General features: G+C 42.5%; 1 long non-coding RNA gene across 1 annotated transcript; it reads right to left on the reverse strand.

The window, feature by feature from the left end:
* Positions 1–19,700: 19,700 nt before the first annotated feature.
* LOC115471406 lies at positions 19,701–37,103 on the reverse strand. Its single transcript, XR_003942322.1, has 4 exons — positions 36,932–37,103; positions 29,392–29,531; positions 26,767–26,926; positions 19,701–20,246 (listed from the first exon to the last, which is right to left on the reverse strand). It is a non-coding gene; the product is annotated as an uncharacterized LOC115471406 (long non-coding RNA).
* Between the last annotated feature and the right edge of the window lie 34,986 nt (positions 37,104–72,089).

Raw genomic sequence — 72,089 nt, forward strand, 5'->3', positions numbered from 1 at the left:
ATCAACATTCATTAGGCTTAACAGATGTAGTAACCACCCCTCATTGATGTTTATTCTTCAATCCCGATCAACTGTTTATCATTTAATAAAATTTTCTATATTACATGTATGCATATGATCATGGCAGTTTACAAAATACAATAAAATGATGTAGAAAGGAATGCTATCTTAAACAGGATAGACTTATAACATTCACCTAAGAACCACACATCTCAAAAAAATAAAATAAAATAAATAACATATCTCTTACAAATACCCACACTCAGTCCTCCCCCATGCCTGAAGTATCAGATGAACTGAACACTTGAATAAAAAAGATGTGTTTTGGGGGGTGGGGATTATTTTAAAATTTTGACAGGGATTCCATTGCATGAATCTCTATAGGATCCAAAGAGCAGGTGCCAATCAAAAAAAGGTTCACTCACACCTAGATTCTCAGTATGCTAGAATAGGTGAAAGAATAATCAACCTATGAAGAGAAAACAATCTAAGTACCCTTGTTGGGATGTAAGAGATAGCTAGAGATCCCAAATAAGGAGGTGTGTTATCATAAAAGGCTTTGGGGTTCATTTTCAAAACAGAAAAACATCCAAAAAATGGCACAAAGTGACAGATGGATTTTTTTTGGCAAACACATCCAAATCACTATTTTCAAAACCCATTTTTAAGATGTTCTCATGTCAGGGAGGTGTTGGGGACATGTCGGAGGCAGGATTTGGGTGTTCCAGTGGCGTAGCTACGTGGGGCCTGGGGGAGCCCTCAGATTTGGCCCTGGACCCCTCCCCGGTGTCGCCAACCCTCCCCCGTTGCCGTTGCCATCACCGTCGAGTACCTGTGCTGGCGGGGGTCCCCAATCCCCGCCAGCCAAAGTTCTGTGTCTTCAGCCCGTCTCTGGGCCAGCGCGTTGCTGCAGCCTGCAGCAGCTGATCTGATTCTGCAAGCGGGAAGCCGATTCTCTTTGCGTGCAGGACGTCAGGACGATTCATACCACGCAAAGAGAATCGGCTTCCCGCTTGCAGAATCAGATCAGCTGCTGCAGCAGTCTGCAGCAATGCGCCGACCCAGAGACAGGCTGAAGAGTCTTCAGTGAAGACACAGAACTTCGGCTGGCGGGGATTGGGGACCCCCCGCCAGCACAGGTACTCGACGGTGATGGCGACGGCGATGGGGGAGGGTTGGCAACACCGGGGGAGGGGTCAAAGATGGCGTCGGTGGGGGGGGGTCAAAAATGGCGGCGTGGGGGGTGCGGCGTGGGGGGGAATCTGTCCCTTCACCTTGGGCTCTGGTCCCCCCTCCCGCCAAAGTCTGGCTACGCCCCTGGGATGTTCCCACAACTTGGACATTTTTCTGCCATAATGAACAAAGTAAAAATGTCCAGGGCTAAAAGTTAGACATTTTAGTCTAGACCTGGTTCAATCATGACTAAAATCACAAAAAGGTGCCCTAAATGACCAGATAACCACTGGAAGGATTAAGTCATAAGCCCCATATACTCCCCCAGTAGCAGGGCCGGTCTTAGCAAGTGCGGGGCCCTATGCAGACCAATTTGGTGGGGCCCCATCCTAGCCCCGCCCCCACCCCAGCTCCACCCCATTGATAATATTATTCAATTTTTAGAAAAACTTTTATTTATGAAATTTCAAATAAAGACAAATGAAGCTAAACTTGTACAGAAAAACTGATTGAAATAATAAGCACAATGCTATCATGAAACTCCCCCTCCCCAGAAATTATTCAGTTCAAGTCCACTACAATTAGTAGTTCCAATTCTCATAACCCTGGGGGGGGGGGGGGTCAGAGGTGCGGACACACAATCTCTCCACTGCAAAACACTATACACAAACTTGTGCAAAAACACACTCATAACCTTACCAAACCATAACAGCACTAATTCCAAGGACAGGACGAGCACAACCTTATGCGTGGAAAGGCAGAACTGTAATTACACCAGGCTCTAAAACACCAATACACTACCTCGTAAAAAAAACAAGACAAAAAGGGCTGCAAATGCTACACGCTAGCAGGATACTGCACCTTGATCACACATGAAAAACACATTACACAACAGATATGAAGGCAAAATACTGAACTGGAAAGTTACCTCAAGAAGTCAGACTCAGCATGCAGCAATACTAGAAAAATTGAAACTTACATGCAAAATATCACAGATGCACATTTCCAAAAGCTGACATATTCCAATTAATAAATTCTGAATAAAATACTTTTTTCTACCTTTGTTGTCTGATCATTTGGTTTTTCTATTCGCTTTGGTCCCAGTGTCTTCTGTTTTATACAGTGTCTTCTTTCCATTTGATATTTTTTCTCTCACCATGTCCACCATCCTCCTGTGTCCTTATGTGTCCTGTCTACCATCTGTAGCCCTGTCCCTATCCTTTCTCGAGTTTCAGCATCTGCCTTCAGTGTTCCAATGCAGCCCTTAAATTCAGCAATTTCCCCTCCATGCATATCCAGCATTTCTCCTCACTCCCCTCCTTCCATGTGCATCTACTTTCCTCCCCTTCCCTACATCCATGTCCAGCATTTCTCCTCTATCCCTTCCCCTCCATCCATGTGCGTCTCCTTCCTTAGTCTTTCCTTCCCTCCATTCGTGCCCAACATTTCTCCTCTCTCCCCTGCCCTCCATGTCCAGCAATTCCCCTCTCTCCCTGAGCCCTGCCCTGCCATGCTCCTCTGTCCCCTGCCCCCTCCATTCATCCCTATAAAGCAATTCCCCTCTCTCCCTGAGCCCTGCCCTCCCATGCTCCTCTGTCCCCTGCCCCCTCCATTCATCCCTATAAAGCAATTCCCCTCTCTCCCTGAGCCCTGCCCTCCCATCCATGCTCCTCTGTCCTCTGCCCCCTCATTCATCCCTATCCAGCAATTCCCCTCTCTCCCTGAGCCCTGCCCTCCCATGCTCCTCTGTCCCCTGCCCCCTCCATTCATCCCTATCCAGCAATTCCCCTATCTCCCTGAACCCTGCCCTCCCATGCTCCTCTGTCCCCTGCCCCCTCCATTCATCATCCCTATATCCAGCAATTCCCCTCTCCCTGAGCCCTGCCCTCCCATCCATGCTCCTCTGTCCCCTCCATTCATCCCTATCCAGCAATCCCCCTCTCTCCCTGAGCCCTGCCATCCATGTCCAGGTCCTCTCTCCCTTGCCCTCCCGCTCCCATGTTCAACTGCCTGCCCGCCCTGGCACCCTCTTCTCCCCCTCAACCAACAAGCATCCTTTTTCTTTTAAATTTACCCGCCTCCATTGCCGACTCGCTGGAATCTGACTGGACAGCACAGCAGGCATCGTCGCTGAAAGCGCTCCTCCCCTCCCAAGTGCACCCGACGTCTCTAGCAGAATGGAGAAGCTTCCTGATTCGTTCATTCTCAGTGTCCCGCCCTCATGAGAATGAACGAATCAGGAAGCTTCTCCATTCTGCTAGAGACGTCGGGTGCACTTGGGAGGGGAGGAGCGCTTTCAGCGACGATGCCTGCTGTGCTGTCCAGTCACATTCCAGCGAGTCGGCGACAGAGGCGGGTAAATTTAAAAGAAAAAGGATCCTTGTTGGTTGGGGGGAAGAGGGCGCCAGGGCGGGCAGAATAGCGTGTTGTCGGATCGCCGCCGGCCCTGGGAAGAGGCTGACTGAGGCGCCGCGCGGGGCTCCCCTAAGATCGGGGCCCTATGCGGCCACCTCGGTCGCCTCGGCCTAAGACCAGCCCTGCCCAGTAGTCACTGATCCCCCTCCACCCCTCATAAGCCCCATATACTCCCCCAGTAGTCACTGAGCCCCCTTCACCCCTCATAAGCCCCATATACTCCCCCAGTAGTCACTGATCCCCCTCCACCCCCCCAAAGATGTGCAAGAAACAGTACATACCAGGCTCTATGACAGCTTCAGATGATATGGCCAGTCCTGTTAAAGCAACAAGCAGATCCCTGGAGTATCCTAGTGGTCAGTGCAGTACACTGTAGAGAGGGGTCCTAGGCACATATCCCACTCTTACTGTTACACTTGTGGTAGAAAGTGTGAGCTCTCCAGAACCCACCAAATCCTACTGTGTCCACATATAGGTGACACCTGCAGATATAAGGGCTATTGTAATGGTGTACAGTTGGGAGCGTTGAGTTTTTGGTGGGTTCTGGAGGGCTCCCCATACAATATAAAGGGGGGGTGGGTAATGGTGAGATGTGTGTATGGTACCTTTTATCTGAAGTCCACTGCAGCACTCTCTGGACTGCCCCACTGCTCTGCTGGGATATCTGTGTGGCCAGTCTGTTACGAATACTGGTCCCCCCCATATGTCCCAATAGCTTGTTTTTGTGCATTTTTCCCTTCAGCTTTTTTTTTTCATTCAAAAATGGTCACAAAAGAAAAACTCGCTGAATAAAAAATGTCTAGGAAATGGCCATTTTTGGGAAAAAAAAAAGATAGATGTTTTTTTCTGGTTTGAAAATCACTATGTTCGCCACTTGATTTTTAAATGTTTTCAGCAAAACATCCAACATCAGATTTAGACATCTATCAAAAATGCCCCTCCATATGTACTAGTACCAACAATTTAAATTTAATTTGATGTGGACCAAGTAGCCAGTGAAATCACAGGTACATTGGTGTTACATGACCATATTTGTGAGCTTTCCCAATTAGCGAATCACAGTGTTTTGTAATATTTGCAAACGTTTAATGGTAGAAGCTGGAAGACTGGCATATACAACATTTCCATAATCATATTAAGATATCAATAAGGCATGAATCAATGTAAATAGACTAGCTTTATCTAATACATATTTAATGGCATGCAATTGCTGTAAAACACTAAACCCTGTCTTCACCATAGTACAGATTTAATCCTCAAATCAAAGACGACGATCAATTAGCATGCCTTAATATTTGAATTTACACACTATCATAATAGATTTCACTAATAGAACAGGGGCCTTTGTGGGAGGAATCCTGATACCACATATCCAACAAGTAGTAGTTTTATCTATTTTTAGAAACAAAAAATGATTTTTTTTTTACTAACATGAGACCTCATCCAGGCATTTATGAAGTGCGGTGAGATCAAGAGTCAAAACTTGATACTTTGGCCATTAGTAAAAGGTCATCGGCATAGCAATGAACCTTGATTCCATGGCACTGAATGATGGTAAGCAATGACTTTAGAAAAATATTGAACAGAATAGGAGAGAGGGCTGAGCCCTGAGGTACTCCACAGTGTAGCTTATAGTCCTTGGAATAGGACTTATCTTGATTCTTTTCGACAACCCAGATAAAGACCAAGACAATCATTTATCTCCAATGAGACTAGTGGCAGAACTAAGGCAGGGTGATAAGGGCTTTACTTCAGGTGCGGTATTTTAGAGGGAACTGCCAGTGTTGTTTTGTGAGGGGGTACAATTGGAACAGTCAGGTTCCAAGAGTGTTTTCCTGCTGCTTGCCTCGGGTATCAAAAATACCTCATTCCAGTACTGCAAGTGATACCCTGATCATGTTCTACAATCAAAGCAACTAAAAATACATTGCCACTTTCTAGCTCTAGAACTAATTATCTCTATCTCTCTCAGTCTCATGCACCCCTTTCCCATTCCCACAATTTCATCACATCCTGCATCCCAGTGTACCTCAATTAACTAAATCTTGCCCCTTGACGTTTGATACCTTCCCCTCCCCCATATTTGTTGATGTATTTTTTTTTGTTTAAAATGCACTAACAATATTAAATGAATGTTGCAGCTTGACCATTGACAATCTTCCCTCTCTACCTGTATCCTTAACCTGTCTTACTTCTGTCTTTACACAGCACCCAAAACCTGACCCCAGCTTTCCTCAGAACTAATAGATTTCTCTTCTCTCATTTCTTTAGAATTCATTGTTCATAGTCAGCTGTCTTCATTTCCCTTCCATCATTTATTTCTTGGTTCCTTTCAGCTTTACTTTCATCCCAAATGTTCCATGAAGATTGTAAGATTGTATGACTGTACGCCTGGTGCCAGTAGGGAGGACTCAACAGCCCCTAAGTAACTAAATCTCCTTTTCACATCTGGTCTGCTTTCCTCGGTGCCTAAGCTCACTGTCAGCTGGTTTCCATCACATATGTTAATTTTATACTTGTTCAATCTTGTAACTAAATCCCTACAGTAAAGGGTAAAATTTCAATTAAAGCCCCTAACAATAAATGTACAAGCATACTTTTCAGCCTTCACAAACTAATTTGGTATTCAAATTTGACCTACCTGTTTAATACTTTAGTTTGTTTTTGAATATCAGGTTGTAATGTGAGTCAAAAGTGCATGCATATTTTGGGAGTAATTTTATAAAATACCAACCAGTGTAAAAGTTCATATGTTTATTCAAGGATATGGGTCTTCAGATATACAGCAATGATTGATTTTTCTAGCTATATTCATTTATTTTATTTATTTATTTATTTGTCACATTTGTATCCCACATTTTTCCACTTATTTGCAGGCTCAATGTGGCTTACATAATACCATAAAGGCATTTGCCAAGTCTGGTAGATAACAAATACAAGGTGATGTGGTCGAATAAGGTTCATGAGTTTCAGACGCAGTGGGGATAGAAGAGAGGAAGGGTTGTGTGGTGTCCATTATGACCTGTGGTTTTGCTGTGTTGCAGAGTTCTGGCACTTATCTTGGGTCGGTAGGATTTGCCTTTTTTAACAGGAAGGTTTTTAGTGATTTCCTGCAGTTTAGTTGGCCGTAGGTTTTTTCACAGCTTTTGGCAGTGCGTTCTATAGTTGTGTGCTTATATAGGAGAAGCTGGATGCATAAGTTGATTTGTATTTGAGTTGTTTGCAGTTCGGGTAGTGGAGGTTTAAGTATGTTCATGCTGATCCGATTGTGTTTCTGATTGGCAGATCTATGAGGTCTGTCATGTATCCTGGGGCTTCGCTGTAGATAATTTTGTGGACCAGGGTGCAGGGATATTGAGAGGCATTTTCAATATGATGTCTAAGTCCGACTTTGGATGTTTTGCAAAAAACGTCCATAGGAAAGAAGGTCAATTTCAAAAAATAAAAATGTCTCTTTTTTTAAAAAAATATTGTTTTGAACAAGGTTTTGTGATTTGGACGTTTTGTTTTTTGATCCATTAAAAAAAAAAGTCCAAGTGCAAAATGCACAAAATCAAGCGATTAGGCTGTAGGAGAAGCCAACATTTTTAGTAGGCTGTTCCCCCTGACTTTCCAAGAAACCAATAGGGCACCCTAGGGGGCACTGCAGTGGACTTCATAATGCTCCCAGGTAAACATCTCACCATTGCTCCCTTACCTTGTCTACTGAGTCCCCCAAAACCTACCCAAAACCCTTGGTTTCTGGTGAGTTTTGGAGAGCTCACAGTTTCCTTCACAAGTGTAAGAGGTAGGGAGAGGTAGGAGCCTGGATCCACCTGTCTACAGTGCACTGCACCTACCACTAGACTACTCCAAGGACCTGCATGCTGTTCTAATGGACTTGAGTATAACATCTGAGGCTGGGATACAGGCTGGAAAGTAATGTTTTAATCACATTTTTGGGGGGTGGTAGGGGGTTACTGACCACTGGGGGAGTAAGGGGAAGTTATCCCTGATTCCCTCCAGTGGTCATCTGGTCATTTAGGCACTTTTTCGTTATAAAAACAGGTCTAGCTCAAAACGTCTTAGTTCTAGTCCTGGACGGTTTTGTTTTGTTCCATTATGGCTGAAAAACGTCCAAGTGTTAGGAACACGCAGATCCTGACCCTAACACATCCCCTTGTGATTTGAACACAATTTTTATGGACTTAATAGAACAACATCTAAAAACTGGTTTTGAAAATACCAATTTGGATGTTTTGTGAAGGATTGAGTTATTTTATGTTAGATGTTTTAATGTATGATTTTATAATATTGCTTTTTATTGTTGTATTGGATTATTTTATTATGTATGTTATTCCTCGCTTAGACAGCTTTAGATAAAGTATTATTATTGTTATTGTTGTTTGCATGGCACATGCTTTACTGTGGGCGTGCACATGGGCAGATTATGGGCAACCATAGGCAGAGTGTACCTATCTTGTCCCATCTAAATATCTCGATTGCACTTACCCTCTTAGCTATCTATTGTTTCATTGTATTGTATGAATAGTGTTGCCATCATGTCTATGTTATTTGAATGTGTTCACGCATGCTCATTAAAATGTTTCATTTGTATTGTGCTGACATTGTTGTTTACTAAGGTGCACTAGCATTTTTAACAGGCACTAAAAATTAATACACGCTAACACTAGAGACACCCATAGGAATATATGGGTGTCTCTATCAGTAGCATGTGCTAATTTTTAGCACACGCTAAAAACGCAAGCACGCCTACAGTTGGCTTAGTAAACAGGGCCCTAAGTATCATATCTATGATATATAAATATTATTCCATTCTGTTTGATATCATTCATATTCTGCTGATATTTATCATATTTCTGTTATAGAATTGTTCTACAGTCCTGTTAAATATGACATTTTCTGATACTGTATCATGTTAATCCTATTACTAGGATTCAATTTGCCATTTCCGTTTACCTCATTGATTGTATTTATTCTTATATTTGGTTATTTTACTACTATTAGGCTGTTAACAAAATGTGTTTTATGTCAAACTATAGGGGTGAACCAATAAAAATAAATAGTGGAACCTTGGAGCAAGAACTAATAAACATAAAGCTTACAATGATATCTACATAAAGCAAATCTACAAAAGATAGTGGAAATTCAGAAGACAAATTCACACTTGACACAGTTCTGTGTTTTGGTGCTAAGCACCTGCATCAGGAGCCGACAACAATCTGAATGTTCCTTTTATGAAGCTGCTGGTGTCAGCGCATGTTTTTGAAGTACGCCAAGGCCTCCTTTTACTGCAGCGGCTTTTTTTCAAGAAATGGCCGTGCAACAGGTGAAGCACTTGCCACGTGGCCATTTCGGGGAGGAGCACTTACTGCCACCCATTCTTGCTATGATCTAGATAAGGGTTTTTACACCAGCCTAGTGATCACACCTTAAATCAGGGCACATTTTCAGCCATTTACACTAGCAGTTTATAAATAAAAGTAGATATGCCTACTTTCCTTTATAAAATAAGTTTCAGATAATGTTTCTAATAGGAGCCTTGATATAAAATTACTTTGAAAAGTTATCTTAATTCAAATTTACATATGAAGTTTTTCAGGCTATCAAGGCATATGGATATAAGTTGCACTTTTTATAAATGACAGAATTGCACGACCTAGGAGGTAATGAAGAGGCATTTTCGGTACATCTATAAAGAAGAAATAGAAATTCTGTTTACACTGGTGTGATATACAGGCATCCTTCACAGGCAGAAAAAGAGGACAGAGATTTAGTATGTTTTGTATTTGAATTTTTATTTTATGATTATGTATGTTCTTTTTGGAATCCACTTAGGTAGAATATAAATCAATAAACTAAACTAAACTAAATGGTTACTGCAGTGGGTTGCGGACCTGGGGAACCGGTGTAACAGGCCACATTAACCCCCTGCCCAGACTATACCCGGGGTTAAAGTGGCTTAGGCCAGAGTATACCCCGGGGGATAAACTAGCCTAAAGGCCAGACTATATCCCCCAGGCCAGAATATACCCTGGAGTTTACTCTGGCCTAGGCCAGATATACCCCTCCAGGGCAGAATAGAATATACCCCTCCAGGGCAGAATACACTATCTATGCCCAGGGGGATAAAGTAGCCTAGGCCAGAATAACCCCCCCCCCCCCCCCAGGGAAGAATATACCCATTTTTGCCTTGGGGTATATCCTGCCCTAGGGGGTATAGCCTAGGCCAATTTATACCTAGTAACATAATGTTTAATTAATTTGACTGTTCATAATATAATAAAAGTCATAATGTCCTGAAACGTCATCTTCTAAGACTAGGAGCTTCTCACTTTAATATAAACGTTCAAAGTTAAACACTGATAACAACATCAAAATGAACCCCCCCCCCAGGGAACAATATACCCATTTTTGCCTTGGGGTATACCCTGCCCTAGGTCCTGAAACTTCATCTTCTAAGACTAGGAGCTCCTCACTTTAATATAAACGTTCAAAGTTAAACACTGATAACAACATCAAAATGATCATGCTTGTTTTCAAGATAAAGTGCGTGTTCTGTTGTAGACTGCAGATTGAAACTTGCGGGATAGGTCAACCAATCCATGGAGTCACCAACTTTTGTGTGGATGACAATGTCACAACTCAGCAGATTTGCTGTGGCCATGATCTCTGCATCAGTTGCCCATACTCCATCACGGGAGATGCCAAGATGTTCACATATTCATTCACCTTTTGGTTCAAGTAGTCCTGTAGTTTTCTTCTCAAGTCATTTTTCATGTGGTGGATGACTTTCTTTCTGAGCAGGGAGTGGTTGTCCTCTGTTCCTGTCAGAAAGTAGCTGATGGCCCAGAAGTAGCAGTTGCCATCACCTTTGGTTTTATATGTACGCCGTGATTGTCCAAGGTCCCTTGTGCATCCACAATACACAACCTTACCAAATGTAAGGCCAAGAGTTGTGCTAAGATACTTTCTTTCTGAACTTGGTAGTGGGTTGAAAGTCTTGGTTTGCTTATGTTTCTGTGCAGCAGAGTCACTGAGACTATCATCAGATGACTGAGGTGGTGGAGTAGTCGCTTCATCCTGGTAAATCTTAAGGTTGCTGGCATGGTAGGTGTTCTTCAGTATCTTGCCAGTCTTATTGTTCTTAAGTTTTACTCATCCCTTGGTCAAGGATTCCACAACAAAGTAGGGTCCAATCCAGCGTGGTTCCATCTTTGAACCCATGCGATGAATACGTTGCTTATTCTTGATGGTTCCAGCAGTGATTTCTTTTTGGCTGTTGTGTCGATGGTCAAAGGCATGCTTCTGGTGTTCCTGGGCAGAGTGAATGTTGGTACTGACAGTTGAGCAGAGCTTTTTATGAATGGTTGTCAGTGTATTTAGCACATCAGGGTTGGCATCATCTGAAAGGGGCATGGTGTCCATAGTGTCATATTCTGAGGGATTGAGGTCCATAGGAAGCTTGGCCTTCCATCCATACATGACCTCAAATGGAGTGCACTTGGTTGAGACATGCACAGATGTGTGATAGGCAAACAAAACACCAGGGATGAACTGGTCCCAGTTGTTTCCTTGTTCATTGACAAGCTTACTGAGAGATTCCTTGAGTGTTCGATTGTCACGTTCCCGCTGGCCATTTGTTTGTGGGTGGTAGGCAGATAAATGCAGTGATCTGTTTGAAAATGCTCCATCAGGTTGTCGATAATCGAGTTCACAAACTCTCGTCCCTGGTCACTTATGACAGTGTCCATACAGCCAAGGCGGCAAATAACGGAGTACAAAAAATTTGCTACTGACTTGGCACTCTTATCTGGAACAGCTGTAGCTTCAATCCACTTTGAGAAATGATCAGTGGCAGCAACGATATATTTGTTGCCATTCGATGTTTCCTGAAGAGGACCCATTATATCAATCCCGACTAAGCTCCATACTTTTCCGGGCACTGGTATACTGTTGAGTGGTGGAGCCTCCTTGCTGATTTTGGGATTTGTAACAAAACATTTTTGACAGGCTTTGACATGTTGGTGAATGTCGTTCTTCATTCCCTTCCAGTAATAACAGACAGAGATTCTGGCTAATGTTTTATCTCTGCCAAAATGGCCACCAGAAATTGGGTTGTCATGACAGGCCTTAAGGATATTTGGCAGTTGTCTTTTAGTTAGAACCTCCTTTTCCCCATGGAAAAGAGTCCCTCTGTCTGCTTGATATGGTTTAGCTGTTTGTCTGAACTGGGTCTTGGCATTTAGACATTTCTCTGGAGGTAGATCGTAGATCCACAGAGGGTACTTTTGTTGTGCTGCAGTGTAGAATGTCAAAAGTTGATTATACTATTGGTCTTCCATGGTTGTCAACAATGGTAAAGTAAAGAGTTTGGTGTTAGAAGAAGCAGCTGTGTGTATGAGGATGATAAAAAGAGATCTGCACTTTTCAACCAATTAGAGACAGGGTAAGAAAACCAGGGAAGTGACAACAGAGGAAGCAGCTTCTCAACCAATCAGAGATAGGCTGAGAAAGTGTTAGAGGAAGCAACCAATCAGAGATAGGCTGAGAAAGTGTTAGAGGAAGCAGCACAGATGGTATATTCTGGCCTGGAGGGGTATATTTTGGCCTAGGCTACTTTTATTATATTATGAACAGTCAAATTTGTTGAACATTATGTTACAATTGCATTATATTGTTTTAGAGGGAGTATGAATTGGCCTAGCCCCCAATTTATATTCCCGGGGTATACTCTGGCCTGAGAGGGTATAAAGTGGCCTAGGCCAGAGTATACCCCAGGGTTAAACTGGTCTAGGCTAGAATATACCCGGGGTATACTCTGGCCTAGGCCACTTTAACCCCGGGTATAGTCTGGGTGGGGGGGGATACTCTGGCCTGTTACACCGGATTTGATTCCTGCTGTTGTCTGACTGTCAGCAGTGGATTGAGATCCTGGGAAACCAGGTTCAATTCCCTCCACAGCTCCTTGTGACCCTGGGCAAGTCACTTAGCCCTCCATTGCTCCAATCTATGTAACTTAGATTCTGAGCCCATTAGGGACAGTGCAAAGTTCTTGTAATAGAAATTGTAAACCGCACAGTCGCCTCAGGGATCACTTGCAGTATATATCAAGTGCTGAAAATAAATAAATAGATAAACAAACCAACCATTCACAATATAGCTATGAAAAAGGAAGTTCTACTAATAAGTAATTTCAAAATGCTAGATGTTGATGGGGGGCATCCCTGTTGTGGGGTCAGTTAGAAGTAGGGAGATCCTGGATTATCAACAGGGAGAACTTTTCCAGCAGTTGGTTATGTAAGCTAAGCTGGATGGGATCATACTGGACTTAGGGATCCTTTTACTATGGTGTGCTGAAAATTGCTTGCGGTAGTGTAGGCATGGGTTTTGGGCACATGCTGATCCATTTTTCAGTGCACCTGTTTGTTTTTAAGTATTTAACGTTGTTACCTGCTTGGATACAAGTGGGGAAAGAAAGCTGGGGATTATCTCAAGGACTTAGCTGGATGGGAATATCTGGGGTACCTAGAAAAGCAGTGGGCAAAACTGATAGGAACTATTTTAAGAGCAACAAACCTTTTTGTTAGGAAAGTAAATAAAAGTAAGAGGAAAAGAAGGCCACTTTTAGTGCTCAAAAGTAACTGCTGAAAAGATAAGGAAAAAGCCTTCAATATCAAGAGAGATCACAGAAAGAAGAAGGCGGGCAGCAATATCTAGAAAAGCCAAGAGAAGCTGGTAAAGTGCTCAGTAGGCACATACTTTCCTTTTTAGAATAGGATCCAAATTTGGCACCCTCTAAAAGAGCAATTCTATAGCCCAGGTACCTACATTTACGTGCATGTTACAAGACTGGATTACTGTGATGCACTCTACAACAGTGTGACCTCAAAGGGCCTGCACTAGCTCCAATTGATTCAGAATGCTGCAGCAAGACTAATAGAAGGTTGCAAGCGATGTGACCACATTACACCATTTTTGCAAAAACTGCACTGGCTACTAGTACAATACAGGGCTAAATTTAAAACTCTATGTCTAATCTTCAAGGCCCTTAAAGGAAATAGCCCTGAGTACCTGAAGAATAGGATGATCTTCTACACACCTCCAAGGACACTAAGATCCTCTCAAGGAATATCACTAACCACACCCTCTCCAAAAGACATTACATGATGTGATACCCAGAGTAGCCCCCACACTCTGGAATAAACGCCCATTTCCCCACCTCTAACCACGCTTCCTTTTGCCTGTGTGTGTTAGAAGTTAGGTGCACTGCATTACAGAATACGTTTAGTGAGTTTTATGTGCAAATTCTAATTATTGTTAATTACTGCTTATTATTGTTAAGTGCTGTTATCAGTGCTAATTATCTTATTAAGCCGATTAAGTTAAGCGCATTGTTAAAGAATATGCTTGGATTTCCGCGTGGAACTCTAGGTGCGCTACATAGAATCCAGCAGATGGGGAGCATACACATGGATGGAGCATGGGCGGGCAATGGATGGCTTCCCATTTAAAGGCATAACTACAGAATACTTATGTGCACCTGTGCCACATTCAGACAATCCCAGTTACGCCAGGTCTATGACTGGTGTAACTGTGGGCACATAAACGTAAGGATTTCATTCCAAAGATGAGTGCTGTGTTTTGTTTTGGTTTTTTTATCACTGTGTTTTGCTCTATGGACAGTTATAAGAGACTGAGTGTAGCTGTTTGATAAATCTGGCTCTAACCTTTATGATATTGCTGCAAGTTCATGATTTGTGAATACAGATATTGACATGCAAGCATTTTGGACCATAATGCTTGCATAATGCTTGGACCATAATGCTAGTGGCCTAGTGGTTAGGGTGGTGGACTTTGGTCCTGAGGAACTGAGTTCAATTCCCACTTCAAGCACAGGCAGCTCCTTGTGACTCTGGGCAAGTCACTTAACCCTCCATTGCCCCATGTAAGTTGCATTGAGCCTGGCATGAGTGGGAAAGCATAGGGTACAAATGTAACAAAAAAAAAACACAGATATTTCTTGTGAATATGAATGTATATTGAATTCTTAAGTAATATTTGGTTTCAAATGTTTATCGTATGTGTCTTACCTTATCTTAGCTAAGATTTATATACCGCATAATCCCAAAAGAATGGCCCCAAGCAGTTTATAAAATTGAATTATAAAAGACAGAAACATCCTATACAAAGTATAAACTACATCAAGATACAAAAGAGAGGAAAAAATACAATATCACTAAGGGAGATTAATCAAGAATCTAACAGTTTACAATAGTAGAGGCCTACAAACTACATAAACAAAAATAAGAAAAAAAAAGAAAAATTACTGCATCTAAAGAAACACTATCCTGCTTATAATCGAACGAGAAAAACGCCCAAGTTCCGACCTAAATCGGGAGATGGACGTTTATCTCACAAAAACGAATAAAGCGGTATAATCGAAAGCCGATTTTTGGACGTTTTCAACTGCAATCCGTCGCGGATGCGGACAAAGTTGATGGGGGCGTGTCAGAGGTGCGGCAAAGGCGGATCTGGGGCGTGGTTATCTGCCGAACAGAGATGGGCGCATTTCACCGATAATGGGAAAAAAGTATGCGTTTTTAGCTAGAATTTAGGACACTTTTCCTGGACCCTGTTTTTTCACGAATAAGGCCCCAAAAAGTGCCCTAAATGACCAGATGACCACTGGAGGGAATCGGGGATGACCTCCCCTGACTCCCCCAGTGGTCACTAACCCCCTCCCACCACAAAAAATGAAGTTTCTCAACTTTTTATTTTCACCCTCAAATGTCATACCCAGCTCCCTGACAGCAGTATGCAGGTCACTGGAGGAGTTGTTAGGGGGTGCAGTGGACTTCAGGCAGGTGGACCCAGGCCCATCCCCCCTACCTGTTACAATTGTGCTGCTTAATGCTTATTAGTCGTCCAACCCCCCCAAACCCACTGTACCCACATGTAGGTGCCCCCCTTCACCCCTTAGGGCTATAGTAATGGTGTAGACTTGTGGGCAGTGGGTTTTGAGGGGGATTTGGGGGGCTCAACACACAAGGGAAGGGTGCTATGCACCTGGGAGCTCTTTTACCTTTTTTTTTGTTTTTGTAAAAGTGCCCCCTAGGGTGCCCGGTTGATGTCCTGGCATGTGAGGGGGACCAGTGCACTACGAATCCTGGCCCCTCCCACGAACAAATGCCTTGGATTTATTCGTTTTTGAGCTGGGCGCTTTCATTTTCCATTATCGCTGAAAAACAAAAACGCCCAGCTCACACATTGTTGAATAAAACATGGGCGTCTATTTTTTCCCAAAATACGGTTCGGTCCGCCCCTTCACGGACCCGTTCTTGGAGATAAACGCCCATGGAGATAGGCGTTTTCGTTCAATTATGCCCCTCTATATAGCATAAGATTTCTCGAAAAGATGAGTCTTCAGTTTTTTTCCTGAAAGAATAATAGGTAAATCATTCCAAGCAGAAACAGAAAAAATAGAAAAGGCAGACTTCCATTGCTGTATTTCAGACCACTAGGAGAAGAAAACAAAAACAAAAACAACATACATTGTGAAGCCACAGGAGGTTTTTTGATCAAATGATTATAATGGGGGCCTAGGTAAGCTGCTATAATCTGAGTGTTCATGGCTCACTGTGGTCTTTTTCCTCCCTTATTTTTCATTTGTTTTATCATTGGGTAATTAATCTAATTAAAAAAATTGTTTTACATTATTTTGATTTGCATGTTTGGTCACAATTGGATATTTAGGGTCCTGTTTACTAAGGTGTGCTAGCGTTTGTAGCGCATGCTAAAAAGTAGTGCACACTAACCGTGTAGACGTGCCTCTAGCACGGCTTAGTAAATGGGGCCCTTAGAGAGTTTTCTTCATCCTTTTTTTAAGCACACATAAACGTAAGCCACACCAATACTGAGTTATGCTAGTATTTTATAACAGAATACGTGCCCAGGTGTTATAGAATAGGTTCTCACCATGCAGCATTGGGGAACCTAAATGGAGGCAATCTGGTAAATAATGACTCTTTATCCCCTCATTCTATAACAAATCACCTAAAGTTAGGTGCTAATTTGTGCACTCAAATTATAGAACACTACCACTTAAACATGTGAATGTTACAGATTTGTGTGTAAATGCTAGTACTACTACTACTTATCACTTCTATAGCGCTACAAGGCATACGCAGCGCTGTACACCATACACACAAAAAAACTGGCATCCAAATTTAGGAGCGATCCTGAGATCCACACACAAATAAATTCATTAACAAGCTGTTAGCAATCAATAATTGAGTGTTAATCAATTATTGACATTAATTGGCTCCAATTTGGATTTGTATATGGATCTAGCTGTGCATGGTTCTATAAAGATCTGCGCTCAAATCCTCTTGTGTGTTGGGCACCAGATATATGTTAAGCGCTATTCTTTAAAGAGCACTCATCCCAGAACACCCTTTCAGTGCAGATTTTTCAGGTGTCTAACTTCCGGCCCTAAGTGGCATTCTATAATCTTAGTGTGCAACATGCATAGCACACAATTGCAAGGGGGCATTCTTAAGGACGGGGCATGAGTAACACATGGGTGTCTTCCACAATTCTGCACACATTATAGAATAGTGATGATATTTAGAAACATACAAACATGTAGGCAGATAAAGACCATATGGCCTATCTGGCCTGCCCATCCATGCCGTCTACTCTCCCTATCACTCCCTTAGGGATCTTATGTATTTGTTCCAAGCTCTCTTGAATTCCGATACTGTTTTCATCTCCATCACTTCTACCGGGAGGCCATTCCACGAATTCACCACCTTTTCTGTAAAGAAGTATTTCCCCAAGTTACTTCTGAGTCTCTCCCCTTTCACCTTCATCCTATGCCTCCTCACTCCAGAGCTTTCTTTTAATTGAAAGAGGCTCGCCTCCTGTACATTTCTATAGCAAAGGTATTTAAATGTCTCTGTCATATCTCCCCTCTCCTGTCTTTCTTCTATAGTATACCTATTGAGATCTATCCCCATACGCTTTATGACAAAGACCACTGACCATTTTAGTAGCCTTCCTCTGGACCGACTCCATCCTGTTTATATCTTTTTGAAGGTGCAAACTCCAGAGTTGTACACAATATTCTAAATGAAACCTCACCAGATTCTTATACAGGGGCATAATCACCTCCTTTTTCATACCGATCACTCCTCCCCCTATGCACCCAAGCATCCTTCTAGATTTTGCCATTGCATTTTCTACCTGTTTGGCCACCTTAAGATCATCACATACAATCACACCCAATTCCCACTCTTCTTTCATGCACATAAGTTCTTCGCTCCTAAACTGTGTTGTTCCCTTGGGTTTTGCAGCCCAAATTCATGATTCTGCATTTTTTAGCATTAAATCTTAGCTGCCAAATTTCAGACCATTCCTCTAGCTTTGCTAAATTCTTTCTTATGATATCCACACCATCAGGGGTGTCTATCCTATTGCAGATTTTGGTGGCAACTGCAAAAATCAAACCTTACCAGCCAGCCCTTCAGCAATATCTCTTACAAAAATGTTAAAAAGAACCGGCCCAAGTACCGAACCTTGTGGCACACCAGTGGTAACATCCTTTTCCTCAAAATTAGCTCAATTTACCACTACCTTCTGCCATCTTCCATTCAAGCAGTTCCTAACCCATAGGGTCCATACTGAGCGCACTCAGTTTACTTATTAGTTATCTATGCGGAACTATGTCAAAAGCTTTGCTAAAATCTAAATATACCACATCTAGCACTCTCCCTCTCCTTCTGTCATGGCCGCGGCTGTATCTCAGGCCCCAGCTCACCTGTTGTCCACCAGATTCTGGGGTCAGGTTCCACAGCACTTTCTCTGGGGTCATAGGCTGCTTTCCTCAGCACAGTGGACAGCCTATGCCACTGCCTCCAGCGCCTCATGGTGCATGCTGCTCCTGCAGACCACACCTGCCAACACCAGCTGCCTTAGGCACATGTGTATGCTGGGAGCCTGGATTTAAAGGGCCAATGGTGGGGAATCAGAAGGATGCCCAAAGATGACATTACGAGCAAAGGCCCTTATAAAGAAGCTGGGAACTTTCCTGCTTTGCCTTCGCAATGGGGCTCTTTGCCTTGTCTGGTGAGAGTTGCTAATTTGTTCCAATTTGTGTCTTCAGCCTTGCCCTAGCCTCGTTCCAGCCAGTGTCATCAGTCTTATTCCAGCCTTGTTCCAGTCTGTGTCTTCAGCCTTGTTCCAGCCATTGTCTTCAGTCTTGTTCCAGCCTTGTTCCTCCAGCCTGCCTGCTCCGAAACTTGCTCCTTTCCCTGGATGGGCACTTAGCTGTGATCCCAGTTTGTCTCCTCCCTGGACTCTAGTTTCAAGACTTGCTCCTCTTCTGGGTTGCTTTGAGTCACTCCTGCACTCTACAGATCCTGTCTACTCTTCTTGTGAGTCTCAAGTCTTGACTAGCTCCAATTCTAGTTTGGGTGTAACTCGCCTGCCACCAGTCGGGACCTACCTAGCCTCCAGGTTAGTTAGGCAGCATAAACTCAGCTGTGGCCCAAGGGCTCACCCTCCTTGGTTCATGATTGTGACACCCTCGATCCAACTCTCTGGTAACCCAGTTAAAGAAATTAATCAGATTTGTCTGACAAGATCTGCCTGTTGCCTTGGGTCCTGTAATCCATTGGATTCCAAAAACTTTACTAATATCTGTTTTAAAAACATTTCCGTTAATTTACTTACCACAGAAGTCAGACTTACTGGCCTGTAGATCTCAACCTCTTCCTTACTTCCACTTTTTTGGAGAGGGCTATATCTACTCTTCTCCACTTCTCTGGGGCCACAGAGTCGGGAGACTCTAGAGAAGCATGGAAAAGGCCACTAGCCCTTCCCTAAGTTCTTTCAGTACCCTCAGATATATGCCACCTGGACCCATCACTTTGTCCATTTTAGTTTAGCCAGCTCTTCATGAACACAGTCCAGAGAGTCACAAGAAGCTGCCTGTGCCTGAAGTGGGAATCAAACTCAGTTCCTCAGGACCAAAGTCCACCACCCTAACCACTAGGCCACTCCTCCACACATGTTGTAGGTGGCATATATAGAATCTGGCCCATATTGTTGTGATCTACAGACCTCTATTGCCTCTCCTTTTCTGGAATGGATCGTTTACTTACAGAATTGATATGCACGATTCAGCTTCCAACAAAATAAGTGCAAGTATAGATTCTAGAAATAAAGGATTAATTTCAAGAGTAATATTGACTACTGTCATTTGCTTCTACCCAGATATACTGTAGTGCAAATGACCTTGTTTTCATCAGAAGCATCATGTACTGAGCTTCTGTGGGCTGAATTCCTAGAACACCACCAACAACCTTAGATGTGTACTTGATGTTTGCAGTTGTTATTCTTTTGTTTCTTTTGTCTTTTTTTTTTTTTTAAGTAATTTATGCTCTATCTCTTGGAATGACAGGAGAATCCAGGGACCAGAATGAATTTCCTGAAAAAAAAGATTCTCTATGTAGTCTGAACTTGAATCGCAAAAGAGACAGTGGGACAGATTAATAGGTTTTGGCCACAATCCCGCAGGCACCTTCACCGGGGATTGAAATAGTCTTAAGTGTGCTTCATTGTCCTGACACTTCTATTTTTCCTGAACCACTTTCCTTAAATGGAAAAGAAAAAAAAAAGAGAAAAACAAAAAAATACATGTTTTACTATGTAATCCAAAACACAGCTGAATCATTGACACTTCAATCAGCTTTTATTATGCTGAAATCACAGTTGGATATCCTGTGCTCAGGCTATACTGACACCAAAGCTGAATTGATTTCCATCTGAAAAGGGAACGCTCAGCAACAAATATACAAATCTCCATGCAAGCAGAGACATTTACAAACAGGGGAGACACTCAAGGCCAGTTTTCATGATAAGACAGAGAAAAGTGAAAGAAAGAAAGAAAGAAAGAAGAAATAAAATGAAGACTTAGATTAATTAATCAAATCACAGACTGCCTGGCATGTTCAGCCTCCAAGTAGTTGATGTCAAAATCCTCAATGCCATCTAGACAGAGAAGGGTTAAATTTATAACAAGGTACCTAGTTTATAGAGGCAACGTGGAGGGGCATAATCAAAAGGGGCGCCCAAGGTTTCCTGAAGACGTCCTGGTGAAGCGGTGGGGAAACCCATATTATCAAAACAAGATGGGCATCCATCTTTTGTTTCAATAATATGGTCGGGGACCCCCAAATTGTGAAATTTAGGTTGACCTTAGGGATGGTTGTCCTTAGAGATGGCTGATCCTGATTGTCGGTGATAATGGAAACTGAGCACACCCATCTCAGAAATGACCGAATCCAAACCATTTGGTCATGGGAGGAGCCAGCATTTGTAGTGCACTGGTCTCCCTGACATGTGTAGCTGGGTCACCCATCCAGGACCCAGCCAGGCTCAACGCTGCTTATCTGCCTCTTCCTCCACACAACTGTTGCCTTCACTCCACAGCAATCTGGCTCCTCTGAGCCTTGGCTCCAGGCCCTGTGAACTCCCAGGACTTCCTCCTCCCTCCGTTCCTTTCACAGAGGCACATTCAAAGCCCAATGTTTATAAGAGCTTTTATTTTCTTGCTTCAAATCAAACAAAACACCCTTCACTCCAGGTTGTTTAGGCCAGCAGCCCAGAGCACAATTCAGGTTCAACACAGTCAAATTCAGGTTCAAAAACAGTCCATATAACTTCAAACTCAGGTTCAAAACAGTCCATATAACTTCACTTTAGCTCAGATTACGTCACTTAGGGAACAGTACATTATCAGAGGGAAAAACCCAATAGCTTGGTAGGTTGCAGCCCAGACCTTTTTAGTATGCAACTGTTTACACAGTCTTTCTTGCACCTTCTTACAGCACGGTTACACAGCTTTATTCCCAGCTGGTTCAGGCTGGGATTTCAATTGTGCCCAGCTCTCTTTCTCTCCCACAGGCTGCACCTGTTTCCTCTTTAGTAGAGATTTCCCCCAGTGCCTCAGCCTCTCTCCTCTGGTCTTCCACCAGTCTCTCCAAGGTACAGCTAGCCACCCTCTTACAGCAGCTTTTTGGGTTTGAGCCAGGACTCCAGCCTCCATCTGTTCCTCCCCTAGCCCTTCAGTAATCTCCATTTTATCCTCCTCTCCAACTTCCCCCACCCCCAATCTCTCCAGCTGACCCTCATCACCTTCCTCAGAGACCATTTCCCAATCTTCTATCTCCTCCCCTAACTCTTGCACAGCCGGGTGGGGAAGAGAAGGATTCTGGGACTGGTAGTTCCTCCCCTTCTTCCTTAACCCAGCCAACCTCTCTGCCTCCGGTAGCCCAGCTTTCTGAATTTGTGTGTTGTGCACATGAAATCTGCCCCGTTGGGATTCCCCGGCTCCCTGTACCCCCTATCTTCGTGCCTTCCCAGATCCCCTTTCACCTGCACTCTCACACATGCCAAGACACCAACCGAACACCCTAGGGGGCACTGCAGTGGACTTCAGAAATTGCTCCCAGGTGCATAGCTCCCTTACCTTGTGTGCAGAGCCCCCCAACCCCCCCCCCAAAAAAAAAACCCACTCCCCACAACTGTACACCACTACCATAGCCCTAAGGGGTTAAGGGGGGCACCTACATGTGGGTACAGTGGGTTTCTGGTGGGATTTGAAGGGCTCACATTTACCACCACAAGTGTAACAGGTAGGGGGGAATGGGCCTGGGTCTGCCTGCCTGAAGTGCACTGCACCCACTAAAAACTGCTCCAGGGACCTGCATACTACTGCTTGGAGCTGGGTATGACATTTGAGGTTGGCATAGAGGCTGGCAAAAAATGTTTAAAACGGGTTTTTTTTTAGGGTGGGAGGGGGTTAGTGACCACTGGGGGAGTACGGGGAGGTCATCCCCGATTCTCTCTGGTGGTCATCTGGTCAGTTCGGGGGCACCTTTTTGAGGCTTGGTTGTAACAAAAAATGGACCAAGTAAAGTCGCCCAAGTGCTCTTCAGGGACTCCCTTCTTTTTTCCATTATTGGTCAAGGACGCCCATGTGTTAGGCACGCCCCAATCCCGCCTTCGCTATGCTTCTAACATGCCCCTGTGAACTTTGGTCGTCCCCACAACACCTTTGGGGTGAAATCAGTAGGTTGCTTATCTACTGCTCTTTTCGACTGTGCCCATAACCTGAGTTCAAATCCCAGGTCAGTATGGGATTTATGTCAGGTAGCTAGCTTCTGGCATTGTTAAATGAGTACCCAGTCTTATCTGATGGTAAAGAGATCTGGGGAAAACAATGGTAAACCACCCTGCTAATAGTCTGCCAAGAAACTGTTGGGCAAGTGGTGGCCACATAAGTCATTCATACTTGCATACAGGGGAGTACCTTTTCCTTTTTCTTTACCTGAATTAGGTTTAGATTTGTGCATGCATTCTATGCAAGTACTCACATATTTTATAAAATATGCACGTGAATTACAACTCTACTCCTAATCCACCCAAACTACATTCTCAGGAAAATTAAGTGCTGTGAGACTGATGCTAGGGGTTGCAGTGGACATTTTGAGGCCAGACTCACAATGGGCAGGAGTGAGTGGGCATCACTCCTGCCTATATGCTCCCTTAGACTACCAGGGATCTTCAAGGTAGGCCTGGGGGTGGGAGGCATGGGGACATTTACTTTGAGGGGAGGGGTGATCAGGATGAGGGGCATCTGAAACACTTCTGGTGCTCCACAGAGGTTAATCGGGCATCGGCCAGTGTTCAGACCAATGCCCGGTTACCTCTGAGGCCAAAGTTAGGACAGTCTTTGTGCTATCTTAACTTTAGCCACTTAACTGGTTAGCAGTGTGAATATTGCTGCCTACCTGTTAAGTACCAGCTCTTCACAGGCTCCACCCAAGCTCTGTCCATGATCAGCACCATCACTATCCGAACATTTATTGGTGATATTCAAGAGCACTGTTCGGTTAAGAGCCACTGAATATCAGCTCTGTTTGTGTTCATAGCACCATCTTTCCTCTGGATGCCTTTAGGCTAGTGCTTTTCAGTTCTGTGTTGCTGCTTGGTGCTCTCAGGGAACAGTGAGCTACTGGTGGTGGCTTTCTTTCTTTTTCTCCCAGTCTGCTCAACTCCTCTGTGTGGTAGCACAGCCTCTACCCCTGCAGTATCACAGCCTGATTCAGATCACAGCAGGCCATGGCAGCTATGCTACAGCCCAAGTCTTGCCTCCAAAGAGATTGCCCCAACAGCACAGCCACTGTTTCTGCCGTGCCACCTCATTGGTTACTCCAGTCCAGCCACGGTACACTAAACCCACTCCTTTACAGAATAAGTTTCATATATAGATATGTACTTTTTTCTCTCATTTACAAAGTTTCATGAGAAGTGCATGAAAGAAGGGCACAGTGCAGGGCTGCTGAGTTATAGGTTGTTAAGCTGAAGTAGATGTGGGAGAAAGTACAAGGGCTGGGAAAACTCTTTGCCTCACCTCTGGCCCTGAGCTGAACAGTAGTAAATGGCAGACTATGCTCTCTCAGTGCCCATTGTCACACACACATACAGAGCAGAGATCAGGGCTAGTCCAACCATTAGACAGAGCTAGGCAGTTGCCTAGGGCAGCAGCTTCTGTGTGTGTGTGTGTGTAGGGGGAGAGAGTACTAAAGAGCAGGTGCAGTGAAAGCAAAAACAGTAGGTCCTGACAACTCATCAGCTACAACCATTCTACTGATCATGTTTCCTCTCCAAATGATTGCAACTGCTACCCATCTAAGACTATGTATATGACCATTGTTTAAAACTATGTACATGACTATTGTTACCTGACCTGGATAAAGGTGGGATATAAATGTAGTAAATAATAAATAAATAAAAGAGGTTCTTTCACCAGGAGGTAATTGACCAGTTTTTAAATAGCCCTTTATAATTATCCTAGGAAGGTTGGTGTTGGGGTCATCATGATGGTTGGGATTCCAGGGGCCTGAAAGATAATTGGGGCAGGAGCACCAAACTGAAGGTTCTATTAGGATGCCTAGTACTCTTTCATCATCCCTGATAGTGATGGGCTCTTCCTTCTACTGTTCTAGTGTGTTCTGTGTGTTTCTCTGTTATGGTTCTGATGATGGTGTAGTAATATACAGTCCGGCCAATAATCGGCCTGCGGAGGCAGGCTGGCTAAATCCCATGATCGACGCTGAACCCAGATATTCAATGCCAGGATGTTTCCGGTGACTGGCACTGAATATCCGGGTTGAGTTTTTTTTGTGGCCGGTATAAAATTAACCTGGCAAGTCAATATTCAGCGCTAGCCAGTTAACTTTATAGCAGCCAAATATAGGCCTGCTATTTGGGCAGCCCAATTTGGCTGGCAAACTTAGCCATCCAGTGCTTGAATATTCACGGCTATCCAGTTATATCGCATGATATAGCTGGTTAGCTACTATGTGCTAAGTGGTAATATTGAGCGGAGATAACTGGCAATCTCCCTCTGAATATTACAGCTAAGCTGGTTAAGTGCTATTTAACCAGCCAGGAGCCATTCCTGGCCGGTTAAATAGTCCTGAATATTAGGCGATATGTGTTGTAACATTTATGGCACATATATACTCTTATTGCGGTTTGAGCTTCAAGTAGCCCTATTCAGTTTGTAGTTATACTGAAACCATGGATGCCACTGACGTTTGACTGCTGCTACTACTGTTCATTCTATTTTTCTGCCTACACTCAACTATGCTCAGAACACACAAGAAGGCCTAGTTTGACACTTATCCCATTCTTTATGAGATCAGTATCAGAGCTAGGCCTGCCCTTGTGTTTTGAGCATGCTGGTACACAACCAGCGAGGAGGTTGTGGCAGTCATTTTAAGGAGGCAACCGTACTGGGCAGGAGCGAGTGGGCATTGGTCCTGTCTCTCCAGTAGATCACAAGGAATTGGGCAGGTAAGCCTGCAAAAATCGGGGGGGGGGGGGGGGGGGGAGGGTGTTGTATGTTCCAGGGGGGGTGGAAGGGAGGGAAGGGTGATCCTGTGGAGTGGGTTCATGTTCTTCTGGGGGGGGGGGCGAGGTGAGAGGAGGATTGGAAAGAGAGGGTTCAGGATGTTCCAGTGGAATTGGAATTCAGGAGAGGGGTCAGGAGTGGCCAGAAATACTTATGTGAGTCTTGTCATTTTGGTTGGGACCCACATAAGCTCCAGCAGCTAGCACATAACAAATTAGCTCCGGATATTCAATGCTGGTATCTGGACATGGCCTGACATTGAATATCTGGGGCTAATTCTGCCCATAGCAGACAGTGTGTAAATCTCACTGATCACCACTTGCTAAATATCAACCAATCTCTTTTTTTTTTAGTAAAATAGATTATGACAGCAGATAACAACCATAAGGATCATTTCCCATCCATTTTGCCTTTTCACTGCAGTTCCACAGATCATATTTAATCTGTAATCTTCCTTCTGCTTTATTCCCATTTTCCCTCCTTTAAGTATCGTCTGTGCTTGTCACATAATGCATACCACTATCAAATATAGAAGCCCCATCACATATACCTGCCAAATAAATTGCGGGGGATATCAAGTCCAAGAAAGTTTAGGTAAAAAGACCATGAAGCAGTAGGACAGTGCATCCCTATGTGAAGCTAGTTTACCAGGGAATGAATTAATGAGTTTCCAATTAAACATACACTTTAAGGCGTGGTACTGTCTAGTCAGTTCAAAATATCAATTTTACTGTTTTTTTACAATTATGGCTTCTGCCTCCTCTTAGTCTCACACCTTAGTCTCCTTTCTTTTTTGTTCTAATAAAGCAAAATGCATTTCTTATATAGTCATGTGTTTTTTTATTAGGGTTCATACTCCTCCTCCCCCCCCCCCCCCCATCATTTATTGCTCTAAAAATCTGTTTCCCTGCGATCACTCTTCAGCTGCTTATGCCATAAGAATTGTCTATGTGTCAAGACGTCTGCTTGAGGAATCATTCGATAAAGGTCAGCAGAGCAGTAGTGGTAAATGTTACTCAAGTAGTAACTGCTTCTGAGCTTTCAATAACCTAGAAGTAGTTACTTCTCCTTAGAAATAAAGTCTTAATGCCAGCTGACATTTACTTTTGCTTATAGGCTTTAAGGAGCTGACCAGTCAATAGGCTTTAAAGAGCTCACCAGTCAATAAAGTGACTAGAAAATAAGCCCACCTAAAGAGTGTGTGCAGTTACCAGCACAAAGGCAATGCGTTTTGTGTAGAGGACATGCACGGCCAGGTCTTCTACAGAAATGGCAATCCAACGAGTTGTACTGGTAGAGGACTGCAGCAGTGTTAACAGATTAGAGGGATTTTTTTTCTCATCAGAGTCCCTGAAAAACTGATAAATGTTGTTTAACTTCATTAGTGGACAGGTGTTAGAACCATTTGCATTTTTATTTCCCATTTGAGTTTATATTTGGAAAGAATGGGTAGGTGAAGGCTAATGTTTTGGCTTAGCAATAAAGAAATTCCAAATGGAGTAAAATATAAATTATAGTTAATAAATTATAGGTTACCAGACCTATAACAGAAATACTGTATAACACCATTCACGTGCACATAAAAATTTCTATAACTGTGCCCACTTCGTAAAGGCAACATAAGAGCCCATGTGCCCTTATAAAATATCCCCAATATTGTACAAATGATCTTTTCATCTATCTTATGTACAGATAAACAGATATACCAAATGATTGCTTTTCACCATGGCTTTGTTTCTGTGTTTTAGGCTTTGCCTTTTTTTTTTTTATAATGGATGGACTTCCTTATACTATCTTATTTTCTCCCTGTGCATCCAAGCATCGTTCTGGCATTTATCACCTTAGCTGTCTGTTTGGACACTTTAAGATCATCAGATACAATCACCCCAGATCCTGCTTTTCTTTTATGCACAGAAGAATATCATTCCCTATAGTGTACTTAGGCCCCAATGATCGGAAGCAAACGCAGGTGCTAGAGGCTATTAGCGCCGTACTACTGCCTGCGTTTTCTCCCACCTCATGATCAGAGCCGGAGAGTGTATGAAACAAGCCTGCTGGCTCTGACTGCATGCTAAACAGGGCATTAGCTGTTCCTCCCCAATGCTCAGCGTACAGTGCTCCAAACTAGGTCTAGAGGCCCCTCGAACCCTTCTGTACCATGAAGACGAAGGAGAGAATAGCATTCCCTCCTCCTTCCAGAGATGGCGGTGCCCTACCCTGCCCTGTCCTGTGCATCCTGAGATGCTCTGGGCGGGGCTTCCCTACCAGTTTTTCCCATATATGGTAGGGAAACCCCACCTAGCACATCCCAGGATGCACTGGGCAGAGTAGGGCACAGCCATTTTAGAGGTGGCACTGGAAGGAGGAGGGACAGTTATTCCCTCCTTTGTCTTCAAGGTATGGGGAGGTTCAGGAGCACTACACCACCAGAGCAGGTGGAGGTAGGGTTGCTCACTGGGCCCCCAGGGAAGGTTTTTTTGAGTGAGGGGGTTAAGGGGCTGCATAGATGTGTACCAATACAATTTTCATCAGGTCAGACCTGTGAGCAGCTTTAGCTGCTCTTAGGGACCCTTTTACTAAGCCGCGGTAGGCACTAGCAAGTTCCTACAGTGCGCCAAAATGCGCAGCTACAGGATACGCTGATGCATCCCACAGTAGTTTGCTATTCAGCATGAACTAATCCACCATTCAGTGTGCGTGTAGGAGGCATTTCAATGGGCAGAGAGTAAGTGTGCCCTGCGCTAATTGGGTAGAGCGAGAACATTGACATGTGCTGTCCAATTAACACATGATTAGCACGGGAGCCCTTAGCGTCTACAACTAGCTGTCGGTAATGGCCATGCGCTAATTGGGAAATGGGCTGTGTCAGCATTAGTCCGCGGCTTAGTAAACAAGGGGGTAAGAGAAGGAGCTTAAAAGTTGTTCAGTGGGTAAGACGTAACCAGTGAGCTGATTTCAGATAGGATGTAATATGTTTGAATTTGCCAATGTTATTGATTAATCAAAGCGCTGTATTCTGTACCAATTGTAGTTGACAAAGTTCTTTAAGCTTAATGCCTTTATAGAGGGAATTATATTACCATCAAATGGATGAGTCTATTCAATGCCTGAGGTTGTAGTAAAGATTTCACTGATCTGATAAGACAGAGTATACAGAATGAGCAACAAACCAATTGGCCAACTTGTGACCGAAATGTGAGATCTCTGTCAAATGATAATAAACATAAACATTAGTTGTTTGGCTCAAATAGTGCATCAAAGGTTTCTACTGTGCAGTGTGCACTGGTTCAAACAGCTTAGAGCGAGGTAGAAGACACTCTGGGTTCCTTTTACTAAGCTGCGGTAAAAAGTGGCCTGAAGTAGTGAGGGCGCATGTATTCGGTGTGCGCCGGGCCAGTTTTTACCCCATCTACAAAAATTGGGGGGTTTTAATGGGATGGGAAAAGGCGTGCGTCAATTGCTGATTACCACCGGAACCAGCGTGCATAGGAAGAAATAAATAAATAATTCATCCAGGTACTATGGGCGCATGCCAAATCTGAAATTACCACCAGGAGGGTGTGCTGGCCTGGTGGTAGTCTCATTTTACTACTACTACTACTACTATTTGACATTTCTAAAGCGCTACTAGGGTTACGCAGCGCTGTACAATATAACATAGAAGGACAGTCCCTGCTCGAAGAGCTTACAATCTAATGGACAAATGTACAGACAATCAAGTAGTGGCAGTCATTTTGGTGCACTCTGCATGCTCGTAGAGCCTACTGCGGCTTAGTAAATGGGCCCCTCTTAGTAAAAGGTATGCTAAGGAGTACCTGGTGTCCTGGCCCACCCCGCCACTAAATCCATTCTCCTGCTGTCAGCTGGGATCAGGTTGCAGAATGCAGGGAAGGAAGCAGGGAGATAGGAGAGAAAGTTGACCGATGGCTCCAATGAGCTGCATTTAGAGGAATTTCTAGGTACATAAAAGAACCAGGGTACAGACCAATGGACTCCACACTTAAGAACTTGATTACTAAAGAACACTTCTTCTCCCTCCCCCCCTCAAGAATGATCCTGTAAAACACATAACTGGATATCATACATCATTAGATGCTATGCAGCTTCCCTCCACTGCCTGGCATATTATGAAGTGATACATAATCCTGCAAAAACACACCGAAAGCCCACAGCAAACTTTCTATTTCATAATGGTAGTCAGGACAGGATTAACATTTTAGTGAGCCCTAGGCAAACAAATGCATTAGACCTCCCTGAAAAGCACTCTGCCCAGCCTCTAAAACTCCCAGCACCTATTTGTCTGCCTCCTGATGAGAGCCTGAAGATATTGGAGGAAAGAAGTAAATGTTCACCTCACCTCTTCTCAGATGTCAACCTAATGTTTTGAGACGGGGATGGGAGGGTGCTAGCCCACAGCACTTATTGATGACATGAGTATCTCAGCCTTAAATTAAATTGCCATGTTCTGGATAGGCCAATGCAGCACCTACATTTAAAGATGTCACCAGACATATGCCTAGTTTACCTATACCTTATCCTGCCCTGAAGGATTTACCCACCACCAACCCTACATTGCAGGATTTACCCAGCACCAACCTAGCACTGCAGTTATTACACAAGGCACTAGTGCCCAGATGATCGAAAGCCCCGCGCTGTTCCAAACTGAGCTCTAAAAACAGCTCTGGAACAGCGTAGGGCTTTAGCGCCCCCATGATCAGAGATAATAGCATGCAAATTTGTGCACACTATTATCTCTGATCATAGGGTAAAGTGTGGGAGGATTGTGCCTGAGCATGCACTCAGGCATAATCCTCCCATTTTCAAGGGTGCGTTACTGGAAGAGGAGAAAGTGTACCAACAAAGGTACTGGGGCAGGGTAGACCACCAGCCTGGGGGTGGGGGTTGATTTGTGGCCCACTGGGCCACCAGGGTTTTTTGGGGGGGATGCTAGGGGGGTTGGGGGATGGAGACCCACCATATCTCCAGCCCCCCTGAACTTGTGTTGGGGGGTGGTTAGTGGGACTGAAGGACCCAGTGTCATTGGCTGGAGGTCGGGGTTTCTGAGAGGGGGGCTTCTCCAGGGAGGGGTTGTATTGGGGGAATTGGGGACCTGCTAACATGCAAATGCATGCTGTACAGGGCTCACCATTCCTCCCCAATGGTCTGCAAACCCTAACACCAGCTCTGAGCTGGTGTAGGGTTTCCCGCGGACAACACTCCAATGTTCGGCCAATTACTTTTTAAATATTTTGGGTCTCCCCTGGAGGCCTTTCTACCCCAATCCCTTTTAAAAGCACTGTGGGTCTTGCTGACTCCTCAAATTCCCCCACACTCACAGAACCTCCACCCCAGCTCATGTCAGATATTCCTGGAGTCTAGTGGTGGATAAGGGCAACCCTCAGCCATTTCTTCTCCAACCACTCTTTCTTCAAAAATAGCACCATAGCTAGGGGTCAGGCTGCCAAATAAGGGAGTGAATCTCATGGTTACTTCAAGTTAGTATATAGGGACCTAAGATTGGTAACTCTTTTTGGTATAGAAATATTTAATATACCTGTATGTAGCATACTTTGAGCTTGGATTTGGAACTTATCTACTCACTGGATCTTTGAACATTGACCTCCAAATGTATTAAATTAGAAATGCTGAACTAAATCCATGGTCTGGCTGTACCACTCCATTCAGTACACTTGAGTGTCAAGGATGGTATTTTGCTTTGGTCTTGGCCATTGGACTTCTCCTTCTTTGACCCAGGGAACTTCTGCATGTCAATAAGATGGAACATCTGATTCACTAAGGAAAAGTTGCAATCAAGATCTAGGGTTCACTAAAAATTAAAAATAGATACTGGGGAAGAAGTGGAAAGGTAAAACTGTTTCTTTCAACTCAATGATTTCAATTTAATATACAGTCTCTTCTTATCAGATGCTATTACAGTGACATTTCTTTAAAAGGATCACACATTTCAGAATTTTTTGAAAGTAGGGCTGGTGCAGGGATTCCAGCTGTTCTGTGCAACTTCAGCATTTGGCCAGTGGCATAGCAGGGGTGAATGGTAGGAGAGAGGCTATCCAGCTTATTTTCGAAAGAGATAGAGGGTTGGGAGGGCCTAACAACATTTTACAAGATTGGGGGGGAGGGGGATTGGAAGAGAACCTAGGGGACTTGAAATATTTTATTAAGTATCTGAGAAAAATGGAGGGGCTATTTTTATTTTTACCTTTTCCAGCCCCTTTACAAAGCATCCCCGGGAGCATTGGCTTCTGTTAGTGGGCCGATGCTTCTGGAGAAATTTCAGGACTTGTTAACTTTCAATAAATAAGGCAGCTTGCAAAATCTGAGCTGATGTTATTTATTTTGTGTAATAATGAGAAGCTTTGAATGCATTTGCATGCTTGGCAGCACACTGTTATTTAATATGCACTAGGGAGTAAATTTGATTTAAGCTGCAATATAGACAAATAACGCATGTTATTGTCAAAATGCAGATTGGAGTCCTAAGTTTTGTGCCTACGATAATAGATATTTGAATCACCTACCTATGTTCACAAAATAAGTCAGTAGGAAGAATATCATTTGAACCCTGGTTTTCATGGTTCTGAGCCAGCTGCACTAACCACTCACTATCCTCCATGCCATTTGCTAACATTGTTAACAGATGTGATACACATCCAGTTTTTACATGATGAGTGAGTAATCTTGGTATATAGGGAAAGATCACGCCTGAAGGTTAGCTGGCAAATTACTTCCAGGTATCCTGAAAAGTACACCTTGTAGCGCTATAGAAATGCTAAATAGTAGTAGTAGTAATTAAGGACCTACAGCTCTATCTTCCATAAGAAAATACATCCTTGCCTTTCTACATGGCACAGGGAAGCAAGACGATTTATAAAAGGTGATTTATAAAGGACTCTGCCAATCATAGCTGTTGGAATAGGAATAAATAAAATGTTATATGACATTAAAACAGACAAATCAACAAACTTTGTTTGGCTTCGGAAGTCAGCTGTGAGTTTGGTTTCTTCTAAGTGTTGTCACACAAAGTGTCCAGTAGAGGGCATTATTAAGTTTTGTTCTCTGCCAAAACATTAAAAAAAAAAAAGTTCACAAAACAAGTGAACTTTTTTTAATAGCCTTTAACTACTGAATCTATATTCTGCCAAAACATCTCATTATTATTCAAAAAGTGTATATCACAAGCAAAACTAGTCAAGCTTACTGGTTAACCCTTTCCAATGTATGAACTCTTGGAAGTCCATTGGTATCTGGTTGTTTCTACAGTGCTACTAGATGTGTGCAGCATTGTACAAAAAAATATAGGCACACAGAGAAGACAACTGGGCTAAAGTTAAGAAGGCTTGGTAGGATTTACTTATCTATGTCTGTATTTTATCAGTTTCTAAGCACCAAGGAGTTGAATTTTAAAACATATTCTTAAATCATTACTGTTTAAAGGTTTTAAATGGCTTCCCTTACATTCACCGTGGCATTGTAGGAGAATCGCCAGTTGCCCCACCTCTAGTGAATCTAAATAGGTCCAATGGGGCTAGGTGACCTCACATCTTCTGATGTAACCGGGATGCAATCTGGGATTCTCTGTAACTGTGGTGAGATTGATTGCTTCTGACCAGTGTTTTTGAAACACTAGGTTATACATAACAGGTGTCATTTTCACTTGAAAGGTTCGGCAGTCATGAAGATTGATCATTGTAGCCTCAATCAATTTGTATGGAACACAAATATGAAGTTTCACTATAGGAGCCCAAGAAATTCTGAACAGCTCTGAACACTTGTAAAGATAAGCAAGCGGGAGCACATGAAAACTAATGACCTTGCTTTTCCAAAATGAATGGATTTGTGCTCCAGTGACCAGAAGGCCATTTTCTTCCCTCTGCTGCTGAAATTGTTTGCAGTCATCACGCTACTAAATGTTGTCTTCCTGCTCGACTTAAAAGAATTTCTTTCTTGCAACAACAACAGAAAGCCTGCATTAGCTGCCGCCAAGGGTTTCACATTAAGGAACTAGTATCAAATGGTCTCTGTATTTTGATATGTTGTTTTCAAAGCCCATTTACTCCGAAAGGCTCTACGCAGCCCCGACAAGCATGTCAGAAATCTGTTATCGAATGCATTTTTCCTCCCAGTTACTTCTCTCCCAGTTTCTTGCTCTCTTTCTCATTTTTAGGATGTATCTTGTTATTCCGTTACATTTTTCAGTGATCTTCCTCACTGAGAGGATCACGGTCTATTAGACAGTAGAAATGAAACAAAAAATGTAAAAAATATATATATATGGGTCTGCATTGACACACAATAAAAAACATCTCCAATTTTACATGGGTCAGGAAGAGTACAAGCTTCCCCATGCTACACCGCTGAAGGCATCGGCCATGACCTAAGGAGAACAGAGGGAGAGACAGATCATGTGAGGATGCAGTGATTCATCACTGCATTATTCACATCCTAGGCAGGCTGACTCTCGTTCACTTTCACTCCATAGTCTCTGCCATTTTAGACCTGGTATTTTAAAGGCATAGATTAGGACAGATCAGAAAACACTCTGATGCTACTAAATTCAATTTAGATGGGTATATGGTGACAGGACTGCCAGTTATTTGCCGGATTTTACTTCTTTGTGTACTCAGGAAAAAATGCAAATGTTATTAGGTCTTTAATGCTGAAAATAATAAGCAAAAAAAAAAAAAAAAACAGGGGACAAGTAGATAATTCCTCTTCTCCCTCTATTTATTTTATTTTCTTTTATTTATACACCCTCAATTCCTGTCTGTTGATTACCTGCTGGTACTCCTACTTCCATTTCTGCGAGTTTAATTTTTTTCTAAATAGAAATTAGTCCAACAAAAACAGTTACCTATAGCTCAGGCTTGCTTTGCTGAACCAAACTTGTCCCAGAATTAATATTAAAAACAAATAGGCTGAAATGCACAGACAAACAAACCATGATCTCCAGTCCTTAAAAATAACATGATCCCCCTGGCCTTCAAAACATCTTGATATTGCTTTTGAATCTGAAAAAAAAAAAGCATTTAGTTATCTGCTCACAAAACTGAATGATCAAAACCAGCAAAATAAATTAAATGGGACAATGAACAAAAAAGAAAGTAAACATGAACCAAATTTCCTGCAGTTCTTGTTGATAATAACTAATAACGTGACCAAGATTTGAAAACTTGCTTAGCTCATTTTGCAGCCTGCCTTACATACACTGTGCTCATTTGAATTAACTACAGCCTGAAAACTGTAGGGAAGGAAAGAGAGGGGGCAGAGTTTTGAATCTGGTTCATGCCTTTTCAGTAGCAGCTTGAGTACGCTAGGTATTTTCCTGTCCTCAGAGGGCTTACAATCTAAGGTACTCATTTTCAAAGGAGAAAAATGTCTCAAAAGTGGCACAAAGTGACAGATGGATGTTTTTTCTCGCAAAAACATCTAGGTTGCAATTTTTGAAATTCGGAATTTGGACATTTTACCCCACAGTTCATCTAAGTCACAAGGGGCCCCACCCTGTTGAACGCATGTTTTGGGTGGGACTTGAGTGGGCTTAAAATCTAGACATTTTTTAGTGATAATGGAACAGAAAAAAAACCATCCAGGTGACTACTGGAGGGATTAAGGCATGACCCCCTTAATCCCTCAGTGGTCACTGACTCTCTCCCACCCCCCAAAGATGTGACAGTGACAGTAGATACCTGGCTCTATGATAGCTCCAGATATTATGCTGTTCCTAAGAAAGCAGCAAGCAAGTGGATAGAGAAGCCTAGCGGTCAATTCAGTGGAGAATAAACAACGGGATCCAGGTTCAATTCCCACTTTAACTCTTTAATTTCAATAAAAATTTGTGAACCCTCCTAGAACATAGAAATACCTCCTCTGCCTAAATGTATATATGGCCTGTAAGCCTGAGGGCTATTGTAGTGGAAGATCTTTAGGTACAGTAGATTTTCTCTGTTCCTGGAGGGATCACTATACAATAAAAAGAGGTTTAGGTGAGATTTGTACTTGGGTCGCTTTATGTGATATCCACTGTACTGACCACTAGGCTGCCCCTCTGCACTGCTGGGATGTTTGTGTGGCCAGTTTACTAGGAATGCTGCCAGACAGGTGTCCCCTGGTTGGCTTGTTCTTCTACATTTTTCCCAGGGATAATTTTGTTTTCCAAAAATGACACTTACAGATGGATGTGTTGAGCATGAAAATGTCTAGCTCAAAGCCATAATGGAATTAGAACTTTAGACAATTTTCTGGTTCAATTATGGCTGTGAGCTAGACTTTTTTCAGACTTTTTTGGCAAAACATCTCAATTCAGACTTAGATGTCACATCGAAAATGCCCCTTTAAGCTTGTACTTGAGACAATGAAGGGTTAATATTATTAGGATCCAATTTGCCATTTCCAAGTTTACCTCATTGATTCTATTTATGTTTATATTCAGTAACCTCATTATTATTATACTGTAAATAAACCTGTAAGCTTTATGTCAAGCCGTACGCTGCCTTGGGCAAATCTTTTCATAAAAGCAGTTAATAAATCCTAATAAATAAATAACTTGCCTAAGGTCACAGGGAGCAGCAGTGGGATTTGGATAAGTCTCCCCTGGTGTTCAAAGTGCTGCTCTATTAGTCTACTCCTAATACATGAGCAAAATTGAAATTCATGACAATATGCCTGAAATATGATTAGGTTATTGTTTCTTAGATATTGAATCACTCTGTCATCACCTTAAGAAATGAATAATGTGCAGCTCAAAAATATAATATCTGTAGACCTGGAAGACAAACTGAAAGTCAACGTTCCCTTGGCTATCTTAATTTGATTAATTTCCAAAAGTGCTAGTCTTTATGGAGCTGATTTACTAAATTACAGTAACCCATGTGTAAACGGGTTAGTATTTCACTTATGCAGCTGACTAGTGTGCTTTTGAATTTTGGATACCCCTGCACAGAAACAAGATTTATTGGTTGGGACCAGAGCCAGGATCAGAAACCTCTGGGAAGCCAAAAGGCTGTTTTCCACACTCTCTCCCTTTATCCGTTCTCACAATAAGCCAGGAGAGTCCAAAGCAGTTTTCTGAACCAATTGTTTACACAAGTCACTTATTTGGCAGTGAAATAACAATGCAAAAGATGCAGGTAACAGGCAAATGCAACAATGGTACAACCGAGTTATATAAAGTCTCTGTGGCTTGATATTTGCAACTCCAAAGCCAGAGAAAGTCCAATTCTCCTTATCTTCTTATTCCTACTACAGAGAGTAGCAGGGGGTATACACAGTTCCTTTATAGTAATGCCTGTTATTGTGGGTAGCAGGACAGCACAGTTTAATTTAGGTATTACTTACAGTTCAGATGTTGGTTGCTATGAAACTCAGGTACTCTGACACTCAGGTGCAGGTCCTTTGCAATTGGAATCAGCTGAGATCCTCAGGAACCCTGTAGTTGTAGTGGATAATGTATTTCTTTCAATCCTGTGGCATTCCTGAACCACAATTGGATGGAATGAAATGCAGGTCACCTTCCTGGAAACATACACAGATAGACAAGTTTCTTCTTTTCCTCAGTATCACCAGAGGGTGGTGAGGGTTCCCTGAACCCTCTGCCAACTGATGTGCTGTGTTATACAAATAAAGTTGCATTTGTTTTGTTTCCACTCCAGCCTCTTCTTCTACTCTACTATGTCCAAGTGGAATTAGAGCATGCCCTAGTCACCTGATTTCTTTTTTGTTGTTGTTGTTGTTGTTGTTGTTGGGTGGTGGGGGGATTGTAGGAAAAGTTATAAGCCTTTTCTCTTTGTGTCTTGATACACCTCTATTAAGAAGGACCACAAAAACCTTTCTGAAAGTCACCCTGGATATCATGACAGGAGCCCATCACCTCTATAGGAAGGTGACAAAATGAGGAAGTTAGAATATCCCGATAGAATGAGGTTGTCACAAAGACTGAAGTAGCAGAGGTGAATTCTAACAAAGAGCTGACAAATATAAATGATTCCAAATTACCTTGTCAACTGCTAGACAGGTTGTGAATACGAATCAAAAACAGACTTTGAATTGTCTGTGTGAAAATGCCAAAGTCAAAAATAATAAAATGGGAGAATTAGAATGTATTGCACTAAATGAAAATTCAGACATGAGGCATCTCAGAGACCTGATGGAAGGCAGATAATCAATGGGACGCTATCATACCAGGGTACAAATTATATTAAACTATAAGGGCAAAACTGTAAATATAAAGCAGGCAATTATTGTCTCTTGTTGATTCTGTGGGTCATTTTATAAAAGGACACCTGTGTAGAAAATCCAAAAAGGCACCTATTTTATAAATACACTAACTCACACACAAAAAAAACCCAACAACATCAATATGAAAGAAAAATCAACATTGGATCAAAAAATTCCTTCATGAAAGCGAAAGGAACTATCTGACTAAAGGGGAAATAATACAGTCAATATATAACTGAAATATTCAACCCTGAATTGTCAATCATCAGTTCCAATATATCTTGTGAAAAATATCATGGGGTCTTTTACTAAAGCTTTGCTCCAGTTACTTGCAGCAAGACCCATAAGAATAAAATGGGCCCTGCTGCAGATAACTCAAGCTAAGCTTTAGTAAAAGACCCCCTTAGGGGGAGAAGTTATCAATGTGGGGTACTATTGTCGGGTTGTTTTATTACAAGTTCGGTTATTTTAGCACAGGGTCTCTGACTTGTGGTAAAATAACCCATCTTAACATGTTGAAAACTTCCCCCCTAACCTGGGGATGATTTTTTTTTTTTAATCTCCAAGGCAGGAGAATTTACATCTGCTCTTTGCAATTTAACAGAGGCATATGGTCCATATTCAAAAGATTTCTCTGGAAAAAAATCTTCAGGGTTTAAACTATACTCCACTGAGCATGTAAATAAAGTTTTTTCAGCATTAATATACACACTTATACTTGAATTTTAAAATATATGCATGAATGAAAAGACAAATTCCTCCCTAATCTGTCCTCACGAATGTCTCTCCAAACAAGGGATACATTTGCATGTATATAGATTGTGTTCACAGAGGTTTGCTGCATACCATCAGACAGGCTATTTTTGCTAATAGAGCAGAAAATTAGCCTCCTTGCTGCCCAGTCATATAGTTTTGAAATTCAACAGACCCAATCCCCCTCCCCCCACACAGTTCTTCTGAAGCAGTTATGTCCGGAGAAGTGTCAGAAATTACTACACATGGAATACGGTCTTTTGGTTCATAAGTATATTTGTGATGTCATCAGTGATAATATAGTTAGTAGGAACCAATTAGGACACATGTGTGTGAAGGGTAACTTGAACTTCTCTATGCTAACATGAATAATTCCAGAGGTTTCAAGGAATCACAAAGAACCAGCTTAAATAAATCACCTGGACTGGATGGCATGCATCCAAGAGTACTGGAAGAACTCAAACATGAAATTGCTGATCTGCTGCTAGTAATCTGTAACCTGTCATTAAAGTCATCCATGGTACTTGAAGATTGGAGGGTGGCCAATATGACTATGACTAGTAAGTCTGATGTCGGTGTTGGGTAAAATAGTGAAAACTGTTATAAAGAATAAAATTACGGAACATGTAAATAAACATGGTTTAATGGGACAGAGTCAGCATGGATTCAGCCAAGGGAAATCTTGTCTCACCAATTTGCCTTCATTTCTTTGGCAACAAAAATAAAGATGTGGATAAAGGTGAGCCGGTTAATGTAGTGCATCTAGATTTTCAGAAAGCTTTTGGCAAAGTTCCTCATGAGAGACTCCTGAGAAAATTAGAGTCATGGGATAGGAGGCAATGTTCTGTTGTGCATTAGGAATTGGTTATTGGACAGAAAGCAGTGGGTAGGATTAAATGGCCATTTCTTTCAATGGAGGAGGGTGAATAGTGGAGTGCCACCTGGATCTGTACTGGGACCATTGCTATTTAACATAGTTATAAATGATCTGGAATCAGAACAAGTAAGGCAATTACATTTTCAGATGACACAAAACTACTCAAAGTTGATAAAACACATGCACACTGTGAAATATTGCAGGAAGACCTTAGGAAATTGGAAAACTGGGCATCCAAATGGCAGATGAAATTTAATGTGGACAAATGCAAAGTGATGCACATTGGGAAGAATAAGCTGAATCATAGTTACTTATTTTTATTTATTTATTTATTACATTTGTATCCCACATTTTCCCACCTCTTTGCAGGCTCAATGTGGCTTACATAGTACCGTAAACAGTGTATTAACAATTACAAGGTGATTTTATGGTAGAATGAGGTACATGTATGCTAGAGACAATTGGGGAGAACATAGAGAGGGAGAGAAAGAGTTAGGATATGTCCTTTATGGTCTTTGGTTACGTTGTGTCGCAAGTGTCCAGGTTTTTTATGTTGAGTCGGTGTGATATGCCCTTCTGAACAGATCTGTTTTTAGTGCTTTCCGGAAATTCAGGTGGTCGAACATAGTTTTTATTACTTTTGGTAGTGCATTCCACTGTTGTGCGCTCACATAGGAAAAGCTGGATGCATAAGTGGATTTGTATTTGAGGACTTTGTTGCTTGGGTAGTGGAGGTTTAGGTATCATCGTGCTGATTTTGTGGTGTTTCTGATTGGCAGGTTGATGAGGTCTGTCATGTATCCCAGTGCTCGCCGTAAATAATTTTATGAACTGTCGTGCAGATTTTGAAAACAATATGTTCCTTAATTGGAAGCCACTGCAGTTTTTTTCGGAGTGGTTTGGCACTGTCAAAACTCGTTTTTCCAAATATAAGCCTTGCTGCTGTGTTTTGGGCGGTCTGAAGTTTCTTTATAATTTGTTCTTTGCATCCCGCATAGATTCCATTACAGTAGTCTGCGTGGCTTAGTACCATTGACTGTACCAGGTTGCGAAATATTTCCCTCGGGAAGAATAGTTTCATGCGTTTGAGTTTCCACATTGAGAGAAACATTTTCTTTATGGTGGATTTAGCTTGGGTCTCAAGTGAGAGGTTTCGGTCGATTGTTACTCCGAGAATTTTCAGGCTGTCTGAGATAGGGAGGGTGTATCCTGGGGTGTTGATGTTTGTGGATTTGTATGTATTGTATTGGAATGAGATGATGAGACAGTGTGCTTTTTCTGTATTGAGTTTTAGTTGGAATGCATTTGCCCATGAGTTCATGATGTTTAAGCTGAGCTTAAATCATTGGTGATTTCTCCAGGTAATGAACAAATTACCTGGAGAAAGATAATTCAGTAGGAAACCTGTGAAGACCAGGTTTCAGTCATCTAAATGGTAGGTGATGAGAGTATTGATAGTATATTCAGAAAATAATTATGGATTTCGGGATACTATATTATAAATAATGAAAGAATAGGCTTTTGTAGTATACTGGATTTGTGTAGAGAAACAAGAGGGTGATCTCAAAGTTATGGGCTGAGAGAACTAAGAGGATGATAGTGTTGTCTACTGAAATAGAGAAAGGACAAAGGGGGAAGCATGAAGATGGATTTAGGGGAAAGATAAGTTTCAAATGGCAGTCAGACATATATGTGATGGAAGAGGTAAGAAGAAAACCAAGAGAGAACAAAGTCTCAAAGTCGAGGTCAGGACAGAGGATCAAGGAATAGGTCTTGATCAACACTATCAAAAGCAGGGTTAAGAAGAATGAGGGTTCAGTAGACCTTTGGATTTGTCCAAGAACAGGTTACTAGAGACATTGGCAAGGGCTGCTTCTGTGACTGTAGAAGATGAAAGTCAAACAAGAGAAGATAAAGAATAGCTTGAAATGAAAGGAAGACAAGACATTGAAGCAGGGGTGTAGCCACGGGCAGGCCCGGGTAGGCCTGGGCCCACCCAATTTCGGGTCAGGCCCGCCCAGCAGCAAAGTTCCTGACGGTGATTCCAGTCACAGCGATTCCCACACGCTGCCTGCCAGTGCCGGCTGCTGCTCAATCTCCTTGCGCTACTAAGCGCTAACCCGGAAGTCTCTCCTCTGCAGGAGAGACTTCCGGGTTAGCGCTTAGTAGTGTGAGGAGATTGTTGAGCGGCAGCCGGCAGGCAGCGTGTGGGAATCGCTGCGACTGGAATCGCCGTCAGGAGCTTTGCTGCTGGGCGGGCCTGCAAGGAGGGTGAGATGCTGCAGCTGCACGGAGGGGGGGAAGATGTCGCATGGGGGAGGGAAGACGGGAGGACACAGCAGCTGCACAGGGGGAAGGGAAGATGGAAGAAAAGATGCTGCACAGGGGGGAGGGAAGATGGAAAGATGAGGCTTGGTTGGTGGGTGAGGAAGATGCAGCAAAAGGGTGGAGGGGTGAGGAAGGGAGAAGTCTTGGCTGTGTATGAGGTGGAGGGGAGGGACACATGCTGCATACAGAGGGGATAGGTGGGGAGGGGGAGAAATGGTAGGCATAGGGGTGGAGAGGAAGGAGAAATGGTGGGTATAGTCGTGGAGGGAGGGCGGAGCAGAGAAAATTTTGTGCCCACCCACTTTGGGCTCAGGCCCACCCAAAACTGGCTATCTGGCTACGCCACTGCATTGAAGGTGTGTGGTGCCTTTGTGTATTTTGGATTTGAAAGCGAAGAGGGATAGTTTAAAATTCCGTGTTTGACTTTTAATATACTTCATGGATTGAGCCCAGGCTATTTAACATTTTCTGATTCAAGTAGAATTAAGTTTTAAACAGTCAGCATAACTTAATAAACTTGATATTCCTTCTGCTTCTTCCATTAAATTAGCATCCAACTGTAAAAATGTTTAAAGCATTTGCACCCAGTTTATGGAACTCCCTTCCACTTTCATTGAGGGTTGAATGTAACTATTTAAGGTTTCAGAATTATTGAAAACCTGGTTATTGTGTAATTGCTCATTTTACAAGCTGTGCTACTGATTACATAAGTACATAAGTATTTCCATACCAGGACAGACCAAGGTCCATCAAGCCTAGCACCCTGTTTCCAACAGTGACCAATCCAGGTCACAAATACCTGGCAAGATCCTGAAAAGTTCAATACATTTTATGCTGTTTATCCCAGAAATAGAAGTGGATTTTCCCCAAGTAAATTTAATAATGGTCTATGGACTTTTCCTTTAGGAAGCTGTCCAGACCTTTTTTAAACCCTGCTAAGCTAACCGCCGTTACTACCCACTGAATGCAAAGAAGCCCATGGGAGTATAATGGGCTTCTTCACATTCTGCGTGCTGTTAGTAGCGCAGCTTTGTAAAAGGAGCCCTAAATTTGTAATTAAGTTTGGTAGAGAACTGGTTTACTTTTTTTTTCTATTGAAAACCATCTAGAGCTTTCAGTATTGACGATATATGAGTTTTTATGTTGATGATGATAGCAAGGCAGGTAGAGTCCAATGAAGATTTTACGAGGAGTGGTATAATCACAGCATGACAGAAGGCAGCAGGAACAGGTAGAGTGAAAATAGATTGACAAATGGAGGAAGATTGACAAATGAAGATATGACAAATGGAGGAATGACAGCAGGGGAGATGGAGATAAGGAGCTGGGTTAGAATGGGATCAGAAGAACAGGTAGTATGTTTGCAGAAGGAAAGAATGGGGGTCAAAGGAAAGGCACAGTAATAAAGAGGGGAAGGGGGGAAAGGTGGTGACCTCTTAAAGAACTCAAGGTAACCTTGTGAACCCTGTCATGATACAAGCAGAGAATGAAAGGGGAGGTGGTTTGAAAATGGAGGCACTTTGAGGAGGAAATTGTGGCAAAGAGATAATGAAAGTTGGAGACAAGAAAGTTTGTTAGATGGGCATAACAGAATTGCTTGGTGAGTGCAACAGCAGAATGGAAAGAGGTCAATATAAATCTGCAATGCAGATAATTTTAACCAGAGGCATAACATTGGCACTCGCATCCTTCTCAATCTCACCAGTTCATACAACAATAAGAAACATCCCTGACCCATTAAATTAGATCAAATCTTGGTCGCAGATTTATTAACAAGAAACAAACAATCAAGCAACAAAACTGAAATCTTAATTCAGTCATTCAGCACATTCCGGTATAGCCTTCAGTTGACACCCATCCCTCTCTCTTTTTGCAGCTAGTTAATGTCGAACTAGCCGCCCTTTCTCAACCCCATACATGTACAAATTATCCAACAACACTTAATTTCTATGAGATCTGCGGTGTCGCCAAGTCCTTGCCTCTAATTGTGGCTGTATTGCACACAAGCAGACCACACCCCCAATATATATTTTCATTTTTCCCTTTTCCCTTACCCAAGAAGGTCATCAGTAATTATCCATGTTTTCCTATTGTGACCCCCCTCCCCCATCTCCCAACCAACTGCAATCCCAAAAAGAAAAAAAAACAAGGAACCCACAACTCATACCTAACCCTCGTTATCCACACAACAATAACTAACGGAGGGACAGGACAGGAAAAACAAATTACCACAGCCCATAACCACACTCCCACCATCAGCCACCCACCACCCAAATTCTCCTCATATAAAACCCCACCAAACCAGTTTCCCAGCATTCCTTCACTCTTACCTCACCACCCATCATTTCCAGTCAATCAGAAAGTCTACAATATATCACTTTCAATGTAAAGATTCCCAATACCAAGAACTTGATTCTCATTAATTCCCCTCTTTCTAAGCTCCTATAATATATTTTATAGCATACCTTCCCTAAATAAATTCAAACAATTCCCATCATTCCCACTGTACCATCTTATTACCTACACTCTATGAGCTCAGCCAATGTTATCTGGCTCACAGGTAACTCTTTTGACCCTCTTGCAAAGAATGCACTGGACTGTGGAATACAAATTATGGATTCAAGAAAAGGCTGGGTTTCAGTTGTGCCTTAAATGATAGAAAAGAGGAGGAGCATGAGTATCTAAAGCAAAGGAGAGGCTAGCGTTATAGCAAGAGACTGCCTCATCTCTAAACTTTGATAACATAGTGGATGAGAGGAGAGATGAGACAGTGGTGGACAGAGTATACGGGTTAATAGGGAGGAGATTCCTGAATGTATTGATGATGACTGGATGACACAGTCTGAGATAAGATAAAATCTGAAGAAGAGAGTAGTTAAAAACAAAAGAACAAACCAAAGGCCCATCAAGCCCAGTATTCTGTTTACAACAGTGGACAATCCAGGTCACAATTACCTGGCAAGATCCTAAAAGAGTAAAACAGATTTATATAGCTTATCCCAGGTAGATCAAGGCAGTTGCCATGCTGTTGAGGAGGGGTGGCAATGCATAGCTGGAGTTTGAACAAGGGGGTTAAAGCAAGGAGCTTTGAGGCATAAGTAAGAGTGGTGATCCAAGTGGAAATTAAAGCTACATTGGTACTTACCTGGGCAAATGGTGTATTAAAATTATCCCTCCCCCTCCCCAAAGTTAACACTTTACACATTTTATAGTGTGCCCCTGGATGCTATAGATGTTATCAGAGGTTGAATTTCTTATATTAAAAAGGGCAATTGAATGGAAAATTTTAGTAAGAGGTTTGGGTGACCCTCAAGACTTCTTCCACATCAGGGACATAGCTAATGCTGAATTTCAATTGTTCAAGGACTATGGCACTCATTTTGAAAGCAAATAGACATCTCAAAATGGCCAAAAAAGTCCATGGTCACACTCCTAAACCTGTTTTTTGTGGTCTTCAGCAGCATTCTATGCCAAGAAGAAACTTCCTGGAACCCTAGCACTTCCTTTATAGCCCTGCATGAGGGTGCTGGTTGATGTCATCACTTCCTGTCTGGTACTGACTCCCAGCCAGTTCCTTTGCAACAGGTCTCCTAGATTTGGCTAGTGGATGTTGCAGCTTTGTTCCAGCCTATCTCTTGTTCCTACCTGTGTTTCAACTTGTGTTTCAGTCCTGTTCCAGTCCTGTTCCTGCTCTGTGTTCCAGCCTTGTTTCTGCCTTGCTCCCAGTTTGTTTCCAGCCTTCTCTTCAAGTCCCAGTCCTGTCTTCAAGCCCCAGCCCTGTCTTCAAGTGCCAGCCTTGTCTTTATTCCAGCCTTGCCCAGGTGTCTCACCTGCTGCCACTCGGGACCTAGCTAGCCCTCAAAGGGCTCAGCCAGAGTCATGGCATCCATCTGATGACAACATCTAAATTGTGGATTTCAAAATGCAGAATTTGTACGTCTTACACTGCAGTTCATTCAAATAGAGCATTTTGGAGGCATGTTTTGAGCGGGACTAGGGTGGACCCAAAATTAGAATGTCTTTCAGTGATAAGGGAACAGGAAAGGATGTCAAAGCAAAAAAGAAGGATGTTTTTATCTAGACCTGTTTTAGTCAGGTCCAGGGTACAAAATGGTGCCCTGATTGAGCAGCTGACCACTGGAGGGATGTGGGCAAGATCCCTCTTTAATCTCCCTGTGGTTACTGAACCTCTCCCACCCACTAAAAAGTGAAAGTGACAGTAGATACCAGGATCTAAGACAGCTTTGGGTATTATAGCCATTCTTAAAAGAGCAGCAATCAAATGTAAGGAGTAGCCTAGTGGTCAGTGCAGTGGGCTTTGAACAATGGGACCCAGGTGTAATTCCCACATTAACACTTTTATTTCTGTACAAATATGTGAGCCCAGAAAACAGGTAGGCAGGTGATTTACAAAATCCAGCATGAACAAAAAAAGAAACAAATCACCAGAAAAGTTACATAAAAAGCAAATTTATTCACCACATAAAATAAGTAGGGGTGGGAAGTACCACTGGGCTGCTACGATAGCCTGGCAGTACTTCCTGTTTAGCGAGTGGTAAGCCCACATTGGGCTTATCACCACATAGTAAATGGGGCTCTTAGAGTGTAGAGGGTAATTTTTAAAGCAGGTTGCCCCAGTAAGCACCTATGTTAAGCCTATTTTATAAAACAGATAAGTGTCTATGGGTTTTTTTTAATAAGCTGTGAACTTTTACTAAGCTGTGGCCTCTTACTAAGCTAGGCCCCATGAGGAATATCAAGCATGTGAAATAAATAAATAAATAAATAAATTTGTGCATGGCCATTATTTCAAAAGATAGGAAAATCAGCCATTTTCTGGCTATGGTAACGCACCCTTAAGTGGGTCTTTCCTGCACCTTTCCTCTTTTGTGCACAAAAGTTCTTCATCTCATAAACTGTACCGTTATCTTGGGGTTTTGCAGCCCAAATGCATGACCCTGCAGCTTTAGCATTAAATCTAGGTCCTTCTTCACATTTCCAACACCACACTATTAGTGTGAGGCCATTAAAAATATTGGCATGTGAACACTTACTGACACTTATTGTGTGGGCAGTAAGAGCTCACACACTAATCAAATAGTGCTCAGTGATGTAGAAGCACTAACATTAGCACAGAAATGCCCACTCTCCATCCGCAGACATGCACCTTCTGCAATAAATATTAAAATATTTTTTAGTGCTCAGATTTGAATATTACTGCAGGATGCCTGAGCGCATCCCGCAGTAAGTGAAAAGGAGGAGAAAGTCCAAACCTCACAAATGCGTGTAAAGCCAACCGCCAAGAGTGAGGGAACAAACGGAGAGGAAACCAAAGCTAATCCAGGTAATCAGGTCTTTATTGCTTCTAAAATGATGTAAGCCAATTGTTGAAAGGCTCGATACGGCCGTATTTCAGCAGATGTGCCTTCGTCAGGATCCTTACCTTATTAACCATAGAAACAAATGTGTAACAACGGAGACTCGTACAAATATAGTACACATTTTTTACTAAGTTATGTCGAATGGTAACACCCGGCATTGGGCTTACAGCATAGCTTAGTTTAGTAAAAGGACTCCTGTGTCTTCATAAAATACCAGCACAAAAGGAGTCAACATTGTGGCCTCATACATTTTTACATCAGCTGAGACTTCTCCCCCAAGCACATCTGCACCTTGGTTACATTCAACTACAAGCCTATTTACATAAGTATTGCCACACTGGAGCAGACTGAAGGTCCATCAAGCCCAGCATCCTGTTTCCAACAGTGGCCAATCCAGGTTACAAGTACCTGGCAAGATTCCATAGTCCATATTTGTACATGAGAGTAAGTGTATAAAAGCCATTCTACAAGCATATCCTGGCAAATACATGAAAAAATATTTTATGAAATTACCCTAGAAGGGCTAATTTTAAAATTCATTTATACATTTAATCCGCAAACAAACCTCTTCCAGAAATGGGAAGGTGATAGAACTAGAGGACATGAATTGAGGTTGAAGGGGGTTCGACTCAGGAATAACGTCAGGAAGCATTTTTTCACCAAGAGGGTTGTGGGTACTTGGAATGCTCTCACGTGGCAGGTGGTGATAAAAACCATAAAGGATTTTAAAAATGTATGTGATAAACATGCAGGAATTCTGTTTGGAAGAAATCGATCCAAAGAAGCTTAGCGGAAACTAGGTGGCAACACTGGTAATTTGGAAGCATAGCCAGCGCTAGATGGACTTCTACAGTCTGTGCCCTGATCGTGGCCTGGATAGATATGGATGTGCTGGACAGGAGCTTTTCAAGGGCATTGATGACATCTTCAGAAGTTTTAGAACAAGGACAGTGCTGGGCAGACCTCTTAGGTCTATGCCCTAAAAATGGAATGAACAAATCAAGATCAGGTATATGCATGTTGGATCACCTCATAAAATGAGTTTATCTATTTGTGCAGACTAGATGGACCATACAGGTCTTTATCTGCCATCATCTAGTATGTTACTATGGTGCTCATTTTCAAAACACATAAGTGTCTGACTGGGTTAAAAACTGGTAAAGTGGAAGGAGACAGAGAGTAGTGGTAAATGTAGCTTGCTCTGAGGAAAGGGCTGTTATCAGTGGTCTACCTCAGGGTTTGGTCCTCAGACCAGCTGTTTTTAACATATTTGTGAGTGATATTGCAAAAGGACTGTCTGGTAAGGTTTGTCTCTTGGCGGATGATACCAAACTCTGTAAAAGGGTGGACACCCTGGAGGGTGTGGATGGTATGAAGAAGGATCTAGCAAAGCTTGAAGAATGGTCTGATAATTGGCAACTAAGATTTAATGCTAAGAAATGTAGGGTCATGCACTTGGGTTACAAGAATCCAAGGGAATGGTACATTATTTATTTGTTGCATTTGTATCCCACATTTTCCCACCTATTTTCAGGCTCAATGTGGCTTACATAGTACCGTAATGGCGATAGCCAATTCCAGTATGAGAAATACAGAGTGGTATTGCATTAAAGTTCATGAGTGACAGAGTAAATTAGGTAGTTGAGAAAGAGTTAAGTTTTGTCCAGTTCTGGTATAAGTTTCATTGTATTGCAGGGTTCAGGTGTTTAGGTTGGATCATTGTGGTATGCCTTTTTGAACAAATTGTTTTTTAATGATTTCCGGAAGTTTGTTAGGTCGTGCATTATAGGGGGTGAAGTGCTAGTGTCCATGAATAAAGATCGGGACTTGGGGGTGATTGTGTCTGATGATCTTATGGTGGCCAAACAGGTAGAAACAGTGACGAACAAAGCCAGAAAGATGCTTGGGTGCATAAGGAAAGAGATGACCAGCAGGAGAAAAGAGGCAAAAGTGCACATGTATAAATCTCTGGTGAGGCCCTATTTCGAGTACTTCGTGTAATTCTAGAGACCGCAACTAAGGAAAGATATAAACAGGATGGAATCAGTCCAGAGGGCAGCTACAAAATTAGTAAGCAGTCTCTGTTATAAAACATATAGGGACAGGCTTAGGAACCTCAACATGTATATGCTGGAAAACAGGCAAGAGAGATGGGATACAATACAGACTTTTAAGTACCTCAGTGGCGTCAATATACAGGAGGCGAGCCTTTTTCAAATGAAAGAAAACTGTAGAATGAGGTGTGGCATATGATGACGTTAACAGGAAATAAACTCAGGAGGAATCTACGAAAATACACTTCTACCGAAAGGGCGGTGGATGCATGGAATGGCCTCCCGGTAGAGGTTGTGGAGACAAGGACTGTGTCAGAATTTAAGAAAGCGTGGTATGGGCACATGAGATCCCTTAGGAAAGGAAGAGTTAGTGGTTACAGAGGATGGGTAGACTGGATGAGCCATTTGGCCCTTATCTGCCATCATGTTTCTATGTTTCTACATAGACTTACAAAGTTAAATAGTAACCTATGAACAGTAACTTTGTAAGTCTGTGTGCTTTGAAAATGAGCCTCTATGTTACCTAACACTGTGCTGCCCTGCAATGGCAGAAAGAAGTAAGTCTGCTTATACTCTCAAATAAATTAAGTTCTATCTGTAATCTAGGAAGTATGTCCCATCATATTGGACTGCTGCAGAGACCCATTCAGGATCCGCAATATTTCAGAGGCAAATGACAGAGATACCAAGTAAAACATGATTTTTCCCATTTTCCCACAAAGCAGCAAGAATGGATTTACTTCCTTCTGCCATTGCAGGTCAGTGTGGTTTATACAGAAATATGACTCATTACACAATTACCCAGACTATTTGCATGTAATGCCATGTCACATATACTTTTATTTATGGCAAACAGAGGTGTTTCTGGGAACAGAGTTGCGGTGGGGTTCAGATTTTTTAGTTTTGCAAAAAAAAAAAAAAACCATAGGAGCTCTAAATGCAGATGTGTGTAGTTTCCATGAGGTAATTTTGAAAGGGAAAGCATGCACAAATTTTCCTTTGAAAACTAGTATAACTTATGCACAATTTAGTTACACAGGTTAGGCAACTTGCTATAAATTTACTCTGATAGTGGAGAATGCGGATGAGATAAGGTGGGGGAAGGCAGAAAAAATTGGCAGCTGACAGCACGGACTAAAAGAAAACATTCAATCTTTATCTTTTGGAAAGAAATGTGTTCTCAAAGTTTTGGCTAACCTTTTTCTGGCAAATGGTGTTTGTTCACCTTGGATTCCTAATAACACCCCCCCCCCCCCCTAAAAAAAAAATCCCGTCCAAATGTTGTTCTGTGTGAGAACAACATGTAACTTGGCCTCTTCTGTAATTTTGTGATCCATAAGTCACTGCTTTCATTTGAAGAAGGCTTTTGGTTTTTCACTTAGCTAATCCAGGAAGGAGATCATTGAAAATTTTAACCAAGTAAACTTAAAAATGTATTGATGTTTAAAATACTGGTTTGGATGGAGCCTCAACTTGAGGTTTCTCCTGTGGCTTACAGTTGGGACTCCTCCCACATGTTGAGAAAATATATGTTTTCTTTAATGATTCCAAGGACAAACCCACAAATGAAAGTAATAACTTAATGATGCCAGTTAGCTGTGCTGTCCAATTCTCAGTGGTTTTCAGTACTTGCCGTCTTCTTAAGTCCCCCACCCACCCGCCCCGCCTCCTCCTGAAGTTGTCACTGAATAGTACCTTTGTGTGAGTCACAACCACACTTCTAATGAGATAAATGTGCAAATATGGGATTTTCAAAGAAGTGGTTTCTCATCTTCTATGGCGTTTCCTTCAGTTTCACATAGTGTTCCCATCTAGAATAACAGCCTTTATACTGTGCAATATCTAATATACACAGAGCTGTGTCACTAAGGGGCCAATTCTGTACCTAGGTGCCTCCCTTTAGCTACACTGAGGCTATGCTTTAGAAGCCCATTCTATAATGGAACCTAGATGCCTACCATACCCCGATATTAGCATGCCTAGGCACCCGCGCACTATAGCGATAACAGAAGTGCAAGTAAGTAAATGTGGCAGTGACACATGTAACCTACAGTATTCTGTAAGTTACTCACATAAGTGGAAGCTCTGTCTATTGAACCACCCATGTGTACAACTCCCTTGCAAATACACACTATATAATATAAGCATATATTTACAGAATAATGCCTAGATGGAATTTTGGGATATACACACATTTGTGCACACATACATACATGTGTATATACTAATAATCCAAACATTTATGCACATAAATGTTAGCACCTAATTGAGTAACGAGCCAATCATTGATGATAATTGGTTGATAACAACCAATTAGCATCAATAATTGGCAATAATTGGAATTTACATGCGCTTCTTTTTAAATATATTCTGGAAAGAAGCACACGTAAATTCTAATGCACGCAGCTGAGAAGGGTGCGCAGCCATGGGAGAAGTGTAAGAGTGTCAGGGGTGTCAATCAAATTTACGCATGTTGTTTTGGAATTCGGGAGAATGCACGTACATTTAGGTACAGGTACTTACACCAGGTTTTCAGTGGTGTAAATTGTCACACCTAAATGTTTGTGTGCTCCCCCGGCCTATGGACTATTCTGTACTTACTGTAGACATGGTGTATAGAATAGCGCTATGTGCTTTATCCCGACATGCCTATATTTTAGATTCCATTTACTGAATCTGGTCCTATATGGATGAGGGTACCTGGTCAAAATAGCCCCGGCAAAAAAGCTCCAAACAAAAACATAATAGCCCCTGACATAACAGACACTGTCAAAACGGCCTGCCCACAGTATAGCCCTTGACAAATTAGCCCCCCATCAAAAGGGCCCGATCAGGCTGCCCAGAATACGGCACTGCATTTTTTCCTAATAATCTTACCTTACCAAACAGGATAAGGTTGGTAAGACTATGAAAATGAAGACAACATTGTTGTTGTTTTTTTAATTAGCATATTGGTGGAAGAATAGTTTCCTTAAACAGCAGAACAGATCATGAATACCATTTGGTAGCTATAGAATTTCGTTTATTTATATATTCTTTATACAATGTAATGCTGGTAGGAGCCTTTATCAGTGAAGATTTCACTTGTAGTTTATCATCTTTTTTTGTGATGTGTTATTTTTTTCTTCTGGACTATTTTGTCTAGGGGCTATTTTGTCAAGGGTTATTTTGTGGGAGGGGACATTTTGTCAAGGGCTATTTTGTTAGGAACTGATTTGCCAAGGGCTATTTTGTTACAAGGCTGTTTTGTCAGGGCTAATTTGTCAGGGCTATTATGTCAGGGTGCTGGATGAGGGTACCCGGTCAAAATAGCCCCGACAAAATAGCCCTGACAAAAAATCTCCTGACATAATAGCCCCTGACATAACCACCAGTGTCAAAACAGCCTGCCCACAATATAGCCCTTGACAAATTAGCCCTTGACAAATCAGCTGATGTGTCAAGGGCTATTTTGTTACAAGGCTGCTTTGTCAGGGCTTTTTTTGTCGGGGCTATTTTGTCAGGACTGTTATGTCAGGGTGCCATGGATGAGGCATGAGTACTTAGGCACAAATCTCAAATATGGCTGTACAAAAATTCTGTTTTGAACTACTTTATAGGGTAAGGGGTAAATTCTAGAAAGGATGACAAAAATATGGGTGCTAAGCAACAATTGCGTGCAAAATTGCTGTTATAGAATAGGGTGTAAGTTGTCATGTGCGTGCCTAACTTTAGACACAAGCATTTATGTCATGTTAAAGGCTGATGTAAATGCTGGAGCCTGAAGTTGGTTGTTACATACATAAGTGACAGTATTCTGTAGCTTACGCATACAACTGCAAGACACGACCTCGATCCACCCATGGCCACACCCCCTTCATAATTGCAAGCTACAGCCTTTAGGCACTGTGGGCCCGATATTCAAAGCAATTTAACTGGCCGCTGACCGGTTAGTACATAAGAACGTATCTCATCTTCCAATTACAATGATGCCCCTGGTCCAGTCTTCTCTCACACTTCTGTTTGTGGCCATTTTACCAAAGGGTTGCCACGAGGCAACCTAGAACTACCGCCGGCCCAACTCGGGTGCCAGCACTAGTTCTACCCCCAGCATGCACCATTTCTGGCACTACAGAAAATCATGTCTGATTTTCTAGCGCAGGGGTTACCACTGGGTTAGCACAGGAGCCCTTACTGCCACCTCAGTGGGTAAGTGCTTCTCCCCAAAATGGACACGTGACAAGTGTGTACTTACCACACAGCCATTTCTTTGTTTGGCCTTTTTACACACTGTGGTAAAAAAGGTCTCAGTGCACAGTAAAAACAACAGCTGCTGCCACTATCACAGGGCCCCTTATACCGCTGCTTGGTAAAAGGGTCCCTTTGTGTTTCCCTGAACACTTTCAAGAGTGACTGATCAAGGAGCATTCTGACTGCTAAAAAGCAAAGATGGGGTGCATTAATATTTATTTCAAAGGACATGGGTCACTGATATACTTAGCTACTCCACCAGGGTCAAAGAATGTAACCTGCATATAATAAATGTAAACCGCTTTGGTTGTGCCACAGAAAGGCAGTATATCAAATCCATGACCCTCTAAAGGGATGGGATGACTTCCCTATGAGGAAAGGCTGAAGCGTCTAGGGCTTTTCAGCTTGGAGAAAAGGCAGCTGAGGGGAAATATGATAGAGGTCTATAAAATAATGAGTGGAGTGGAACGGGTAGACGTGAATCGTTTGTTTACTCTTTCAAAAAAACACTAGGACTAGGGGGCATGCGATGAAACTACAAAGTAGTAAATTTAATATGAATCGGAGAAATTATTTCTTCACTCAACGTGTAATTAAACTCTGGAATTTGTTGCCAGAGAATGTGGTAAAGGCAGTTAGCTTAGCGGGGTTTTAAAAAAGTCTGGATGACTTCCTAAAGGAAAAGTCCATAGACCATTATTTAATTGACTATTCTGCTATTTCTGGGATAAACAGCATAAAATGTATTGAACTTTTTCGGGATCTTGCCAGGTATTTGTGACCTGGATTAGCCACTGTTGGAAACAGGATTCTGGGTTTGATGGACCTTTGATCTGTCCCAGTGAGGAATATTTATGTACTTATGTACTTAAGGTGCTGCTCTAATAAGAATATTTTATATAAGGTTCTCTGCTATTCTTATAACAGATTTAGCGGTCTTTTTTACTAAGCTCTGGCAAAGTGTGGCCTTACTGCGCCCGTAAGTGTGCCTTTTCCGCATGCTAAGGCAATTTCTTGCCATGGCTGGAAAATGTCTGATTTCCATTTTCTGATTTAATGACCATGTGCTAATGTTGCCATTAGTGTGTGACCAGTAACAAAAATTAGCACAAGAGCCTATACTTCCACATATTATGTAGACAACAAGGACTCGTGTTAATCCTGCGCTAATCAGTTAGTGCGCGACTGTTCACAAAATCATTTACGGAGATGCCTCGACCTACATGCTGAACCTCATGGACCTACCACCCAGAAATGCTAAAAGATCGTCCCGCACCTTTCTCAACCTACACTACCCCAGCTGTAAAGGACTGAAATACAAACGAGCACACGAGACCAGCTTCTCCTACATGAGTACGCAATTATGGAATGCACTCCCTACTCACTTGAAAATGATCAAAGAACTAATTAACTTCCGCAAATCCCTGAAAACCTATCTCTTTAACAAGGCCTACCACGAGAACCCTTAACTAACGGTAGCACAAAACCTTCCCACCTGTATCCAGAATGTATCTTTTAATAACTGATTGACAAGATCCTCATGTCTTCTTTGACTTCTTTGTAACAACAATTGTATTCTTTACCCTGGTATGGCAATGCCATAACAGTTCTTTGTAAGCCACATTGAGCCTGCAAAAAGGTGGGAAAATGTGGGATAGAAGTGCAATAAATAAATAAAAAAATAAATGTAGCTGTCCCAAGTCACACCCCTGCTGTGAAATTTTTTTTTTATTTTTAAGCACACCGGTACTGTTTGCACAGGATGCCTCAGTGTACCACTCAGTATGCCATTTTAAGCTGTTGCAAGCATGCGTTACTGCTTACTGTAGATTGCTATAAGATCCCCTTACAAAGCTCAGCTGCTTCCACTTAATGTAGGAGTCAATGCAATGGTCAGCAGTTTGCATAATGTTCTGTTGCATACTTTGTTAGATACCAATAGCAAGTATGCTGTTCCCATGTTCAATGGCAAAAAAAAAAAAAAAAAATACAAAAATTACCTGGAAACTGGCAAACATTCAACATGAAGTGTTCAAATACAGCATTAAAAATTGTCACTGTTGGTGTCGTTTCTGTCTCACTATATAATCCACTTTGCAAGTGTTAATGCACATCCCTTTGCATTTTTTTTATTAATAAAGATTCCAGCATTGTACAAATGAAATGTAGACAACAAAGATACTGAGGCTTATTTCTTGCATTTGTCAGATCTCCCCAGGAGCTGGCCAAATGTGCATAGCCAGTTTTACAGAAGGAAAAAAAAAGATTCTCTGTTTCATGCACATAAATCAGTGTGCTTTCTTACTGATTATGGCTTTCCTTTTTTTCTCCTTCTTCTCTTTCTTTTTCTAGACACGTACACATGCCAATGAAAAATCAACCAGATGTCCCGATATACACCTGCTAAGCCACGGTGACAAATACCAATTATAGATCAGTTTCTTACACAAAGACAAACTCCTGCCTATTCTAAGCAAGCTGGATGAACACTCATAAAATAAAATAAAAATAAAAAAAACAAAGGTTGCAACATGATCATAAGACAGTCACGTTGTTAGAGAATTTACTTGTTGAACTTTAGTTGTTTCTGTTCTCAGTTGCTACCAAATCTACTTAATGTATTTGTACAGTCTCCACTTTTCTAACAAAGGAGTTCAACATGTTCGAGGCATCATGTCCGAAAGTCATCTGCTTGAGATTAAATCAGCCAGTATTTCAATTTATCATATTCTATCTATCATCTAACAATTTTTTTTTACTACAGAATTTTTCATGTATGGTGAATATGTGCACATAGCAACACTTAACTACATCTACCGCCTTACCAAGAGAATCATCCAAATTCTTCTTTTTCTATCACTTGTATTTGATCTAAGGAGCTTGTTTGTTCTAATGAATGCTTTTTTTTCCCAAGTTCTATGTTTGCCCTGTGTCTTTGCTTTGCAGTGTAAACAGAGATGTTCAGAATAACAACCGGGTTTACAGGACACCTTCGAGCAAGACAATGTGCCATGACAGGAGGTGCTTGGAAGAAAAATAAGATAAAAAAAATTAGAACAGTTGACAGAACACAATAGCTGCCTAAATTGCTGACATAGAGGGCAGTACTGAAAGCTAGTTAGCTTAGCAAACACACTATCTGAAAATTGCCCACCCTGTACACAGGTGAAAATACGGATGGAAGTTAGCAACATCTGTGGCTTTATCCAAGAGGAAAGAAGGCAGATTCAGGTACAAAGTTAGGTTGAGGGAAGCAACAGCACTCCATAGTTTCACATTTTTCAAAACTATACTAGCTGGGTTTCAAGGGAAATATCCAGTGGTGTGCTGGTAAATGTTTAACAACAGGCTTTCTCCCTGGTCCACCTCTGCGCCCCCCCCCCCCCCCCCGTCCACCTCTGTACCCTCGTCCACCTCTGCGCCCCCTCCCCCGTCCACCTCTGCGCCCCCCCCCCCCCAAATTGCAGAGCTGGCTATAGCCGTGGGAGAGAGCCTGGGGGAGGGGGAAATGCATTACTCCAGGAAAAAATTTTAAATGATCCCAGGTTCCAATCTAATTCATGTTTAATGTGGGATAAAATGCCATAAATAAGTAAATAAATATAAACTTTTAATGTTGAGCACCTGATTCTCAAAGTGGACATATTCCAGACACTATAATGAAAATAAAATGATTTTTTTCTACCTTTGTTGTCTGGTGACTTAGTTTTTCTAATCATGCTGGCCTAGTATCCGATTCTGCTGCTATCTGTCCTCTTAATTCCGTTTCCAGGGCTTCCTTTCCATTTATTTCTTTACTTTCTGTCTTTCTTCTTCATTTCTTGCCCTACATCCGTAAGGAAAAGCTGGGTCCTCCGCAGACTTGACTGTCCAGTGGATCCAGCTTCTGCCTATTTTCTTCATCCATGTGCAGTTTTTCTCCTCTCTTCCTTTTCATTCATCTCATCTCCTTCCTCACTCTTCCCACCCCTCCATCCATGTCCAGCATTTCTTTTCTCTCCCTCCCCTCCATCCACCCATGTCCAGCAACCCTCCTCTTCCCCTACCCTTCCCTCCATCAACCCATGTCCAGAAACTCTCCTCTCCCCTGCCCTCCCTCCATCCATACCCTTCGATTCTCTTCTCTCTCCTGCTCCCCTCCAGCCACCCATACCCAGCGATTCTCCTTGCTTCCCTGCCCCCCTCCAGCCACCCATACCCAGTGATTCTCTTCTCTCCTCTGCCCCCCCTCCAGCCACCCGTACCCAGAGATTCTCTTCTCTCCCCTGCCCCCTCTCCAGTCACCCATACCCAGTGATTCTCCTCGCTCCCCTGGAGTGGAGTGGAGGAGTGGCCTAGTGGTTAGAGTGGTGGACTTTGGTCCTGGGGAACTGGGTTCGATTCCCACTGCAGGCACAGGCAGCTCCTTGTGACTCTGGGCAAGTCACTTAACCCTCCATTGCCCCAGGTACAAATAAGTACCTAAGCCGCATTGAGCCTGCCATGAGTGGGAAAGCACAGGGTACAAATAAAAAACAACAAAAAACAAACAAACGAGGGCAGTGGTGGGAGGTGAGGTAAATGGGGTAAGCATGGCTTGTGGTGCCCTCCTGCCATGCTTACCTCGTTTACCGGAGCCAGCTCGCCCTGCAGAACAACCGGCTCACAAGATGTTAAAAAATTTAACAACGAGCTCGTGCGAGCCGGCTCCAGCACACCACTGAAAATATCTGAAACAAACACAGGTGCAAATCTCTGCAAGTATTTTTCCCTAAGTAGTTTTCAATGAAAGTATGGACATAAACATACATAATGCCAGACTGGGAAAAGACCAAGGGTCCATTGAGCCCAGCATCCTGTCCATGACAGCGGCCAGTCCAAGCCAAGGGCACCTGGCAAGCTTCCCAAACGTACAAACATTCTATACATGTTATTCCTGGAATTGTGGATTTTTCCCCAAGTCCATTTAGTAGTGGTTTATGGACTTATTGTTTCAAAACTGGTGGACAGTCCATGAGGAAAGATGCTCACACTGCAGTTGGTAACTTGCAATTTGTTTTGCTTGCTATGATTCTATCCATGATACACAGGCTATGGTTGGAAGAATTAAATTTACCCATCTCTAAGGTCAGCCCAATATTATTCGGATCAATATTCAGGTGACAGCGGTCAGCATTTTCGCTGTCAACTAAATTAGACCAGGTATTCAGCACCAGCCATATCCAGGCACTGGCACTAGTCTGGCACAGTGGCATAGCTATGGGGGCCCACAGGGGCCTGTGTCCACCCAAATTGGCTCTGGGCCCCTGATTTGGTTGGCAGGAGTCCCCAACCCCCGCCAGCTGGAGTCTTTGTCCAGCACTGGTCCTTATTGCCTGCCCTGCTGTCTCTTCCCCTCATGTCCAGCATGCTCATTTTAGTGAAACTGTTCGCAGTGGTAGCATTGGGGGGGGGGGGGGGGAGGTGGCGGAGGGGGCGAACCAAAATGTGCCCCCCCCCCCACACTTTGGGCTCTGGCCCCTCCCATCTCGAGGTCTGGCTATGCCCCTGTCTGGTGGGACCCAGAAGTTACGTGGTTATGGCCTTTTGTGCAGTCCAACTTACCCAGTTAGCACCCGCACCGAATAACATCTGGCTCCTTGCCAGCTCCACCCTGGACTGCCCTGACATAACCAGTGAGTGCCATGGTGGTCAGAACCAATATTCAATAGCATTATATGGCTACATGCCACTGAATAAGAGCTTCTGGCTTACTCAGTGTGGTTTAAGCAAGCAGAAGTCTCTCCTGCCGCTTAGCTACTAAGTAAAACATTTTACAAGGGTAAAACTAATGAACCCTGTTACAATGAACAGAGCACTGCAATATAGTTTACTACCCTACTATTCAGTTACAAAAGAATGTGCTAGTGAGTGTCCAAAAAGCTGCAGAAAAAAAACACACACACACAGAAGCATATTTATGCTTTGGACACAAGCAGAACTCGTGTTTATAGCTTAGTTCGTTAAATACACAGCAACATTTCATGCTAACAAAAGCAGAACTGACAGAAGGCAAATAAAGAAAATAGTTACAAAGTTCAAAAAACACGCTAATATAAAGGCTCCCCTGAAGGCCTGAGTGATTATATAAATGCTAGAAAAATCAATACATCAAAATAAAAATACAATTTGCTTTTAATGAAGCTTCCAAACTGGTTTTAAAGAACCTCACCTGCTCTTCATACATAAAGCTTTTTCTCACAAATATTTAAAAAGACTTAACACACCAAATATGATCCACTACTACAAATCATTTCTATAGTGCTACCAGTCGTATGCAGCGCTTCACAATTGAACATGAAGAAAAGACAGTCCCTGCTCAAATGAGCTTACAATCTAAATCAGGACAGACAGACAGGACAAATAAGGGATAAGGGTAGGACAGACAGATAGGACACATAGGGAAAAGGGGACTATTGAAGAGAGGAAGACAAGATAAAGGTTACGAGCAGGTGACAAGTTAGGAATTAAAAGCAGCATCAAACAGGTAGGCCTTAAGCCCTGATTTGTAGGCGGCCAGGGATGGAGATTGACGTAATGGCTCAGGAAGTCTATTCCAGGCATAAGGTGTGGCGAGATAGGAGGAACGGAGTCTGGAGTTAGCGATGGAGGAGAAGGGTGCAATCAGGAGAGATTTGCCTAGTGAACAGAGTTCTTGGGAAGGAGTGTAGGGAGAGATGAGGGTGGAGAGATAGTGAGGGGCAGCAGAGTGAATGCACTTATCTCTCTATATAAAACGCACCTCCAACGTTCTGAAGCCTCCACAAGTCCCAACGTTCTAAATGCATGGTGGTGAAACCCGGAATTCGCCCATGAGTGTTGGCCCCGCCCCCTGCGTCAAACGTCATGACGTCGAGGGCGGACCAATGACACTCAACCAATCGCATCGCGAACCCGTTACTAAGCGACGGAACATGACATAAGACACATCGCGAAACAATGAAAACCAGGAGCACACAGTTGCTACGCGACGTCAACAGCAACGCTAAAAGGACCGTATAGATCTCTGCTCTCCACACAAACAACGTACACGGAGGGCATAGGAGGGAAGGAAAAAAACCGCACATACACACACTCACTCTTAACTGGCTATAATGAGCAACTGACCTGCCACTATCACAGGGACTGCTAGCACCTCTCTCTCTCGCTCTCTCTCTCTCTCTCTCTCTCTCACACACACACACACACACACACACACGGGACACAGAGGGGATGGAAGACAAGGAACGAATTGTTGGGTATGGAGGGGGCGGCAGGGGAGATAAGGCAAGAACTGCCTCAAATGTTTGTGCTGTGCTATGTACAATTATAATGCTGACTCTTCATTTTGACCCTACCCTTTCACATTCTCTTTCACACAGACGCACACACACACACTTACACTGTCTCTATCTCACACACACACGCACCCACACACATATACACACACTCTCACACAGACACACAAACACGCCTCAAATGGTTCAGCTGTCCTATGTAAAATTTCACTGCTGTCTCTTCATTTTCACCCTACCTGTGCACACTCTCTTTCACACAGACAAACACACACACTTTCTCTGTGTCACACACACACACACACAGACACACACGCATACATATACACACTCTCAATCTCTCTATAGCCTTGCTAGCGCCCGTTTCATTTGTTTACGAAACGGGCCTTTTTTTACTAGTAGGTTAATAAGAGGAGCTTGAACTGTATATGGAAACGGATAGGGAGCCAATGAAGTGACTTCAGAAGAGGGCTGATATGGGCATAGCGACTCTGGCGAAATATTAATCGCGCAGCAGAATTTTGAACAGATTGAAGAGGAGAGAGATGGCTGAATGGGAGAGCTGTGAGAAGCTTGATCTCTTTTGATTGTGAGTTAAGTGGGCAGTAGGCTAAGGGAGGAAGTTATCAATGTAGACTATCTTTAAGGCATGTTATTTTACCACTAACTTGTGCTATTTTAGCACAGGTCCCATTTTATGCAAAGAGACCTAGTTACTAATAACCCAGATTAACTGCAAAATGATACATCTTAATAGTAGCTCACATTGATAACTTCCCTCCGAAATGGGCTTATAACAGTGATAAGATATATTTATTTCTGTTTTTCAGGGAATAGTGGGGCATTTGAGGGAGTGGCTCACCTACCCATATTTGGAGTGTGCAGTCGTTTGAAAGTGATATAAAAACATTAACCAAATTCTTAGTTAAACATACCAATACATTTTCGTTTGACATTATTTTCAAGTTTTAGGATGCACACTAAAACCCAAAAATTATACGAAAGGAAAAAGCAGTTTAAAAAAGTGAGAGTTCTTGCCATGCATACCTCTATTCTGTGGCACTTCAGAAATCTGTAAACACAAAGGGCTTTTTTTACTAAGCGGTGGTAAGCCCAATGTGGGCTTATCACTTGCTATACAGGAAGTACTGCCGGGCTACCACAGCAGCCCGGTGGTACTTCCCACCCCTAGCGCACCATCATTTCTGGCACTACAACAATTTATTTTTGTAGCGCCGGAGTGTACCCGGCAGTGATCAGGCAGTGCCACACGCTGTCTGGTTACCGCCAGGTAAACATGGGAGCCCTTGCTGCCACCTCAATGGGTGATGGTAAGGGTTCCCCCCGAAATGGCTACGCAGCAAGTGCTTTACTTACCACATGGCCATTTCCTGTAGGAAAGCAAGACTTTCCTTTTACCAGCTGCAATAAAAGGGGGCCTCGGCACGTGTGTAAAACACGTGCCGACATCAGCGCCGGTCCGCTTTTGCCACAGCTTGGTAAAAGGGGCCCAAAATGTGTTTTTTGTTATTCCATCTTACATTGGTGCAAATCAAAAGAAGTGTTGGAATATTTCTAGAATCGCTAGTGAAAGGGCTCGTAAAACTGACTGGGAAAAAAAGACATGTACATGCATACATTCAAGTTTCAAGTTTATTTGGGGTTTACTACCCTGCCCATCATAAATACATCTAGCTGGCTGACATACTGACAGTGGCATTCCTAGCCTGGATGGCACCCGGGGCGGATCGCCGATGTGCCCCCCCCCATCCCCACCTGCGAAATGACACCTCCCCCCCCCCCGCAAAATGACACCCCCCCCCCGGGTGCACGCCGCTGGGGGGGTGCCGTGGCGCGCACCTGTGGGTTCTGACTTCACTAACTTCGCCCCCACCGCCCCCCCCCCCTTGGTACGCCACTGCATACTGAAAGAAACAGGGAAATTAGAAAAAGGGGGGTACTAAATTGGAGCAAAAGGAAAGGAGGTAAAACTACAATATTAATAGAATAGTATGGGGTACACACAAAAGCTGTTATCCAGATCCACCTCTGAAAGGCGAAGTCTTAACTATATAAAGAAAATAAATGAAAGCAGATCAAAAAGAAAAAAACAAGTAGATAAAAGAGAAGTGGTTTATTAAAACAGTTACCCGTGGCCACGTTTCGCCCTCAGGCTGTGTCAGGGGTAAAAAGACTAAAAGAGGATATAACTAAGTTTGTGCCTTGAGTCTTTTCGTGTGCGCGCTTATCCAAACATTGGCTTTATTCCGCTTTTAAATGTCATGGTGGACCATTCTCAACAGCAGCCCCATTTTATTTAGCTGTCCTGTTTCCCTCCCCTCTATCCTCTCCTGACTCTATGGTCTGCAAGATTAAAAGCTCAAAATTATGGGTATTACTCATAGATATTTATTCCCCCCCCCCCCCCCCCCCCCACACACACTCAAAAAACTGATTCTGACATCTGAACATGTGGGGATAGCAGATCCTGCAAGATTAGAGGGCCCTAGACAAAGAAGCCAAAAGAGGAACAGGATATGAAAATTTCTTTGACCCAATGCAAATATTATGGTTTTGAAAGGACTATTAAAAGATCTCAGCTTATTTAAAGACTGTGAGCCTGAAGCTGTTTCTGATTGGTCTTTTGATGAAAATTGTCTTTTTTGCTGCTTGAGAAGAAAAAAAGTTAAGGTGGTTTGATTTGCTAACTAAAAGGGATATGCTTAGTTATATCTCCTTTTAGTCTTTTTACCCCTGACGCAGCCTGAGGGCAAAACGTGGCCACGGGTAACTGTTTTAATAATCCATTTTTATCTACTTGTTTTTTCTTTTTGTTCTGTTTTCTTTTCTTTTGTTTATTTAAGTAGGCAAATCAGTGCCTCTTTCTTTTGTTGAAGTCTTAACTATAGGCATCTTGGAAGAAGAAAGTTTTTAAATCTGTTTTAAATTGATGAAGTGTCATTTGTTCACTCAGCGATTGCGGTAATTTATTCCAATTTTCAGGACCCTGTACCAGAACGATAACAGCATGTGTATGCTCATAGTAACATAGTAGATGACGGCAGAAAAAGACCTGCATGGTCCATCCAGTCTGCCCAAGATAAACTCATATGTGTATACCTTACCTTGAATTTGTACCTTACCTTGAATTTGTACCTGTCTTTTTCAGGGCACAGACCGTATAAGTCTGCCCAGCAGTATTTCCCGCCTCCCAACCACCAGTCCCGCCTCCCATCACCGGCTCTGGTACAGACCGTATAAGTCTGCCCTCCCCTATCCTAGCCTCCCAACCACCAACCCCTCTTCCCCCCACCTGCTCCGCCACCCAATTTCAGCTAAGCTTCTGAGGATCCATTCCTTCTGCACAGGATTTCTTTATGCATATCCCACGCATGTTTGAATTCCGTTACCGTTTTCATCTCCACCACCTCCCGCGGGAGGGCATTTCAAGCGTCCACCACCCTCTCTGTGAAAAAATACTTCCTGACATCTTTCCTGAGTCTGCCCCCTTCAATCTCATTTCATGTCCTCTCGTTCTTCCGCCTTCCCATCTCCGGAAAAGATTTGTTTGCGGATTAATACCTTTCAAGTATTTGAACGTCTGTATCATATCACCCCTGTTCCTCCTTTCCTCCAGGGTATACATGTTCAAGTCAGCAAGTCTCTCTTCACACGTCTTGGAACGCAAATCCCATACCATCCTCGTAGCTTTTCTTTGCACCGCTTCCATTTTTTTAACATCCTTCGCAAGGTACGGCCTCCAAAACTGAACACAATACTCCAGGTGGGGCCTCACCAACGTCTTATACAGGGGCATTAAAACCTCATTTCTTCTGCTGGTCACTCCTCTCTCTATACAGCCTAGCAATCTTCTAGCTACGGCCACTGCCTTGTCGCACTGTCATGAAAAATTCCCCTGAATGAGGGGATCACAAGGCGAAGTTGAGTGGCTGATCTTAGTGTTCATGAAGGGATGTAGGGAATAAGAAAACGAGAAAGCTATTGGGGTTCGCCAGACATGAGAACCTTATGTACCAGAAACAAAGTTTTGTAAATAATTCAATGAGGCCAGTGTGCTGCCTTCAGAAGTGGTGAAATATGATCGAACGTTTTAAATCCAGTAATTAATAGCAGTGTGTTGAATAAGTTGTAAATGGCATATATATTTTTGAGTCAGTCCACTGTAAAGTACGTTGCAATAGTCAAGTTGGTTGATAACGAAAGAATGGATCAGGATATTTAAAGCTGAAGGATATATTAGGGATGTTATTGATCTAATTTGTCTAAGCTGATAAAAACATCTGAAAATCACGGCAGCGATCTGCGGTCAGAGCAGTGGCGTAGCCACAGGTGGGCCTGGGTGGGCCAGGGCCCACCCACTTAGGGCTCAGGCTCACCCAACAGTACCACACGTTTATGTTGGAATGTAATTGTATTTTACATGCATTGCCTGTCACCTATTATTTCTCTGTGATTACTTTGTGACCTCTGATGTGAATTACTTAGAGAGGTCACACAGCTATGCAACTTCCTGTGGGGGATAGACACAGCACATGCAGCACATGGTGCACATGGAGCTCATGATCTCTCCTAACCTGAGAGGATCTATGGTGGTGTGAGCATCCATTACCATCTAAGCACATGGAAGGAGCTGATAATACAAATGTATAGTAATATGTATATATAAGCCTGTCTGATTATAATCAAACTGCAAACTGTGAGTAAACAGATGTTTTGTTACTTAAACTTTAAAGTGACTCAGCAGTGAATTATTCAGGGGTGAATGAGAGAGAGATGAAGAAAGAAATTAACATTTCTAAAGCTGAAGCTGTGTGTACTAAAATCTGCTAATTATTTACTACAAATAATCCAACAAAAGGGTTATGGGCCCAGGGCCAGGAATTGAAAAAGAAGAGAAATATTACCAGGCAGAAAAAAAGGCCACATTTTTCTCTTAAGTTTTAAAGGAAAGATTCAGTCTGTCTCTCTCTCCCCCCACACAGCAGACAGAAGGCTAAGAAAATGGCTGAGGGAAGAAATTCACCATTTTTCTATTCTCTCAAGGTGCCTAAATTAACTGAGTTTAATTATCGGCAGTGGGAACTAAGATTCATATGTCTCCTTCGAGCAAAAAGATTAGATATATGCTTAGACCAAGACAGAACAGCTGAAAATATGGCTGAATGGGACAGTGCAAACTATTATGTGAAGTGCATGCTTTTGGAAGCTCTCTCAGAGAAACAAGCCATATTAGTGGAGGGAAAAGATACACCAAAGGACATTTTATATAAACTGAGAACTATGTATGCAACTACATATGCAAAGCAGCAACCAATTTGGCTGGCAGAGTTGAATGAAACCAAATTAAGGGATAAAAGTAAATGTAATGATCACATTATGCATCTTATGTCTTCATTTCAAAAGCTAGAACTTTCTGGAATTCCCATGTGTGATGCATTGAAAAGAGCATTTCTTTTTACCTCACTATCAAAGAAGTTTGATGTTTTTAGGTCTGTAAATGAGGCCATTGAAGGGCAATCTTTTGAACAGGCAACATCAAAACTAAGGCAGGAATGCATAATAAATGATTCTGAGGAGATGTGTTCTCAAAGCAAGTCAGAGAGAAATGAAACAAATTTCTTGGCAAAGAACAGAGGAAGGCGGAGCTATGGGAAAACTCCACCCAAGGGCAAGCTGATTTGCTACTCATGTGGAAAGGAGGGACATGTATCTAAATGGTGTAAGGAAACACAAAACACTCCCTCTAGCTCACCTAAGCCAATGGAACTAGAGAATTTTCAAACCAGGAAATGTATGAAGGACAAAGATAAACACAAGGGCTTTCTAATGGCAGAAAAATCTTTGACTATGGTAAATAATAATTCAAATGAAAGTACTTGGATTTTGGATTCGGGGAGCACATGCCATTTAACCAATTGTAAGAATTTCTTTCAGGAAATGTGTCCAGAGGAAGGTATTCTTAAAACTGCAAACGCAGGGACTGCAAAGATCCAAGCAAAAGGTATTGGATTCTTAAAATGCAAAGTGTCTAATGAAGTTAAAGAAATTCCTGTAAGTGATGTCTTGTATATTCCCCAAGCAGTTTGCAATATGCTTAGTGTATCTACATTAGATAAGAAGGGATTTGCGATTCATTTTGAAAACAGTAAGTGCACAATCTCTAAAAATGATGAAGTGTATGCTGAAGCTTTTATGCATAATGATGTTTATAAGCTGAACATTTCAGGTGAAGCCTCACATATGGCGCAAGTAAGGAAGAATGATGGTAAATGTAGTCCGGAAATCTGGCACCGCCGCCTGGGACATCGTGATTTTAAGGTGATCCAGGATCTTTACAGTAAGCAACTGGCCACCGGCATTCAGATAAGTGCAGATGCTGGTAAAATGGAGAAATGCATAGACTGTGTTACTCAAAAAGGTGTGAGACCCTCATTTCCTGCATACACAGGAAATAGGAGTAATAAAGTACTGGACTTAATACACAGTGACTTATGTGGACCGTTTAATATCCCATCATTGGGAAATAACAGATTTGTGCTAATATTCTTGGATGATTTCTCTAGATATTGTGTGGCCTATTTGCTGAAAGAAAAAAGTCAAGTCACAGACATGCTGAAGAAATACGTAGCCATGGTGAGAAATAAATTTGAAAGAAAACCAAAGGTTCTTCAGACCGACAATGGTGGTGAGTTCACTTCACAAAGCATGCGCACATTTCTAGAACAAGAAGGCATTCAGCATATCACAACAGTAGCTTATACACCAGAGCAAAATTCTGTTGCAGAGAGAAAATTTAGGTCAATTGTGGAAATGACCAGATGTATGCTGTCAGATAGCAATCTCCCTAAAAGACTATGGGGGGAAGCCATTCTCACAGCAGTGTACCTACAAAACAGAATGCCAACTAAAGGCGCTGAGCGCACACCACATGAGACATGGCATGGTAGGAAGCCAAACCTGTCACACATAAGAACATTTGGAAGTACAGCATATGCTCATGAACCAAAGCAAAGAAGGCATAAGCTGGATTCCACAACAGAAAGGGGCATTTTAGTTGGCTATGCTCCAGGACACAAAGGATATAGAATTTTGAATCTGAAAACTGGCATTGTTGGCATAAGACATGTTACATATTTTGATGAAAACAAAAGGGTTGATAAAGGCTGGATTATCCCAGATGAGCCTTATCATCCAGAATATGAAACTAGAACCATAATAGACATGCCAGTGTATATAAATGCCATACCAAGGCAGATGTCTGAAAGCAACTCATCTGTATCTAACGAGGAACAGACAGAGGAAGCAGACACAGAAAGGATCATTGAAGAAGACAGTACAGTTGGAGAAGGGGAATCAATTGGAGAAGGACTCTCAGATTTAGAGGATGCGGAAAGGTCAGACCAACCTGTTGTCAGACGCTCATCCAGGGAAAACAAAGGTGTTCCAACCCCAAGACTGTCTTACCTAACAAAGTCAGCAGAAGCTCAAGAGCCCTTAACATGGGATGAGATTGAGAAAATGCCAGCAGAAGAAGCTGCTGAATGGCATAAAGCTGCACAAGAAGAAATTGATGCATTGGATAAAAATAATACTTGGATTCTTACAAAATTACCTCCTGGCAAGAAAGCTATAGGATGCAAATGGGTATTCAAGTTAAAAAGGAATGCACAAGGAAAAGTGGAAAGGTATAAAGCCAGATTAGTGGCAAAGGGATATCTTCAAAAATATGGAGAAGATTTTGATGAAGTGTTTGCACCTGTAGTGAAACACACGACAATCAGAACACTTCTGAGCATTGCAGTCTCAAAAGGCATGCAAGTCAACCACATTGATGTGAAAACAGCGTTTCTTCACGGAGATATAACTGAAGACTTGTACATGGAACAACCAACAGGTTTCATAAATACAAAACAAAGACAGCTAGTGTGTAAATTAAACAAAGGTCTTTATGGATTAAAGCAAAGTGCAAAATGTTGGAATGAAAAATTGCATGAAATATTGACAAATTTAGGATTTAAGCAAGGTGAAGCAGATAAATGCTTGTACACTAGGTGCACAAATGGACAATATGCATACATTTTAGCTTTTGTTGATGATCTGCTCATTGCAAGCAAAAGTGAGCAAGAGTACATGGACATTGTAAAGTGTTTAAACCTAAATGTTGAGATAAAAGAACTTGGTAATGTGTCATACTATCTTGGTATAGAAATTGAGAAACAAAATGATGGTTCTTATCTTCTAAGCCAGAAGCAGAAAATAAATGAGCTTATTGAAGGTTTAGGTATGCAAGATGCCCAAGTTGTAAGCACTCCCATGATCACTGATTTTCTGAAGGATGAAACAGTAAGAGAACCTTTACCAGATAACATCCAATATAGATCAGCCATAGGTAAGCTTTTATATCTAGCTACCACATACAGGGCTGATATAGCAAATGCAGTAGGAATTTTGAGCAGAAGGGTCAGCTCACCTACCAAATCAGATTGGACTGCAGTTAAAAGGATGGTAAGGTATTTAAAGGGTACCATTGATTGTAAATTAAAGATTTCAGCCAATAGTAATCCAAAACTAATATGTTACTGTGATTCAGATTGGGCAGGGGATCATTCTGATTATAAATCCACAAGTGGATATGTGTTTATGTATGGAAATGTACAAATTTCATGGGCCAGTCATAAACAAAGTATTGTGAGTTTGTCTTCTACAGAAGCTGAATATGTGGCCGTATCGGAAGCGTGCAGAGAACTGATGTGGATTGAAAAACTTTTGCTGGATTTCGGAATAGCTGAAAAGAGACCAATCCAGATAATGGAAGATAATCAGAGCTGCATCCGACTGTCACAGAATGACAAGGTTCAGTCACGTACCAAGCACATCGCAACGAAATACCACAACGTGCGAGAGTTGGCGAAAGAAGGGGTCATCAGTCTACACTATTGTCACACCAGTGAGATGACAGCTGACATCATGACCAAACCGTTACCCAGAGAACATTTTGTGAATCTGCGTATAAAGCTTGGACTTTGTATGAATAAATAATTGCATGACAGTTATGCATGAGAAGGGGTTTGTTGGAATGTAATTGTATTTTACATGCATTGCCTGTCACCTATTATTTCTCTGTGATTACTTTGTGACCTCTGATGTGAATTACTTAGAGAGGTCACACAGCTATGCAACTTCCTGTGGGGGATAGACACAGCACATGCAGCACATGGTGCACATGGAGCTCATGATCTCTCCTAACCTGAGAGGATCTATGGTGGTGTGAGCATCCATTACCATCTAAGCACATGGAAGGAGCTGATAATACAAATGTATAGTAATATGTATATATAAGCCTGTCTGATTATAATCAAACTGCAAACTGTGAGTAAACAGATGTTTTGTTACTTAAACTTTAAAGTGACTCAGCAGTGAATTATTCAGGGGTGAATGAGAGAGAGATGAAGAAAGAAATTAACATTTCTAAAGCTGAAGCTGTGTGTACTAAAATCTGCTAATTATTTACTACAAATAATCCAACAGTTTAGTGGTAGCTTGTGGGGATCCCAAGCTCAGCCAGCTGAAGACTTCCCCCTAATGGTAATGAAAAGATTACTCTCCACGATACCAGCACCTGCACATGCTCAGTTTTCAGCGCATGTGTACTGCAGACTGCCATGGTGGAAAGAAGCATTTCCCCACCAGCTGAGATATTTTTGTTGGTGGTGGTTGGGGGGGGGGGGTGGGGAAGAGCACTTGTTGTCCACCCACTTCTTGCCTAGGCCCACCTAAAATCTGTAGTCTGGCTACGCCCCTGGGTCAGAGTGAGGGTATTTAATCTAAGATAACTCCTAAGACCTTTACCATGGAATGTTGAGGAACTGGCACTGAAGACAGCATGAGAGGGTGTAGCAAAATAGAATCTGGAGAGTTTGAGAACAGGATGCATCTTGATCTATCTGGGTTAAGCACTAGGCTGTTATTTTGAAGCCACATAGTCAATCGTGTCAATTTAGATTTAGTATCAGAGATCATTTTGGGGTTATGTGGTTCTAAAGCATGTAATAATTGAATATCATCTGCGTATATGTAAGCTGTAAATCCTAAAGACTGAGCTAAAGTAAGGAAAGGTGCCATGAAAATATTAAATAACATAGGAGACAGAATAGAGCCCTGTGGTACACCTGAGTGCATTGAAAAGGATGTTGATGTGTCATTCTGAAAATGGACAACATAGAGACGATCAGAAAGATATGACTGGAACGATTCAAAAGCTGTGTCATGAAATCTTAACTGAGATAATCTATCTAATCCCCCAATTTCCCACTGACCCCCTGGACTGCTCTTCTCAGCAACTGCGAAGAGGCATTCTCTTACATAGCAGTGGATGAACATATGCCGAATCACCATAGGGGGAAATTCTGTATAAATCATCCAAAATGGGGCACAAGGATGATGCACTTCAAACACGAATTCTATAAAGGCAGTTCCACGTGGAACTATATTTACAGAATACTAGCTTAGTGCGCAATTTTATAACCAACTGAAGAAACAATCATTTATGCCCGTCAAGGGCTGGTGCAAATGCTCAGGCCTAACTAAATGCTCAGTTAGGAGCAGAAAAGCAAGTATTCTATATCCCTGTGTCTAAATCCTGGGAATGCCCCTGAACCCTCTCCCCATGCGCCTGAGTACTTTAAGGAACAAAAATAATTGAGGCCAAGTAATGTACTAGTGATGTAGCCACAGGTGGTACTCTTGCTGTAGCTGGTAGGGGATACCTAAATCCCGCCAGCTGAAGACCTTCTCGGTCAGCTAATGCTCTTCCAAGTGGCAGTCAGCAGCATTTGCGTTAAGCTGATACTGACACCAACCCCACCCCCCACCCCCATCAGCAGCAACATCCCCGGCATACTGTGGCTGACTGCTGCTTGGAAGAGCACTGGCTGCCCAAGGAGGAGGAGGTCTTCAGCTGGTGGGGTTTAGGGATCCTCGCCAGTTCAGGTATTTAATATTTTCAGTTTGCTGGGGGGGGGGGAGCAGAAAGCATAGAACATAGAGTGGGGGAAGGAATGGAGTGCAGAGTGGGACCAAGAGGGATCAATTCTGTGCCCACACATTTGGGCTCAGATCGACCTGAAATCAGTCATCTGACTGTGCCCCTGGTGTGTACAGAACTGACTAGTACATTCTTAGCAGGATACTATTTTGTTAAACATAGCCCTCTGCTCACGGATATCATATGCGGAGTGGAGTGGAGGAGTGGCCTACTGGTTAGAGCACCAGTCTTGTAATCCAGAGGTGGCAGGTTCAAATCCCACTGCTGCTCCTTGTGATCTTGGGCAAGTCACCTAACCC

The sequence above is a fragment of the Microcaecilia unicolor genome, chromosome 5 (genome assembly GCF_901765095.1).
Source record: "Microcaecilia unicolor chromosome 5, aMicUni1.1, whole genome shotgun sequence".
NCBI classification, from domain to species: Eukaryota; Metazoa; Chordata; class Amphibia; order Gymnophiona; family Siphonopidae; genus Microcaecilia; species Microcaecilia unicolor.